This window comes from Lactuca serriola, chromosome 5 (assembly GCF_051521515.1).
Source record: "Lactuca serriola cultivar US96UC23 chromosome 5, Lser_US96UC23_V15, whole genome shotgun sequence".
Lineage (NCBI taxonomy): Eukaryota > Viridiplantae > Streptophyta > Magnoliopsida > Asterales > Asteraceae > Lactuca > Lactuca serriola.
In genome coordinates, this window is record NC_136412.1 from 313,697,660 (window position 1) to 313,768,541 (window position 70,882).

At 36.4% G+C, this 70,882-nt stretch overlaps 4 protein-coding genes and 1 non-coding gene across 8 annotated transcripts; 4 read left to right on the forward strand and 1 right to left on the reverse strand.

Annotated features, from left to right (window-relative positions):
- The first annotated feature begins 23,498 nt into the window (after nt 1-23,498).
- LOC145055878 (small nucleolar RNA R71) lies at nt 23,499-23,605 on the forward strand. Its single transcript, XR_013685426.1, has one exon. It is a non-coding gene; the product is annotated as a small nucleolar RNA R71 (small nucleolar RNA).
- Nucleotides 23,606-31,461: 7,856 nt separating this feature from the next.
- PTP1 (protein tyrosine phosphatase 1) lies at nt 31,462-42,335 on the forward strand. 3 transcript variants are annotated; one of them, XM_079003269.1, is made up of 9 exons: nt 31,462-31,848; nt 32,785-32,881; nt 32,971-33,059; nt 33,156-33,296; nt 33,435-33,569; nt 33,683-33,831; nt 41,728-41,869; nt 41,967-42,052; nt 42,135-42,335. In XM_079003269.1, coding segments are annotated over exons 1-9 (1,059 nt in total). In that variant the 5' UTR covers nt 31,462-31,629; the 3' UTR covers nt 42,136-42,335. The 3 variants fall into 3 exon arrangements, with proteins under 3 accessions (XP_078859395.1, XP_078859394.1, XP_078859396.1); XM_079003268.1 differs by lacking the exons at nt 41,728-41,869; nt 41,967-42,052; nt 42,135-42,335 and adding exons at nt 33,920-34,061; nt 34,392-34,477; nt 34,575-34,939 and having other exon boundaries at nt 31,465-31,848; XM_079003270.1 differs by lacking the exons at nt 31,462-31,848; nt 32,785-32,881; nt 32,971-33,059; ... (1 more) ...; nt 33,435-33,569; nt 33,683-33,831 and adding exons at nt 39,466-39,823; nt 40,408-40,642; nt 40,723-40,813; ... (1 more) ...; nt 41,248-41,385; nt 41,478-41,620.
- Nucleotides 42,336-42,337: 2 nt separating this feature from the next.
- On the reverse strand, nt 42,338-47,000 carry LOC145054988 (Galactose oxidase/kelch repeat superfamily protein). Of its 2 annotated transcripts, none has more exons than XM_079003267.1 (16): nt 46,814-47,000; nt 46,554-46,656; nt 45,852-45,930; nt 45,471-45,620; nt 45,127-45,204; nt 44,862-44,966; nt 44,627-44,755; nt 44,407-44,546; nt 44,208-44,334; nt 44,004-44,118; nt 43,828-43,916; nt 43,656-43,739; nt 43,300-43,581; nt 42,803-43,216; nt 42,624-42,683; nt 42,338-42,532 (listed from the first exon to the last, which is right to left on the reverse strand). In XM_079003267.1, exons 2-16 carry the CDS (start codon nt 46,589-46,591, stop codon nt 42,452-42,454), a joined length of 1,971 nt encoding a protein of 656 aa, XP_078859393.1. In that variant the 5' UTR covers nt 46,592-46,656; nt 46,814-47,000; the 3' UTR covers nt 42,338-42,451. The 2 variants fall into 2 exon arrangements, with proteins under 2 accessions (XP_078859393.1, XP_078859392.1); XM_079003266.1 differs by having other exon boundaries at nt 45,471-45,626; nt 46,814-46,999.
- A 2,647-nt stretch (nt 47,001-49,647) lies between these two features.
- LOC145050788 (uncharacterized) lies at nt 49,648-50,307 on the forward strand. The gene has a single exon (XM_078998981.1). It carries the CDS (start codon nt 49,648-49,650, stop codon nt 50,305-50,307), a length of 660 nt encoding a protein of 219 aa, XP_078855107.1.
- Nucleotides 50,308-65,796: 15,489 nt separating this feature from the next.
- On the forward strand, nt 65,797-68,634 carry LOC145054990 (uridine 5'-monophosphate synthase / UMP synthase (PYRE-F) (UMPS)). The gene is made up of 6 exons (XM_079003271.1): nt 65,797-66,745; nt 67,311-67,394; nt 67,487-67,569; nt 67,713-67,800; nt 67,916-68,167; nt 68,252-68,634. The coding sequence occupies exons 1-6, from the start codon at nt 65,942-65,944 to the stop codon at nt 68,381-68,383; spliced, it is 1,443 nt and encodes a 480-aa protein (XP_078859397.1). The 5' UTR covers nt 65,797-65,941; the 3' UTR covers nt 68,384-68,634.
- Nucleotides 68,635-70,882: the final 2,248 nt, after the last annotated feature.

Consider the following 70,882-nt stretch of genomic DNA (forward strand, 5'->3'; position numbering starts at 1 on the left):
TCTCTGCGGAAATGGCATCTCTCATCTGACCATCAAACTGTCTGGCTCTAGAGCCTGAGCCAGATCCCTCCCTGGCACCTGAACTGCCAATTGATATCTCGCGTAACGTCACCATGCTAAAACACATCACAATAACTGTCAGAATACTCATTGCTACTGAGGGATCTCACATATACTCCACCACTCCCTGGTTTCGTCTTGGCCCCTCTTGAATCGAGTACGGATCCTCTACTTTCGGTAGTACGGGCCCATACTACCTTCCACATCTATCCATACTTTCTTCAAGAGTTACCTTAACTCAACCACGTCCCTTTTGCTGCTACTGATCTCTGCTACTCTCATTCTAGGCTTGCCCTAGGGAAATCTCTGACTCTATCCAAACCAGTCCTCAGCTGCTGAAGGCCTCCTTGTAATGCCAATTAGCCATCACCTAAATACCATCACATGTAACGAGGCTCGGATAATCCTTCGAGTAAGGGACTCATCCCTACAATGGTTAGACTCAAACGAGAGCTGCAAAATAGGGACAAATCCAATACTCTAACATTATTCAACCCTGATTACATGTGACTTGTCATATTCACCTAATGGCTAACTCCCATCACTCGGAGTCCCACAAAGCACAAAGCAAGCAGCATTCAGACATAGGAAACTACTCAAGCAATTCTATCCTCATATCAAGAAACTGTACTAGCATAAAATGCTAAGCTCATACTATTAGGAATAACCTAAACAGGCTATCCTACTACTGTCTATTCAATACTAGCATGCAATTCTCATAAAAGTGAAACACATATATAACAGGCACATAAGGCATCATCCCTAGATCCTTAGTCCTATACTAGCATGTTGTTCTACTGAAACTGAAACTGAAACTGGAACTAAAACTGGAACTAAAACTGAAACTGATAATCATAAACTTGTATGAGTAATTTGGGAGTACTTACTTGAGCTCGGCTGATTGCATGCACCACACCCTTTTCTCTTATCAAAACTCTTTTCTTTCTAAATTCCTTTGCTTTACTAAAACTGTTTTCTTTCTCAAAACTCTTTTTACAAAACTGTCTTTTCCTTTTGAAAACCTTTATACCAATCCCTTAGTTTGAGTTCAGACACGCCCGAGGGTATGTCTGAATCCCTCAAACCAAGGCTCTGATACCAACTTGTAATGACCCAAAAATCCATACCAAATTTTTTTCTTCAAAACATTACTAAAATCATATTTATAAAAACATATCACCGGTCATAACATAAATTCAGAGTATTAATTCAAAACATATTTTTTTATCAGAGTAAAATCCCAGGCTAACTGACTATGGTGTGTGCACTGCAACCTCTCCGAGCTCCTCTTTTGAAAACTGAGTACCTGAAACCAAAAACTGAAACCGTAAGCACGAAGCTTAGTGAGCTCCCCTTAACTACCTCATACCATGCAATAACATATAAAGCACATACTGGGCCTTTCCCACTGCATCGGACCGAGGTCCGGACTAACTGGGGCCTTGCCCCCTGCATCGGACCGAAGTCCGGAACTAACTGGGGCCTTGCCCCCTACATCGGATCGAAGTACGGAAACTGACTGAACATCGCATAGCATAACATATCAACTGGCATGAACACATATACTGCATACCGCATCGGGCCGTAGCCCGGAACACATAACACATAAATCCTGTCTGAACCACAAAGGCATCAAACATACTAACTACTGCATCGGAATGAAGTCCGGAAACTACTGCTAACTAAACGGGCCGGCATTGTGGCCTTAGACCCGTTCCTACTGGAAGGAAACTCACCTGAACTGCTGAGCTCTACTGATAACCCTCTGGCTGCTAACCGACAACCCTCTGAGGCGCTGCACCTCTAGCTCTCCAAGCTACCAATATCAATATAACACTTAGTCTGACAGTCCTCCAAAAGTCAACTAAGTCAATTCTTGTTAAAGTCAAAGTCCTGGTCAAAGTCAACCTTCCAAGTTGACCCTACTCGGCGAGTCAGCCTACTGACTCGCCGAGTTCATAAGCTCAGAAACCCCTTTCATTTGCGACTCGACTCGCCGAGTCAGACCATGACTCGCCGAGTCTACTGATTTCCGAGTTCTGTCCTATCCAACTCACTGATCCGAGTCTTAACTAGAAGGGTTTGGGGTTTCGCGACTTGACTCTCCAAGTCCAAGAACAGGCTCGCCGAGTCCAAGGCAATCTTCAACAGACTCGCCGAGTTGTTCTTCCAACTTGTCTAGTTCCTGCCTATCTTCATCCAACTCGCCGAGTCCACCCATGTGACTCGCCGAGTTACTACGCGATTTAAGTCTGGTATCTAGCCCGACTCGCTGAGTCCTTTTGACTATTCCCATAATCTCGAGTCACAGAGCTACTCCTTTGCTCCAAACAATAGATCTGGGTTCCTAGAGTCCATTAGCAACATAAAGTTGCTACCATTACCTGCTTCTTGTCTCATAATACCAAAAACCAATCTAGAAAGGAACTTAACTCATGGGGAATGGATTTTGCATAGCAACTAATAGGGCTTTCTGCATCTTTGATCCAAATAGAGCTCAGATGTGGAGTTTCAACTCCAGATCTAACTTGTGCACCAATTTCTCATCACATACTCTCAAAGAAACCCTAAAACTCCATGAAAGACGGATCTAGAAAGGAGAAAGCCAAGGATAACGATTCATTACCTCCAAATGCTCTAAAAAGTTTCACCAACTCTGGATCCAAGGCCTCCTCTTGCACCACTATGAATCTCTTCTCTTCCAAGCTTCAAATTACTTCACCAAGGGTAGATCTTGCTCCAAAAATGGTTATGGTGGCTAGGGTTTGGGGTTCTGGACTATAGGGGCCGCAAATGATCCCTATGGAAGAGAATAAGATGCTTAAATAGGGTACCAAGTCCCGGAATTAGGATTTCCCAACCCAGACCGGACTCGTCGAGTCGGTCGCTTAATCTGCGACACGGAACCCGCTCCGACTCGTTGAGTTCTTCCTTGGACTCGACGAGTCGACCCCTTAAACTTATGGTTTTCCTTTCTTTTCTTGGCCTTTCTGATTTCGGGTGTTACATAATGTTTGAAACTTTATGGTTTCTCTATGTCCCAAGAACATTATATCTCATAGATTTAGAAAGTGGTGGTGATTTGGAAGCCTTGCTTGAACACTAGGTTTTATTGTATATTATAACCTAATTTGGGAAAGGACATGCATAGGGTATGCATGTCCATAAAGTTTGCATTTTTAGGGATCATTAGGGTCCCTAAAGTCCTTTTGGAATTTTTGGATTGAAGTCTTCAAGGATTAGGCACTTAGTGGTCTATCCCCATGCATTAAGTTGCCTTTTTGGATTTTGGAGTAGTAACTTGGAAAAGTTCCAAACAAGAGATTGTAGCTGATTCAACGTGCGAATCATAGTATATAGTAGCAAGTGAAGCATCGAAGGAGACGATATGGCTAAAGAACTTCATCGGAGATCTTGGATTTGTACCACCTGTAAAAGAGCCTATGGAGATTTTCTGTGACAACGAGGGTGTGGTAGCCTTAGCCAAGGAACCAAGGGATCATGGTAGATCCAAGAACATCGACATAAAATATCACTTCATAAGACATCGAATAGAAGAAGGACTCCTCATAATGAAGGGGGTATCGTTAGAGGAGAACCCAACAGATCCCTTACGAAGGGACTGAGTAGGGTCAAGCACTTGCAGCACGCTAGAAGAATCGGGTTGAAGGACGATATTACTTTTAATGATTAGATAGAATTTTAGAAACTTGTAATAGTTACAATGTAATTTACATTTGATGATTGAATAAAAGGTGTTTTTATTTATAAATAATGTTACTGTCGTGTGTCAATTATTTACTTTTGTTTCATTTTGCATGTTTTGACTTCCAGAATAATAAGATTATTCAAATTATCCACAGTCGATCATACTTTGGAAGTAGGTTATGAAAGAAGACTAACATGAATTGGTTTTTGTATGATTGTCTAAGGTGTTAGACATAGCAAAAGATTTCTACAAACATTCATGAGTGCTCTTGAAATAAGATTTGAGTATTGGACTAAACTTATGCTCACATATCACTTCATGGAATTTATCACAGGTGATTGTGAGACGATAGTATCGTATAATCTTCAAACCAAGATATATGAGTTGGCGATTATTTGTTGGTTGTACATTGATAATACGAAAACACATCAGTAACTTGATGTTATAAAATGTGTTGTTGTGTATGATTCAACAAGTAGTTATTACAAGCATATAAGTCGAAGTTTATTTGTTCCTTTTATCCTAAGAGGATTAAAAGTGATATCTTGGGCCCCTTAATGATTTTTTTTTGACTTACGTGTCGGGCCCGATCAGAACTCTATTGATGTGTTCAGTTAAGTTCTATGTCAGACAAATCAGAAATCGGGAAAGAAACTGCAAGACAATAAGTATGACTATGTTCCATGTATTTGTCCGCATGATATCTTGTAGAATAGAGGAGTATATGATCACTTATCTAATGGGCGCGTCAGAGTTTGACAGCGGCTTTTTGAGAGCTACGATTGCTAATCAGATTTTAAGTTGCGTTGGCAAATATAGTTATTAGACTTATCCAAGTGGGAGACTGTTGGATTAGGTGTCTAAGTCCATAACTATAATTGGTATGTACTTGACCCGATGGTAGCATGGTTCATTTCGGGCTGCCTTCACCAGAACAATTTGATAGATGGATATTTATGTAAGAGGTTATTTATGATTAATATATTTTAAGTACAATATATTAATTAAGGAATCATATTATTTAATTAGTATTGATCAAGAATTAATTAAGAATTAATTTAGTGATCAAAAGAGAAATGATTCATGGTTTGATTTGTGATGGGCTTATGGGTTAATCCATGAAGTATTTATCCAAATCAAATGGATGGGTCATGGGCTAATATCAATATGTATGGATTAGGGTTACACATGACGTTTGATATTCTACATACATATATATGTTGTGTTAAGCCCTAAAATCGACCACTACTTGCATTCCAAGAAGAGAAATCAGTTTTTAGTCTCCTTAGCCTCTCTTATATCCATCTAGTTGTTTATTTGGTGTTTGTGACTTGTTTGAGGCACAACACTTGGGGTGCTAAGTTCTCTCAAGGCCATAGTCTCACTAGCTACATCAAGAGGTAACTTTATAACTTATTTTATGATTCATATGTTAAATTTTGTATGCTAGTTTATGCTTCATGCTTTGGAAACCAATGTTGCTTGTATAATTAGAGAAAATTTAGATCCAAAGCATTAGGGTTGTATGTGCACCACAGGAATGTTAGAGTACATAAAACCCAACAATATTGTGGGTGGAATCCCTAAAATAACACTATCATTAAAGAAGATGACCCCTAGGATAAATCCTTAGGCATATAGAAGAAACCTACTGACAAGTATCATGGAAGAATCCCTGAACTAGTGCTGTCAACATAGATGATCCTTAGGGTAGATCCTTAATAATAAAGAATATAATGGAGATGGGAAATTGGGTTAACTGTTTGATGATTAAACATATTAACTATATCATTGTGGGTTGAAAACCCTATATACTCACCAGGTTTCCCAACCTGACCCACTCAGTTTATTGTATCACATGTAGCAATAAAAAAGATACATTCTGTTGGGAGATTCGAGAAATATTAGGCCACTAGTTTAATTATCGTAAGGCTTGTGATATTACGTAATGCTTATGTTTTTGTATTAACAATGACATCCCAATGTTTTAATATAAATAAAATACATTTCTTCGAGAATGCTTTGATAATATCATTATCATATTTTTAGGAAAAAATTTGCATTATTATTCCTCAAAAAGGGTACTCTGATTTTAAATAAGCATAAAAAATCGTTTTTTCCTGGCCGTGAAATTTGGGATGTCACATTAAGACCTTGGAAATAACCAGATCTGAGCTTTGGAGCTCTTGAAATCAAAAGAAAAAAAATATTAAGCTCGATTGAGTTATAGACCGGTTCCCATGACGTGGCATGAGGCCGCCACGGCATGGTGACCGGTAATTCATCGACTATTTTGGCATTTTGTGCCCACGTCATGGTCAAAGGAAGGCCACAACGTGGAGGGTCGTTGTTGACAATTTTGACATTAGTTTGACCGTTGACTTTGTGGGTTGACTTTTGATTCGTTGACTTTTGGTCAAATTTCTAGTTTTAGAAAGATAGCCTAAGACTTTATCTTTCTGGTGATCTAGGTGGCATTTAGCACCTATTTCCTGATCGTGCAAGTTGTTGACCTTTTGACTTTATTAGCGAGGTGAGTCTTCTGAATGTACTTATGGTTCAAAGGCACCACTGTTGGCCCACTAGATTCTACTAGTTGTCTTTGTGACTCTTGTATGTTATTTTGGGTTGGATTCATTTGTATGTTGGGCTAGGCCCATTATTATTTATATTGGGTTGAGCCCATTTGTATGCTGAGATGGGCCCATTATTATTTATGATGGGATGGGCCCATTTGTATGTTGGGCTGGGCCCATTTATATGTTGGGTCGGGCTCATTTATTTATGTTGGGTCGGGCCTATTTATATAGTATGTGGTATTTTGGGGAACTCACTAAGCTTTGTGCTTACAGTTTTGTAGTTTAACATCTTCAGTTACTTCCGGTTCGAAAGGAAAGGGCATGGCGTGATCGCACAGTATCCCTTTATGATTTTGATGATTTTAAAAATGAAATTTTTATCACTATTATTGGGATGTTACATATTTGAACTCCAGGTTGAGCGGTTACTCGAAATGCTACCCAAATATCAGTACCCTTGGTTTCATACTCATGAGTATAATAAGTCAATTTATAATATTTAACACCAGCTTTGAATCCAACACTTGCTTTTGTCTCTGTTTGTGGTGACATAAATCTCTCCCTACAACTCATGAATTAAGAATTCTCACAACATCAAGGTCTACTCGACATGAATTAAGCATTAATGAAATTTTTTACAGAAGCTTTCACAAAACTTCTCTTCTGACAGACTGGATATCTTTTATAATAAATCGGAGGAAGACCCGACGAATTATTCTAGGAAATCCCCAACAAAAGTTACACACTATTCGATCTTTTCTATCAAATCGATCATAACGACTACCTACATTCCACGAAATTGTGCATCATAAATAGGAGCTAATAAAAAGACCCGTGATTCTGTAGAAAGACATTACAATTCCTTGTGAAAAAAAACTATTTCCTGAGACGGAAATAAAGATATTGTCACACCCCAAAACCGGAACGGCGGAAACGTTCGGGGGTGGAGGACGTCATGTACAGTATCACAACAAAGCATAGTAGTAAACAAGCAACAACATCATCCATTGCATTAATAATATAATTTCATACAAGTGTGTTCTGTGAAGTTTAAAAGATACCAAAAATGTAAATCAAAATAAGAGATGAGTCTTGAACGAGTTCCATCTTCTCAAAACCTGACATCGGTACCTGTCTACTGATGACCTGAGAATACAAATTATTTTGAAAGAGTTTATCAACATAAAAGCTGGTGAGTTCATAAGTATTTTAGTGTCGTTGTTTGTATGAAAATGTTTGTAAGTGTTTGAATGTATAAGTTGTAAATGTTTGTAGTAAATGTTTTTATCTCCTGATAATGTTTGCATCCTGTACATCCACATTAAAGTTATATGATCATGTATACCCAATTTAACTATCACTTTTTGTTTAGAACAATGAGTTAGTGATTCATTGGTATAATTAGATCCTGTAATTGTTCCATGTTATAGCATATTAGTATGTATTGTATGTATTAGTGTGGTATATGTTCTCTCTGACTCTCATCATAGTATGTCCTTTTGTATAGTATATAGTGTGTATGAATTACATGTACTAGAGTATTGTATGTTCTCTCTTATAGTATAGAATATTGTATGTTTTGTTTCTCGTTATAGTATTTTCTTAGTTTCTCGTTATAATATTCTCTTAGTTTCTCGTTATAGTATTCTCTTACTTTCTCGTTATAGTATGTATTGACTCATGTATGAACTGACTCTTTGTATGTATCCTTGTACTAGAAATAATGAGTAGTATCTTCCTAAACTCTACCTATTATAGTTTACTAGTAGAATTGTTTGTATAACTGAATGTATTGAACTGAGATAAAAGCTTTTATGTCTTATACATATATACATAATATATAACTAAGGATCAAATGACACTCAGACAAACAACCGGGTACTCTAAGTCCACAACCAAACGAGGAACAAGAAATAAAGTGAGTTATCAGTCCTAAGTCCTTCAAACCTTACTTATATAACTATATATGCATTAGACATGATTTTGACAATATAAATATATAAGTTTATTGTAAAACCTTTTTAAGAGTTTAAATAAATATTGATGACTTGATGTCATTTTATAAAATGATTTAGAGATAGTTTGACATTTAGAAACAAGTTTGATAAAGAGTTTAATGTGTAAAACAAGTTTGGTTAACAGTTTGAAGTAGTTTGTTTGATAAAGCAGTTAAAAGTATAGTAAACCCTTTTGTTTGATAGTTATTAATCACATGCGATTGATATAGTAACTATAATGTTCCAACTTGTATCCCCCCCTATAAAAGCATTTAAAATCATTTAAAAGGTAGATTAAGGGGTATGAACTCACCTGTAGTGAGTGGTTTGGATGAACGGATGGTATAAGATGCTAAGTGTCAAGTGAAGACTTGAGCACACACACGGACCCTATTTACCATATAATGAAACATATATGCTTACCATTAGTGTTTAAGAAACTAATTATGTAAGGAAGGACACCCTAGGACAAGGATAACACTTTGATTGAAGTATTAGAAGTACCAAAGGGTTGCATTTAAGGGAAGTATGGCCTCTCATTGGAGTTTATGGCCAACATGGATGCATCACATGAGTTTACGACCAAGGGGTAAACCCCCAAGAGTTTACGACCGTAAACTCATGGTATTTTGTACCAAGATGTGATATAAGGTCTTATAAGTCACAATGAAGTGTTCTAAGTTCAAGTCTAAGCCTTAGGAAGGAATGGGAGTACAAATGCACCACTTACTAGTGTTTACGGCCCAAGGTGATTGCCTTGGCCGTAAACACCATATGTTATTGGTTCTTTTGATGTTTAAGGTCCTATACTCTTCTTGGAAGTATTCTAGACTTGGTTTTCAAGGCTTTGGAAGGGATTAGGGCTCATTTGCACCCTTAATTAGGGTTTATGGCCCAAGGAGATTGCCTTGGCCGTAAACACCTTTTGATCTTGTTTTCTTGATGTTTTCTAGGTCTAAACTAAGTGATTCAAGCATATAACAAGCTTAGGGAAGAGTACTTACAATATAGAAGCTTGTATCGGTGCTTAAGGTCCAAGAACACTACTGTGTGTTCTTGGTGAAATGAAGAACACTTGAAGATCTATCAAGATGAAGAGATTTCATGGATGAAATCATGTACAATCACTAGATATTGAAGTATATCAACTAATTAAGGAAAGAAACACTTACGAAGTTGAAGATCTTAGTGAAAAATGGGATGATACTTGAGAGAGAATGAGTTCTAGGCTTGAAAATGGTAAGAATGACTAAAAATGGCTAAGTGTCATATTTATACCTTAGAGTTTACGGTCGTAAACTCCATTTTATGGTCGTAAACTCCAAACTCTTGGAGTTTTAAGCCTTAAATGTTGCACATGAACTCTGGAGTATACTTCCTATAATTACCTCTTGAAGCTACTAGGCTTTTGAACGCTCAGACAGACTCTAAACAGTGCAATGAGTTAGCAGAAACAAGTCTGACTTAGATAGAAGTGAATGGTTGTACAAGATAGAAATTTCGAGTTGTCACATCATCCCCCGTTAGAGGGAATTTCGTCCCGAAATTAGAGTTTAAGCAATTAAGTAGTTACAAATAACTAAGTAAAAAAGATGAGGATATTTCAGTTTCATTTGATCCTCGCGCTCTCAAATGAATTTAGGTCCTCACTTGGCGTTCCAGCGAACCTTCACTATCGGGATACGACTTTGCTTCGTTTGCTTGACCTCTCGATCCATGATCTCTACAGGTCCTTCTACGAATTTGAGGCTCTCGTTGATCTCGATCTCGTTGAGTGGGATTACAAGAGTCTCTTCGGATAGGCACTTTCTCAAGTTCGAGACGTGGAAAGTAGGATGTACGTTACTAAGTTCGCGGGGTAGGTTAAGTTTGTAAGTTGCAGGGTCGATTCTAGCGAGAATCTCGAAAGGTCCTATGTATCTTGGATTTAGCTTTCCACGCTTACCAAAGCATATCAAGCCCTTCCATGGTGAGACTTTCAAAAGAATGCAGTTTCCCACCTGGAATTCCAAAGGTTTCCTTCGCTTGTCTGCGTAGTTTTTCTGTCGGTCTCTAGAAGCTTTCAATCGTTCAAGAATCTGAACGATCTTCTCTATCGTTTCCCGAATGATCTCCGGACCTTCGGAGCAATTACCACTGCCCCTTGCAATTGATCGAACAAATCGTCTATGTGAGGCAGTGGGTAATGAATCTTAACGGTAAGCTTGTTGAGCTCCCCGTAGTCGATGCACATACGAAACGATCCGTCTCTCTACTTGACGAACAAGACCAGTGCTCCCCAGGGTGAGAAGCTTGGTCTTATAAAGCCCTTGTTGATCAGTTCGTTAAGTTGATCGGATAGTTCTTGCATCTCAGCTGGTGTTAGACGCTAGGGCGATTTGGATAATGGGGTAGCCCTTGGAATTTAGTCGATTCTAAACTCGACTTTGTCGTTGAGGAGGTAATCCTAAAAGTTCTTCTGGAAAGATGTCGGAAAGATCCAAAAGATAGTACGATTACTCATGTAGTAAGGAAAAAGGATAGGTACTTCTGTTCTGTCAGTATCTCTTGTCCCGATCGGCGGGAAAAGGCATTTGTTTGACTCCTAGTTTTATTTGCATGGCAGCGCGATCACTCGTAGTCTTGAGCAGTCTCCGTCCTGAAGTTCATACTAGACGTCATATTTGGTTCATCAATCACAGCTTCGCATATACGAGTCGTATATAATTAAGATTGAAAAGGTCGTCGAATAAATGATTCTTCTCTAAGCTCACATCCAAACAAGGAAAAGAAGTTAAAGCCGAATCATCAATTCTAAGCCTGTAGAATCTTGATTACATACTACCCTTGCGTATAAATTCCTCAGCTATAGATTAACCGTATGGGTCTTCGGGTTGAACTTGACGTACTGTACGAGTGGTATTCCGGGGAGGTTCGCTGAGGTTTCTTCGGGAAACATACGAAATACGAAACAGAAGATACTCTCTGCATGAGTACCTCGGAGTTCTGGAATGACGGCTTCGCTAAAAAAAACGATTACGGAGAAAAGAAATTTGTGCACGAAACTGGCATTTAGAGGATCGAATTGACTCAAGTTAAATGGTAATATCGGACTACTCGGAATAAAAGGCGTTAGACTAGATCATAAAGGTGTTATAAAAACATAACGGTGCAACTTTGACAGAGTTTCAGTACTTTAGTTTAACTACAAGACTACTGCTGCGAACCTGGTATACTGCAAAAAGCAAGTACGTAGCACGAGAGTCCTTGACTGACGGGATCTCGCAGAAGATATGACTCAAGTTGCACTAGTTTTTAATAGTTTATAAGTCTATTATAACGAAACGCCCTAGTATTTAAACGTGGGTCCGGAGTAGTCTCTCCTGTAGCAATGATCCTTAGTATCTTCTCGTCTGCGCCAAAGTTCTTTGTTATTGGACAATCCTTCTTGAGATGTCCTATCTCACCGCAAAAATGACATATATGGATTGTACCAGCTTCGGTGGTGGAAGTGATGTGTTGGGTCAGAGTTATGTGGACACGAGTGCTTTCGTTGTTCCTCCCTTTTGGACAATTCCTTTTATAGTGTTCGGTCTCACCACAACCATAGCAAGCCGGACTAACTCTGATGCTAGTGGTCTGAAAGATGGTTCGTGTCGGCGCTATACAGACACGAGTAGTGTGCCCCTTTCGGTTGAAATTGTTGCATTGTAATTCACGGCAAACTCCTTTATGATGAAAATTACACTTGTCACACTTCGGGAGTGTTCCCTCATATGGTTTGATCGGTGCTGAAATGACAGGGGTCGCCACTTGTTGCTGTTGCCTGGCAAGTCTTTGGGATCGCTTGCACTCCTTTTGGACTTGACGCTTTCGTTTCTTATGCTCAACTTTGTGGCTTTGTGTATCTGTGACTGTTATCATTTGTTGACTTCCCGAATTGTTACAAAAATTTGAACTGTCAACACCTTTGCCAACCTTGTTTGTGTTGACAGCACTGTAGTGTGCAAGGACAGCTGCCACGGCAGCTGTTACCGTGGCTTGGAAGGTAGCGGCGTCTATATGAAGGATCGAGGTTTCGTCATTCGGCTGACTATTTCTAGATAACAACATGATTCTGTTATACGAAAGAAAAGGAGTTCGTGAGTACTTATGGTCGGTACTAGATGTATTCTACTTTTTCACGTAAATGTAAATTTTTCGTTTTGTTAAACTGTTCTCGGTGGTTTGACCTACATCCCTATGATGCAGTACTGGAAAAGAGTTGAAGTAAGTTCATAGAATGGTCACTAGACGATTGATATTTCGAACTAGATTATCATTGGTTGGTGGACAACATGATTCAACCTTCGACAAGAATTGGAAGTGATCCCTGAGCTAAATTACAACAACTCAATAATTTGACGAAAACGAGCTTTAGATAGAATTCTATTGATAGAAGAATGAAAGTATTTGAACCACAATTGTCACATGAATTAGCCAACTATCAATATCTTTGATATTTAAGATGTAATAAGTTTCTGAAAATTGACCTTGGAGTAGGTCTTACATCATCTCCGAAGTAGAAAAGTTTTGACAGCTTAAAAGCCTAACCAAAAGGTACTTATAGTATAGGGATAGTTACATAGAAAAGTGCTATATGGGGCATAGATAAGAAGACTATTCCTTAAACCAAGGAAAGAAAGGTAGAATATCTCCTACTGGTGACGGTTATCCTTCGGGTGAACCCTTAGTTCAGCCAGCTGACGCTCCACATCAAGCAGGTGCCTTTCGTACACCCTTTGGCGTACTCGGAGCTCAAAGGCTTTGGATCGAGTTTCAGCTAGCTTCTGTTGCAGGGCCTAGTGGTCTCCTCTAGATCTCTTACGAGCATCTTCTATATGAATGGTGCGGATGGTATGCATTCTCGCATTGGTGTTCACTTCCGTGATTCGATGGAGAGTTGTCCTGCCTTGAATTTAGTTTTGGGAAATTCTGCGGACTAGGATTGGCAAGACCCTGTCTGTTGAGCCTCCTTTGCTCAGGTAATAAAAACTTCGGTCTCCATCGAATGGTGTGGGCTGATTCTGCTCTTGGCTCCATGTTTCCAAGCTTTCCACCGAAGAAGGCGTCGGGATTTGAAAAGTCGGACGAGGGTTAGGATTTGGGACAGGAGCCACCGGGGGTAGGTTCTCAACTTCTGGCTCACCATCAGAAAAGCCTTCAACATGGTGATCATCCAAAGGGATTGGATGATCATCTTCTGGCTCTTCTTCAAGCCACCCATCATTGCCTTCGTTTGGGAAGTACAGGTCATAGTGGGATGGAATTCAGCCATGTTATCTACGCGAGAATAGGGATAAAGAAATAATTAATAGACGTACTAATTAGATAATTATAAGATGTTCTTTATCAGTTACTTCAATACTTGTATAGTGCATACTAGTTATATGTAATCAAAACAGGATAGACCTTCGAATAAGTGACCCTAACTCCAAATCCACAAGGAACAGGATGTAAAGTGAAGGTTATATATTCTAAGTCTATGACATTCTAGTTACATATAACATTAGCGTATCCACTTAGCAACTCTTGACCTAATAATGAAGACCTTTAGTTCTCTGATAAGTAATTATGGTAACACAAAATACTCCGATAGTATTTTAGGTTTATGTTTTGTTCTAACGTTCTCATTGTAGTAGTGTTGGTAAGTCTTTAGACTTGTTGCCACATTACAACCATTCTCGGGCATATGCTAATCACTTCTCGGACCGACATAGTTGATCAGGCTATATCACTCCCAGAACTGACCATACATCCCCGAGTCTACTTGTGATGTTCAACAATCGTAATAATTTTGTTATGTCCTAGTGACACTGATTTTAGTATGAATGCAGGTAAGTATACTTAGTTAAATATTTTATTATTTAAAAGTATAAACTCTTGATCAGAGTATTTTAATCCCGCTGTGTTTATAGTTTGTATATCTTTTATGGGTTGATATACTCGTGTGTTCTGTGAAGTTTAAAAGATACCAAAAATGTAAATCAAAATAAGAGATGAGTCTTGAACGAGTTCCATCTTCTCAAAACCTGACATCGGTACCTGTCTACTGATGACCTGAGAATACAAATTATTTTGAAAGAGTTTATCAACATAAAAGTCGGTGAGTTCATAAGTATTTTAGTGTCGTTGTTTTTATGAAAATGTTTGTAAGTGTTTGAATGTATAAGTTGTAAATGTTTGTAGTAAATGTTTGTATCTCCTAGAAAATCCTATATTTTCTACTAAAAGTAGCCTTCTACCAAGACATCAAATGTACTGTATGTTTGTTCATTGTAAAAGTGAGTATTCCTCCCAAAGGTTACTATCATTTAATAAAATATAGTTTTTACATTACTAATTATGTGAAATGATCACAAAGTAGATGTAATGGGGAAATAATGAAGTACTGTAGTATTACGATATAATAACTACTGTTGTACTGATTGCCTTAAATTGGACATTAAGGTATAATGTGATGGCTAGATCCCATACTAAATGCTCTCCCTGTCAAAAGATTTTGGGAACCAAACGCGACTCGGCAAACTGGTGGTTGCATCGTGTACATCCACATTAAAGTTATATGATCATGTATACCCAATTTAACTATCACTTTTTGTTTAGAACAATGAGTTAGTGATTCATTGGTATAATTAGATCCTGTAATTATTCCATGCTATAGCATCTTAGTATGTATTGTATGTATTAGTGTGGTATATGTTCTCTCTGACTCTCATCATAGTATGTCCTTTTGTATAGTATATAGTGTGTATGAATTACATGTACTAGAGTATTGTATGTTCTCTCTTATAGTATAGAATATTGTATGTTTTGTTTCTCGTTATAGTATTCTCTTAGTTTCTCGTTATAGTATTCTCATAGTTTCTCGTTATAGTATGTATTGACTCATGTATGAACTGACTCTTTGTATGTATCCTTGTACTAGAAATAATGAGGAGTATCTTCCTAAACTATACCTATTATAGTTTACTAGTAGAATTGTTTGTATAACTGAATGTATTGAACTGAATGTATTGAACTGAGATAAAAGCTTTTATGTCTTATACATATATACATAATATATAATGTAGCACCTGATTCCTGGTATGTATCTTATTGGAGTAATTTTGCATTTTTGGTCTGGGACTCGGCGAGTTGATGGCCCAACTCGCCGAGTAGAAGCGGGATGAGACGCGGGATTTAAGTGATGGACTCGTCGATTCGGGTCCCGGACTCGACGAGTAGGCTCCGACTGGGAAAAACCCTAATTTGAGGGTTTTCACCCTATTTAAACAACCTTATACAGCCTCCATCGCCCCTTTATGCTCCCAGAACCCCCCCCCCCCCCTAGTAAACCCTAAGTGTTTTGGTGCAAGATCTAAGGCTTTTGAGTGATTTTTGTGGGTTTTGACCTCAAGGAAGAAGGAAGAGCATAGAATAATCAAGAGGAGACTGAAGGATTCGAGTTTGGTGTATCATTTCCAGTCCTTGAAAGGTATAAAGTCTATACCTTGCTTGTTCATTTGTTAGATCCCTTTTTGGGGAAGATTTAGGGCTTTTTAAGCCAAATAAGGTGGCCAACCATGATTGCAAACATGGTTAGGGTCAAGACTTCAGATCTAAGTCTTGGAAGGAGTCACAAAGCAGATTTGGGTTGCTTTTGCACCCAAGGAAGGTCCCATGCAACATAAGAGTCATTTTAGAGCCTTTTTGGCTCAAAAGTCCCATGCATGCATGTAAAGTTCAAAACTTTTACGTGCTAGATCGAGCTTAGGGGCTTGGATCTTAATGTGCAAGAAAGTACCCACTAATTTTAATATTTATAACCTAACAAACTTAGACTAACTATGCACTTATAGGCAGTGTACCTAGTCAGATTATAGTATAGCTTGGATAAGTCGGGTGTCGATCACAGGGAACGGTGTTATTAATTTATATATTCACTACTAAATTAATCTAGTTATTAATAAGCTAAAAGGGTTTGTATCTAATTTTGCAAGTTTAGATGAACTTAATTTTTTAACAAAACTCAATCAATAAACAAAATACTTCTGTTAGTTCGAATCCACTTTCACTCAATGGTTATACATTAGTCAAGACTATTACCGTTGGTTACCAATTTAAGAAGTATTAGCAGTTTAGTTCTAAATTTACTAATTATTAATCAATTCATGTAAATCTATGTATGGTCACACAATAGTTAACACAGAATCAAGTATTAAATAAGATTGGAGCTATGAAGATTGATTAATCAAAACACAATTACAGTCATAATATGAGTTCTCTAACACATCTTAATTCAATGATTCAATTACTTATCTAAGATTGGTTTGATCTTAGCTCTAATAAACTAGTGTTCACTTTGTTATTAGGTATTCATATTCATGCAGATTCGTGTTCACTAACTACACAGAACAAGAATTTAAAGCAATTAAATTATTAACTAAACATGCTAGGTAAAATCAATCAACACAAGCATATAACCAACAAATAACGTCAAATCTAATGCATTCAAACCATGAGTTCCAACTTCATCTAGCTAACAGAAGCAGCTAGATTTAGTTGGACATATTAACAGCTAAACAGTTAAAAGCTATAATCAAACACATGTTTAATGTACCAAGTTTATAAAGCAAATTATGAACTTCTTCTTCTTTGATGTTGAAAACCACTTCCAGATCTCTTTTTCTTTTGAATTTCGCCTTATGGATTCTCTTTCTTCTGCCAAAAGTCCCCTCAATTCGTAATGGTCAATGATATATATATAGTTTCCCGATTTTAATAATTCACGTCGTGAACAATAAATTATTCATGTCGTGCGTACAAGATAACCGTGTTCGGCAAGGATTCCTTCACCCGCGTACATATCTTCTAGAACTTAAGCTCACGTCGTGAATCTTCCAGTTCTCACGACGTGAGAATGCTTTTCCCTGATTTTCTTGTCCTTTAATCTTTTAACTCCCAAAGTTTCTTCCTTTAACGTTTTTAGTCCCTTTTCTTCAAAATGTCTTCTTTTTTGCTGCAAATAACATTTAAACTCATAAGTACCATTATTCTAAACAAATTACCAACTTATATACAAAAATGTACTTAAATATTGCCTAAAAATAGGTATAAATATGGAAATATCAAAATACCCCACACTTGGATTTTGCTTGCCCTCAAGCAAATTTAAACTTAACCCTTTATTACTAACATCACATAGAACAATCTGATTCCAGCTCAGTCATTATGCCAAAACCTCAACGCATGCATTTGTGTCTAAAATTTTCCTAAAGTACCCCCCCATACTTTAAATACTCACAATCTTCATAAACACTCGCCCACTTCTTTTGAACAATGCTCATTTTATGCAACCCTCCGAATGCATCCGCATAAATCTTACTTAACCTTAGAGTATTGTTGTAAAGCTACCCAAGCATACATAAACTACAGAATTACAACTTTAAGATACCAATACTTGGAGCTCTTGAATTCTTCACTTCTTTGATAGTTTAATCTTGATTAATTCACTTCTTTCATGATTTCTGGCATCTTTAACTTTTGATTCCTTAGAGCTTTAATCTTCATACTTTGATAGCTCCAAAATTCTTCAAGAATTCGTACTTTTCAGTAATTTCGCTCTCTCTTCTTTTTTTTTTTACATGTATAACTCACTTTTTTCACTCAAAACCTACATGCTTAAGAAGGGGCGCTTAACTTCAACCTTTATTGGTTAAGACATAGCTTTCCTGGATACATTTCAGGTTTAGGCTGCTAAACATATTGCATCCCTCAAACTAAGCGGGGTTATGTTTTTGTTCCATGATTTCACTAAAATAAGGGAGGCCACAAATGCACTATAACGTGTATTGGCCCAACTAAACATTTGAGCTCTTATCGGATCATCCCATATGACACTAACAACTACAGTTCAAATTATTATTAGTAGATTTAAAATTTCAATTTTCAAATTTTACCATTATCTAGCAATTAACTTTTTCTACCCCCTACCCCACACTTATTTCATACAATGCCCTCATTGTATGCCTAGGATAAATCAAAATTAAGAAAGGGGAGAAAAAGGAACAGACTCCCCTGGGATAGCTGCGTAAGCATCTCCAAAAGTGTGGAAAATGTGCATCTTGAATATGGACTCTGAGAAATAGAAACTTGGATCTTGAACACGCGAGATGAGGAATGTACCGGCAAAACATGAAATCGAGCCTTCAATCTTCTACAAATGTGGTGGAAATCTCCAAAATAGAACGAACAATGTGGGAAAGCATATGCCACATTGTATGGTAGTGAAAATGAACCATAATAATCTTCTGAATATTCCCCAAAAAGAATAGTGGTAAACCACGCAATGAAGATGGAAAAATATAACCCTTTTGTGAAAAATGGAAATTCACGACGTGAATGCACTAAAACTCACGACGTGAACTCGTTTGAAGCGGTTTCTGGAAGATCTTCATATACTGATTCACGACGTGAATGTTGGAACACCAGAAATATTTTTCCTCCAACCTTTCTTTCAATTCTTGAATTCAACCCATATCTTAATGGATTAAGATTCTTCTATCTCTACTATTTTGGACTCTTCTCCCTAACTTTCTTCTCACTTGACTCACCCCACACTTAGCTTAAAATATGGGTCTCGACTCTCGACTTTAAACACTCCCGGCTAAACACATACGCACTCATATCCCGATATCCTTTTTATGCGCTCCTAGCAATTCTGAGAAATAACAACCAAAGAAGAATAAAAGTAACATAATATCTTAAAAGTTTTTACAATCTCAAACAAAACAAAACAAAACAAAACAAAACAAAATAAAAACAAACCAAAACAAATCAAACAAAATAAAAATAAGCAAACACTCAATCATCCTCCTCATCCTCGTTTGCCCCGCTCGTCCTGGCTCCATCGTCTCCATGTCCTCTATACTCCGTCCACCTCGGGAAAATCGGGTAATAATATCCCAAATGAGGCGGCTGCTCCACTCCAAGGTGTCGAACAACGTTCTCCATGGTACCACCAATCCAATTGACACTCAAAGATAACTGGTCAAAATAACCAGCCATGTCACTCCCAAAAGGTGCTCCCACCATGGATGCAGGTGGATGCATTGGTTGCCCGCGTTCTCCCCTTCCTCTCACGTTCCTGTGCCTCGGCCTCGGTTGTGGTTCAGGTTGGTCGGTCAGCTGGTCATCACCATCATCACCCTCACCATCTGAAGGTACTATGCCCCAATGCGACCCGAAGTTTCTGACAACCCGCATAGTCTCCAAATACCCCATGCCAAACTCTTGATCATCCACACAAGTCATGGAATGAATAATATCAGGAACAAGGAAATGATATGGGCGGGCCAAACGCGTAATAAATTTCCCTCCACAAATGGGGCTCCTAGGGCGCGAACTAGCTGCAGACCCGGCCAGAAAATGTGCCAGAAAATAAGGAATATTGCAACATACGCCGAGCTGTAAGATACACCATAAGAAGAATAAATTTTGTTTTGTCACTTTATCTCCATGCCTCCTATGATTGATGGAGAATGTGATGAAACGGTGGAGTAAGTGATGGATCGGGGACCGAATACTGCTCTCGGGAGACACTCCGGAATTAAACATTTTGGACGCAATATTATGCCAGAAAGCATATCCAATGACACCCTCCGTATATCCTCTAACATCCGCGCTTAAAAACATACCAAATTCGGGAGTCATTGCCTCTTGTCGATCATATAGTCCAACTCTTCAAGCAAATTCAACGAGGCTGCACTCCCGGTACTCACCCCCCAACCGGAACACCAAAGCTTGCGGCCAATGTGGGTTTTGGACTGTCTCCTGGAATGTCATTGTTGAGAAAAACTCAACACAAAATTCCTTATAGACCCGCTCTTGAATCCGAAATAGATTGTGCCAACCCGAACAACTGAACGAGTATCCATCTCTAATAAATACTTTTGTCAAAAATGGGGACAACCTTTCCACGAGCCCGAATTCCCTCAAACGTGTCCAATTGACTATTGGAGCAACAACAATCTCGCGGTTATAAAGCCACCCTAACTTGTTGTTCCATCGGGTCAAGATGTCACGGGACATGGAGGTGGGAAAGTTGTAAAACGGGTGCAAACCTGCAACTCCAAGAGGTGCTTCCCTTCTAGGACCCGTTTCTGCAAAAACAAGCAACAAACAAACCCAAAAGAAACAACCCACAAGTTTAGAAATTAACAGAACTGATAATGTCTAGTCCCAGAATTCACGTCGTGAATCCTTTAGGATTCACGTCGTGAGTTCGCAACTTCAGCAAACAGACTCGCAAAAATCAGGGGTTGATCTAGTCATATTACTAATGGGGTTTACTCGTGTGATAATTTCGACCATAATTCATTAACATACCAAAGCTAATCCACGAATTCTAGAGCGAATTTCATACATTTCGACTAACTAACAAACCCTAACCTTAAGTTTAACTATTAAAGAAAAATTGACTTTAAGGATTAAGAAGTATTACCTTAGATTGTAGTATGATGTAGGCAAAAACAAAAATCGTGTGATTGTCTGCCAAAATTGGAGCAAGGGGGGACCAGATTGCTTGTTCACTTCGTGAGGAATAAAGAAATGAGAGTCAACTGGTTTCTAGGTCTTTATTTTGTGGTCCCGTGCAATTCAAAACTCACGTCGTGAGTTTATTACAATTCACGTCGTGAATTTCGTCCGGGCTTAATATTGGGCCATGCACTCACGGATTGGTCTTGGGCCACTTAGTCTAATATAAAATGGGCTAAACTATATTATTGACTTATTATCCGGTTTATTCACGATTCACGGCGTGAATTCTGAAGAAGTCACGTCGTGAATTTTGTCGGGAAGGGAAAATTCATACTAAATCAAATTTGTCTTTTAACTAAATTCTCAATTATTACTACTTCCATTTTAGGGCCCCCACATTCAGTGTTTAATTATGTTATAAGCAAGTTAGATGATATGATCTATGTTTTTAAGACTAAAACGCAAAAACTAAAAAAAAATAAAAAAAATTGCAAACCAAACTCGGGTTGCCTCCCAAGAAGCGCTTCTTTTTCTTGAAGTCTTGAGCTGGACTCTGTGCATCCTACGTTGAATCGTCTGAAGAGTCTACCACTAGGATCTTCTGTTCCTTGAAACGCCTCTTGTAAGCTTGAACTCGTCTTTTGTACGCCTTTTTCGAATTTTCCTTTTTAGCTTTGACCTCATCTACCTCAAGCTTGCGTTTGGTCCCTTTAGTTTCCTCCTTGCACTCCATAGCATCCTTCTCCTCTTTCACTACTGGCTTTGTCACCTTTGAAATAACCTCCTCTTCATCACTTGTCATCTCATCATCTTCCTTGCTTACCCAAGAAGGTGGACTCTTGTAAGCAATGACTTCAACCAAATATGGAACAGATGCTCTTGGTTTTGTTCTGTTGACTTGATGAACTGTCGTGATCTCTTCTTCCATAAGCTTTTCTAATTCTTCTAATTCATTGTCTTCATTAATGGTGAACACCTCTTCTTGAACATGATTCCTTTGAAAGCCATCTTCTATCCCAAAAATTTCTTTTTCATCACCAACCCTTAAGGTAAGCTTAGACTCGTGAATATCAACAAGAGCTCCAGCAGTGTTAAGCAATGGACGACCAATGATAATTGGAACATCGGGGTCTTCCTTCATATCCAACACTACAAAATCTATTGGAAAAACAAATTTTCCAATTTTTACTAAAATATCTTCTACAATGCCCTGGGGTTGTGTCACTGAACGGTTCACCATGTGAATAGTCATTCTTGTAGCCTTCAACTTCTGAATATCTAACTTCTGATAAAATGAATAAGGCATCAAGTTAATGCTAGCCCCAGAATCGGCTAAAGCATCAACCTTCATATTGTTCCCAAACTCACATGGAAGAGTTAGGCGTCCAGGATCCCCCATCTTTTTTGGTATCTCTCCCAACACAGCTCTTGAGCTTTGCTCACTTAGAATCACCTTGGAATGCTTCTTTAATTGCTTGCGAGCGTCTATCAAGTCTTGCAGTAATTTTTGATATTCGGGAAATTTGGATAAGGACTCGACAAAGGGAGTATTAATCGGGATACCCTTCACGTGCTTAACAAACTCTAGATGCTCTCTTTCCAGTGGACTAAGGGCAGCTCGGGAAGGAAACGGCAAAGGCGACTGATAAACCAAAACAGTTATAGAATTTTTCTGTTCATGACGGGCCCACATCGTGAGCTTATATGGCTCACGTCGTGAGTTCGTCGATTCAGCAGTATCATGAGTCTCGAGCTTGGGCTTCTTTGACTTTGGATCGGGTTGTTGTTGTTCTTCTTCTAAGGCTTCTAGGAACTCAGAGATGGCCTCTTCTTCAGTATCTATGGCCATTACATGAGATTGGGTATTCGTTTCAGGATTTTTCGGGGACAGCTTCTCATGAACCAGAGTGGCTAGTTGACCAAGTTGCACTTCAAAATTATTAATGGAGACTTGTTGATTTTTTTATTAAAGCTTGTTGTTCTACCATCAATGCATGATGATTCTTTACCAAAGTTCTTTGTTCATTAATAGCAGAATCAGTAGCCTCGTGTCTCTTTTCCGAGGCTTCCATAAACTTCATCAACATGGTCTCTAGATCGGGTTTCTTCTCAGCTGGCGGCTGCTCCTTTTGGTAGAAGCCTCGGCTTGTTTGCCTATACTTCTCTTATTTTTTCTTCTTAAATTCTTCATATGACAGCCACTCCTTCTTTGGTTTCCTCCAGTCTTCATCATACTTGTCCCCACTCGAGTAGCACACTTGAGCTTTTCTGTTCCCAAACTCATCTAAATTGCAGTCCTTGGTCAAGTGTGGACCATTACACCTCTCGCAACCAACTCTTATGGCATGAATTGAGTGGTCCATTTGTGTCAATCTCCGATCCATATTTAGCATAGCCATCATAGCTGCTATTTCTTCAGTTTGTGCACCTCCACCGCCTTTGATTCCATCTTGCCTAGGGTTGTGGTACTCACGAGAGTGCTTCGCGAATTCTTCAATCAGCTCCTTGACCTCCCTTGGATTTTTCTTTGTCAAAGGTCCTTGAGAATCAAGGAGTTGTCTTGTCATAACGTTGACCCCATCATAGAAAATCGACATCTCTTGTCGCACATTAAGATCATGCTGAGGGCAATTTCTGAGCAAGCCCTTGTACCACTCCCATGCTTCATACAATGACTCCCCCAGTTTTTGTTCGAAGTTGGTTATTGCCTTCTTGAGTTTAGCTATCTTGGATGGTGGGCAAAACTGGTCCAGAAATTGCTCACACATTTGAGCCCAAGTAGTGATCGTACCCGATGGAAGTGATTTTAACCACTCTTTAGCAGCTCCCTTGAAAGTAATGGGAAGCATCCTGAGCAGTACTGTGTTTCTATTGACATTTGGGACATTGAAGTAATCTGCAATGTCATTGACTTCATCTAGATGCTTAAAAGCATCCTCATGATCTTTCCCATAGAATGGGATATCCTTCAGTGCAGTCAAGATGTGCCCCTTCAGCTCGAATGTGGCAGTGGCAGGTATTGCGGGTTGGACTAAACCGGGACCCACATCTTCTCGGATCCGCTTCTTGTAAGCTCCCATGGACATCTCCTCAATGTCTTCCATCTCGTTCCTTGGCTCGTTCTCGGGTTCGCTCGTATGTTCTTCAAATTCAGGTTCGGTGTCGTAGTCGGATTCGGTTTGGACGAGTATTTGATCCAAGTGTTCAAGCTTGCTCTTGTTCTTTGAGGATGAACTTGACTCTCCTGTCTTCTTTCCCGACTTCCTTGAAAATGCTAACTTTAGTTCTTGCAATGGTGTCTTCTTATCAGTCTTTTGTGAAGTGCAGCTTCTGGATCTTCAATCGGTGGCACCAAAGGTGTGTTAGAGCCTCTGGTCATGAACTCTTGCAAACTAAACAAAATAAAAACGTAAAACTGAACTAAAATAGAAAAATAAACTAAAAACTAAGGAAAACTAAGAATCACAACATTCACGTCGTGAGTGTATAAAGCTCACGTCGTGAATTCTATGACAGAAAAAAATCAAATTTTTTTTAATAATATGCTAATAAACTAAGCTAATAAACAAAAATTAACTAATTAACTTTTTGCAGGTTTTATCCCACAAAAAGGATCGATTAATCTAATGCAACTAACTAAACTAATAAACTAAGTCGCTCCCCGGCAACGGCGCCAAAAACTTGATGTGCACGAAAGCACCCACTAATTTTAATATTTATAACCTAACAAACATAGACTAACTATGCACTTATAGGCAGTGTGCCTAGTCAGATTATAGTATAGCTTGGGTAAGTCGGGTGTCGATCACAGGGAACGGTGTTATTAATTTATATATTCACTACTAAATTAATCTAATTATTAATAAGCTAAAAGGGTTTGTATCTAATTTTGCAAGTTTAGATGAACTTAATTTTTTAACAAAACTCAATCAATAAACAAAATACTTCTGTTAGTTCGAATCCACTTTCACTCAATGGTTATACATTAGTCAAGACTATTACCGTTGGTTACCAATTTAAGAAGTATTAGCAGTTTAGTTCTAAACCTACTAAGTATTAATCAATTCATGTAAATCTATGTATGGTCACACAATAGTTAACACAGAATCAAGTATTAAATAAGATTGGAGCTATGAAGATTGATTAATCAAAACACAATTACAGTCATAATATGAGTTCTCTAACACAGCTTAATTCAATGATTCAATTACTTATCTAAGATTGGTTTGATCTTAGCTCTAATAAACTAGTGTTCACTTTGTTATTAGGTATTCATATTCATGCAGATTCGTGTTCACTAACTACACAGAACAAGAATTTAAAGCAATTAAATTATTAACTAAACATGCTAGGTAAAATCAATCAACACAAGCATATAACCAACAAATAACGTCAAATATAATGCATTCAAACCATGAGTTCCAGCTTCATCTAGCTAACAGAAGCAGCTAGATTTAGTTGGACATATTAACAGCTAAACAGTTAAAAGCTATAATCAAACACATGTTTAATGTACCAAGTTTATAAAGCAAATTATGAACTTCTTCTTCTTTGATGTTGAAAACCACTTCCAGATCTTTTTTTCTTCTGAATTTCGCCTTATGGATTCTCTTTCTTCTGCCAAAAGTCCCCTCAATTTGTAATGGTCAAGGATATATATATATATATATATATATATATATATATATATATATATATAGTTTCCCGATTTTAATAATTCACATCGTGAACAATAAATTATTCACGTCGTGAGTACAAGATAACTGTGTTCGGCAAGGATTCCTTCACCCGCGTACATATCTTCTAGAACTTAAGCTCACGTCGTGAATCTTCCGGTTCTCACGACGTGAGAACGCTTTTCCCTGATTTTCTTGTCCTTTAATCTTTTAACTCCCAAAGTTTCTTCCTTTAACATTTTTAGTCCCTTTTCTTCAAAATGTCTTCTTTTTGGCTGCAAATAACATTTAAACTCATAAGTACCATTATTCTAAACAAATTACCAACTTATATACAAAAATGTACTTAAATATTGCCTAAAAATAGGTATAAATATGGCAATATCAGATCTATCATTTGGTCAAAGGTTGTACATCAGAAATCGAGGAAATAGAGCATGGACGTTATCGACTCGGTGAGTCCGTTCTTGGGACTCGACGAGTCCAAGGCTTTGAGTCCCATATCTATTGAGGGTCAAAGGACTCAGTTGGGTGTTAGAAGGGTTGTAGCAAGACAGAGAGAGTGACCCAACGCATCGGACTTAGTTTTAGACCTGGAGTTCATGGGACTCGACGAGTGCTAGAACAGACTCGGCGAGTCCAAGGCAATCTTCTTATGGATGAAGATGAACTCGACGAGTTGTTCATACAACTCGGCGATTCGGGGTCAGGACTTGTTCATCAGATGAAGGTGAACTCGACGAGTGTTCATCCGAATCGGCGAGTCGAATGAAGGTTCATTAATGTTCGTAAAGAAGGGGAACTTGTCGAGTCGTTGCCAAACTCGACGAGTCGAGTCGTGGAAAGGACGAGTAAAGGAAAGGGACTCGACGAGTTGTCGGCCCAACTCGGCGAGTCGGGTCAAGTGGAAGTTGACTTTGACTTGGACTTGGTTGGGGGTAAAATAGTCATTTTACCCCAAGAGTAGATATCAGTTTCTGACTGAGTTTTTTGTGGGGATTATAGCCGGAGGACTTCCGGATGAGCAGCAAACAGAGGTTTCCCGCACATATTATCAGCAGCTACTTGTTCGAGGTGAGTTACCTTCCAGTAGCGGTGGGTCTACGACCACAATGCCCCCCCACCAGTAGGAGTTGTATGTTAGATGATTGTCTTTGTGATATCATCTAAGTTTGCTACTACCTGATATGTTATATGCTGGCATGATATGTTAAATGTGATAGTAGTAGAATTCGGTTGTCAGGACCGAAGAGTAGGTCAGACACCCCAAATATGTCTGATAGTATGTGATGATATGTTTATATGTTGGCATATTATGTTATGTGATAGTGGTAGTAGGAAAGGAATAGTCCCCAAGTTCAGTTGTTAGGACCGAAGGGTAGTTCGGACACCCCAAATATGTCTTATAGTATGTTTATGTTATGATATATGTGATAGTGGAAGTAGGGGGTGGAATAGTCCCCGAGGGTCAGTTGTTAGGACCGACGGGTAGGTCAGCACCCCAGAATGGCTTGATATGGGTAGGATGGCACCCCAGAATAGCCGCATGGGTAGGTCGGCACCCCAGAATGGTCGTACGGGTAGGCCGGCACCCCAGAATGGTCGTAACGAGTAGGTCGGGCACCCCAGAATTGCCCGACAATATGTATGCTATGTGATTTTATGGTATGTGGTACGATGGGGGAACTCACCAAGCTTCGTGTTTATAGTTTACATTTTGGTTTCAGGTACCTCTTCAGCGAAGAGAAAGGAGCTAGCACGGTAGCAGCACATCATACACACACTCCTTGTTTTCCGCATTATGGATATTCTGGTATTGTACTTTGACATGTTATTATTTTGTGATTTGGGTTCTCAGACATGATACATTGTTTTATGAGTCGATGTGATTTCACAGTATTTTCTTATGAATGTTTTTATGAATCATTTATTTTTTTAAAAATGGACTTAAAAATTGGGTCGTTACATATAACTAAGGATCAAACGACACTCAGACAAACAACCGGGTACTCTAAGTCCACAACCAAACGAGGAACAGGAAATAAAGTGAGTTATCAGTCCTAAGTCCTTCAAACCTTACTTATATAACTATATTTGCATTAGACATGATTTTGACAATACAAATATATAAGTTTAGAAAGAAGTTTTGTAAAACCTTTTGAAGAGTTTAAATAAATATTGATGACTTGATGTCATTTTATAAAATGATTTAGAGACAGTTTGACATTTAGAAACAAGTTTGATAAAGAGTTTAATGTGTAAAACAAGTTTGGTAAACAATTTGAAGTAGTTTGTTTGATAAAGCAATTAAAAGTATAGTAAACCCTTTTGTTTGATAGTTATTAATCACATGCGGTTGATATAGTAACTATAATGTTTCAACTTGTATTCCCCCCTATAAAAGCATTTAAAATCATTTAAAAGGTAGATTAAGGGGTATGAACTCACCTGTAGTGAGTGGTTTGGATGAACGGATGGTATAGGATGCTAAGTGTCAAGTGAAGACTTGAGCACACACACGGACCCTATTTATCATATAATGACACATATATGCTTACCATTAGTGTTTAAGCAACTAATTGTGTAAGGAAGGACACCCTAGGACATGGATAACACTTTGATTCAAGTGTTAGAAGTACCAAAGGGTTGCATCTAAGGGAAGTATGGCCTCTCATTGGAGTTTATGGCCAACACGGATGCATCACATGAGTTTACGGCCAAGGGTTAAACCCCTATGAGTTTACGGCCGTAAACTCATGGTATTTTGTACCAAGTTGTGATATAAGGTCTTATAAGTCATAATGAAGTGTTCTAAGTTCAATTCTAAGCCTTAGGAAGGAATGGGAGTACAAATGCACCACTTACTAGTGTTTACGGCCCAAGGTGATTGCCTTGGCCGTAAACACCATATGTTATTGGTTCTTTTGATGTTTAAGGTCCTATACTCTTCTTGGAAGTATTCTAGACTTGATTTTCAAGGCTTTGGAAGGGATTAGGGCTCATTTGCACCCTTAATTAGGGTTTATGGCCCAAGAAGATTGCCTTGGCCGTAAACACCTTTTGATCTTGTTTTCTTGATGTTTTCTAGGTGTAAACTAAGTGATTCAAGCATAACAAGCTAAGGCAAGAGTACTTACAATATAGAAGCTTGTATCGGTGCTTAAGGTCTAAAAACACTAGTGTGTGTTCTTCGTGTTCTTGGTGAAATGAAGAACACTTGAAGATCTATCAAAATGAAGAGATTTCATGGATGAAATCATGTATAATCACTAGATATTGAAGTATATCAACTAATCAAGGAAACAAACACTTACGAAGTTGAAGATCTTAGTGAAAAATTGGATGATAGTTGAGAGAGAATGAGTTTTAGGCTTGAAAATGGTAAGAATGACTAAAAATGGATAAGTGTCATATTTATACCTTAGAGTTTACGACCGTAAACTCCATTTTATGGTCGTAAACTCCAAACTCTTGGTGTTTTGAGCCTTAAATGTTGCACATGAACTCTAGAGTATACTTCCTATAATTACCTCTTAAAGGTACTAGGTTTTAGAACGCTCAGACAGACTCTAAATAGTGCAAAGAGTTAGCAGAAACAAGTCTGACTTAGATAGAAGTGAATAGTTGTACAAGATAGAAATTTCGAGTTGTCACAGATATCAAATTTTTACCAAGATAACTCGAGGTTCTTTTGGCAGATAAATCATATGAAAGGGATCTTGGTAGAGTACTAGAAAATTCTTACTTCAAAGTGATAATGGATATGGTGGAGTTCTTTGAAAAATTCAAGATAAAAACTGAGATTATTTCGGCTGCATAAAACCTTTGGTAAATCTTTTTATCCGGGAAGTCTTATGTGGACATACATCTAAGAAATTGGTCAACCAAACCAATCTTTCTCGAAATGGTAAAGGATGTGAAGGCGAAATACGACAAGTATTGGGGTGCTTATAACAAGATGATCGATTTTATATACTTTGCGGTTTTGTTTGATCCTCCCACCAAATCACCTTTTATGTTACATGCATTTAAAAAATGATCGGGTATATGGAATCGTCATTAACCCCGGTGGGCATAAACATAAAAACGCATCAAATGGTCTGAGAGGTTGCGAATAGAATGAAGAATTTATATATGACCTACTTGGAAAGATTTGACAATGGTGAGTCTTCTTAACAAGATGTGAGTCGAATAGTCATTGGTTGTGATGATGATAACGATTTTTTCGGCGATTTTCTTAGTATGGGAGGTAGCATCTCGGATCCAATGGATAACAAGTTACGAACCTATTTGAAAGAGAATATAGTGAAATATAAAAAACTTTTTTCAATTCTCGGTTGGTGGAAAGTAAACGCGATTAGGTTCCCAACGGTTGCTCGGATAACGAAAGATGATTACTTTTTTGCAGTTTTTTATAAATTAATGTCGTTACAATTTAATTTTTTTGTTGTTAGACATATTGGCGGTACAAATCTCAAATGTGGCGTCCGAGTCCGTGTTTGGCACATGTGGTAGAATTGTAAATGAGTATCGGACTAGTTTAAGACGTTGATAGTTAAAGCTTTGTTATGCACCTAAGATTGGGAGAGAACGTCTACAAATCCGATAGTAGACAATGTTGACAACATCTTGAAGGATAATGATATAGTTTTGGGTAAAAAATTTACAATCTTTGTTCTATTTTGATACAAATATTACTTTTTATTTAATACTAACAACATTTTCATTTTGTGTTCGTGGAGAGATTGCACAAGCTTTAATCATATTAGATTTATATGACAAAGATATAAGGAAGAGGAAAATGGAATATTAGATTATGACGTTTGTTAGTTGGATTGATTTTAAAGTTTAAATTATAATTTTTGGTGTTACGGTAATTACTTTTGTGTGTATATGTTAAAATTGTTAAGTTTTGTTGGTGGACTTGATTTATATGTTAGTTGCTTTTATTTGAAAATTTTGCAATCAATGTTCTATTTTGATACAAATATTACTTTTTATTTAATACTAACAATTTTTTCATTTTGTGTTTATACAAAAATTGCACAAGTTTTAATCATATTAGATTTATATGACAAAGATATAAGGAAGAGGAAAATGGAAGATTAGATTATGACGTTTGTTAGTTGGATTGATTTTAAAGTTTAAACTATAATTGTTGGTGTTACGGTAATTACTTTTGTGTGTAAGTGTTAAAATTGTTAAGTTTTGTTGGTGGACTTGATTTATATGTTAGTTGTTTTTATTTGAAAAATTAATTTTGCGAAATTATAATATTATAGATAAAGTTAGATTCGTTATGCGTGAAATATGATAATGTCGTTAATTCATTTGATTCAAGTTCAAACAAATGGTACACGTAATATTTTTTTAATCTAAAACAAACAATCAAACAAAAATTATATTTTTAATCTAAAATGAACAATCAAAGTTTGACAAGTCTAGCGGATATAGAATCGGAAACGTATTTTTTTTTAACGAGTTGTATTGTATGCACCTAAAGTTATACTAGGTTAACAGGTATAAGAATAGGATATACGGACCTAAACCAAATAAGACTCAACATGTTTTTCTACCAAATCGGTCCGATCCAAAAGTTGGTCGATCCAAATGCTCCGCTACTGATTGTTTGAATCCAATTATTGGTGAAACAATTGTCGTATTACTATGTGTTTAACGTACGTATGTATGTAGTAGGTGTGTGTTTCTTACTTTTAAAAGACTGAGATGATTAATTAAAGTAACATGGTGCATTAATCTGTTATATATGTTTGTCATTTATTCTTTTTGACCTTATATTATTAAAAGACCAAAAGAATTCATTAAATTTGAGGAAATTTTACATATAATATTTGTTAAAATAAATAAAGTAAGTTCATCTGCCCCTTTAAATCAGCCAAGACCAAATTCCCTTTGGCTTCGGCCAATCCAATAAAATCACTTGTGTCTTGTGGTGGGGCAGCAGCGTACGGTACAAGTCAAGCTTGCCCGAATACAACCGTTCACCACCGCCATCATCCACCACGGGCAACATCACTTCCTTTCGCAGTCGGAGCCGTAAATCGGTCATGGCTGCCTCCGCCGGTGCTAAACCTCTAACATCTTCCTCATCGTCTTCTGCTACTGCTGCTCCTCCTCCTGATTCGTTCGATATGTCCTCTGGATTTCCATCCAAGCTGTCACTCAAACCCGATCAACTCCGTTACTGCGTCCAAGCTCTCAAAATTTTCAAGGAAAAGCGTACTGATCAGTGTTCAGTAATTGAGAAAGAGTTCTCCATTTTGCAGGTTTTGTTGTTAAATGCGTTTATGAGCCCTATTTTGATTTAATTTACCTGCGTGTTGTCGGTTTGTTTAATTTCGTATTAACAATAACTTTTGATCAATGTTACATCGTATCATGTCGCTGTAGCTCTAAACGACTGTATATTATGTATGCAATGATATTCGGTGCTCGCTGCAAGAAATAGGAAGAAGAAGATCTATTAGTTAGACTTATTTAGAAATTCAGACTTAGAACCTAAACAAAACGTAATAAGGATGCCATTAACTTTGACAAGCACTCAAAGTTATATAATGTTGATGTTAATTTTGCAATAATGCTTCGTGAGTTGTGTATTTGGAGAAGTAAGCTTGACATTTAACAAATTTATCCATGGCGAAAGGAGACAATATGCAGTTTTCTCCATTAATGAATATGGTCCTTCAAATTATTATGTAATGTTATAGATATTCTTTCAGCATGTCCCCATGGCTTCAAATTATTATGTAATTCCTTAATGAATATGGTCCTTAGTTTTATCAGGTATAGGTATTCTGTCAACAGTAAGTGATTGGGAACTTTTGATAGTAATTTAGAGTGAATGCGTAAATAGCTATCAATACAGGTGGAAAGCTCGTATGTATGGTATGTATACTCTTGTTTGGACATGAATGCTAATAAAAATCACAGATAAAGAACCTCTTTATATGTTTAGAGACATTGTGAATCTTCTCTATTTACAAGCATGCTACTTACACTATTATCACGTCAATTTCTCATCAACCCCATGTGTTTAATCATAATTCCTGTTCTTTCTTACAGGATCACAGATAAAGAACCTCTTTATATGTTTAGAGACATTGTGAATCTTCTCTATTTACAAGCATGCTACTTACACTATTATCACGTCAATTTCTCATCAACCCCATGTGTTTAATCATAATTCCTGTTCTTTCTTACAGGATCATAGGATGATATATTCAGAAGTTAATAGTAGTTGCTCAGTGGCTAAACTAAAAGTCAATTCTAGAAAAAATCGCTACTCAGATGTTGTTCCATGTATGCTTGTCAAACTCTCTCCCTCTTTTTTTTTAACCTTTAACTGCAGCTAAGCTAACAATGAGATTTACTTAACTCCTATGTCTCAGTTGATGCAAACAGAGTTGTTCTTGATCCATGCAAAGATCACAGGAAATCAACAATGGGATACATCAATGCTAGTCTTATCACAGCAGAGGTGAAATGATTTTCTCCTATATCATCAAACTTTAATATGTGCAAGTAGCCAAATTGAAACCTTACGAATATTGAACACTTCCATCTATGATTGTAGGCTAATCCATCTGAAAGTGTATCAAGATTCATAGCCACTCAAGGCCCTCTTCCTGAAACTTTTGAAGATTTCTGGGAAATGGTACTCCAAAATCATTGTCCAGCAATTATCATGCTCACTCGCCTTGTTGACCACCACAGGGTATTGAATTCCATCTCATCTCCAGCAGCATTATAAATTATAATCATCTTCACTTCTCATGCTATATATATAGAGTTATCTACCCTGTAAGATTGGTGTTAATAAAGGAATTAGGTACTAAATGACATTTGTATCCAGATCCAGAAGTGTGGAGACTATTTTCAAGCAGAAAATGGTCTAAGATTGTTTGGCAATATATGTACAAATACCAGAAGAATAACCACAACTGATAGCTCACTAGTGTTACGCCATATGGAGGTGAATTATGAAGAGGTGAGAAATTCATATAAACCTAAAGTTGGGCTATTTTCAATGATAAAGAGAGGAGGGTATTTTCGTCTTTTGTCAAAAAAAATATTAATTACTGTACATTTTACCTTGTTCAGTCTGAGGGTCGTCCTCTACCTGTTTTGCATATTCAATATCCAGAATGGCCTGATCATGGAGTTCCAGATGACACGTCAGCAGTTCGAGACATTTTTAGAAGATTACGTAATCTACCCTCATCAAAAGGACCGATCGTGGTGCATTGCAGGTTTTAATTGATCTCATTTTTATAAAGTTGTTTTTGAATTTGATTGATTAGTTGTTATCTGATAAATTTTTATATCTTTCTTATACAGTGCAGGAATTGGTAGAACTGGAACATATTGTGCAATTCATAACACCATTCAAAGAATTTTAATTGGTGACATGTCTGCTTTGGATCTTGTTAAAACCATAGCCACTTTCAGGTCACAAAGGATGGGGATGGTCCAAACATTGGTATGTATGTATGTATTTATGTAGTAATCGAATAGGGAATGGAATGGAATGATGCATTCCGATGGAATCAGAAAATCTTGTTTTTTGCAACAAAGGAATGGAATGTGATTCCTAAGTTCTCTTGGGCTGATTTTCGTTCCATGGTGGAGGGATGGAATGTTTAGTTATATAATCTCTTAATAATTACATACTGTAATGATCATTCCATTACCCCTTTATGATTCCATTCCATCATACCAAACACTGACTCTTAGAGGGAAATGAAAGTAGAATGCTATAAATATAATAAGTAAATAAATAAATGAAAGTAAATTGCTGTTTATGGTTCAGGATCAATACTTCTTCTGCTATGAAGCTATTATTGATGAACTTGAAGACCTTATCTCGGATTCCAACATTCAATCAAGGTCAAAATGGTAAATTCATCTGTATACAGCTTTTACAAAAACACCCACCATTGTATTTTACATTGTACAAAGATACTAAACCATAATAATTCACATTTTAATGCAGATTTTGATCACGAGTCAAATTCATGGAGTCAAATGCAAGATTTGATGGGTATGATTGTTGAGGTGTAAGGCAATTATGAAATGACATGTTTAACCCTCCTGCCTCATGTTTTAATTGGTTGGTTTAGGTGTGTGATTAGTGATAGTGGCAATCAATCTGATGTGAGATTGTGCTTGGTGATTTCTGATAATAAATCCCTAATGATTCTTGAATTTTGGGATTTTGTACATCACCATGTGCAATCCGATTGAGATTCTGCTTTATTTGTTCTCTGTAAAATGACATCTTTAACTTCTCCTCCAGTAGCTCAACCCTTTTACATGGGAAAAGCCATTTGGTATTATTGAAAATTAGGTTAAAATAAAGTAATTATCTACAATCAAGAAATGCTTAAAGATAAAAGTAACATATTCTTTTAATCAATTAGTATTACAAACATACAATTTATTTTTCCCATTTTATGTATATTTTACATAAATTGGTAGATAGGACATCCAAATCCACCTTAAAACATGACTGCACCCTAATGTAAGTTGCTACTATGAACTCATTTGTGCTTAGTAAAAATGTTTGTAAAATAAAATGTTGCACACAATGTGTTTGTGTGTTTATGTTGTGATTATGGGTATATAATTGAAAGTACATTGCTATTATATGCATAAGACATAAAGCACATTGTTATTATATGTATATATAGAACTGAAAGTATGTTGATATTATGTGCATACAACTCTAAATACATTGACGTTATCTGTATAGAATTCTAATACATTGATATTATCCATGTAAAACTATAAATATGTTTTTATGTGTATATATGTATAGTTTAAATCATGTTATTGTGTGTATAAAACTGTAAATACGTTTTATTATGCGTGACAATTCTATTATGGTTTTAGTAAACCATTATTTTTTACGAAATAGAAATTTGGTTGCCATGGAAAAGTTGGAACGTTTGCTTAAATAAAAGATTTGATGTCTATTAATAAAACGGGAAATTATGAATTTGTGAAAGATTGCTATGAAAAAGAATTCTCGTCATATGATAGCTAAAAAGCTTTGGTTAGGTATTAAAATTGGAACTTTTGTTATAAAACGCCTCTCGTATGAGCTAGAATTAATTAGTATGACCTAGAATTAAATAGTATTTTTTTTGAAAACATTTAATCATTTTAAATCTTTATCCGGAATTAGGTCCCAAAAACTCAAGTTAAACAATTCAAATTTGAAAGTTTATGTATAAAAGGGTGTACAATCCATATCAAAACATAAGTTACTTTTTAAAATACATGAGACGTGACATTCTAAATATCGATGCATTTTCCAGTTATCAACATTCTCAATCTTCTCATCTAGTACATGTCAAAATAATGAAGTTAGGCTTGGGGATGCATTTTTCAGTTACCAATCTTCTCATCTAGTACATGTCAAAATAATAAAGTCGGGCTTGGAGAGTCTCATGAGTAAACTTGAAGTCAACATTTAAGGGGCATTGGATAATGACAATAATCTGACCTTAAGTCAACTCCCAAAAATGTTTTATAATCTTGAAAAACGTTTATCGTATAACTAGGATAAGAAGCATTAAGGATAAACATTTCAAAACGAAAGTAAGAGTTTATCATAAGGAAATGAAATGAATATGCTTCTAAGTTCTATCCACTCTCAAACAAAGTCCATTTTCATTCCAAGGGTTAAGAAGGTAATAATAGCAACATAAAAGATGTGGTAGCATCAAACCCAAACTCATTTATGGGCTTGAGACATAATCTTAACAATTGGAATCATGTAATTATCTGCCCGAAAATCATAGGTAAAAAATTCATTTTTAATTCAACCTAAACCAACAAATATTCATATCAAAACATCCAAAAGTATGTCATAATAAATTAGTCATCATAGTACATTTCCCAAAATCATAAAAGTGCGGAAAACATGGGTGAATGCGATACAATCATGTTGAGCTCTTCCCTTTCGAACTGGAGGTACCTGAAACCATAAACATAAAACGGTAAGCACAAAGTTTAGTGAGTTTCCCCAAATACCACATACCATACATGTACATGTAAGTAAGTAACATGTACATCATACATACATATCATTCTAAAGCAAGTAAGGGTCTATTCCACCCCCGAGTCCCTTGCGACTCTCGGAGTCCCTTCCGACTCTATGAGTCCCTTCCGACTCTATGAGTCCTTTTCAACTCCTTCGGTGTCTTTCAACCAGTACGGGTCTATTTCACCCCTACAACTAACATACAATCATACTAGCAAGAGTCACAAAGACAACAAGCTCATACATACATACCAGTAAGTGTCACACAGATCACTACTATCTTACTGCATAATCCAGTGGGTCGGCATTGGTGCCTTCGACCTACAAGTACAGTAAGGAGACTCACCTATCAAATGATGATCAACTGCAACTGCTACTACTAATGTGAACACAAATGCTACCAACCACCTATACAGCCATATAAAGTACATCCTTAGCTTCTCTTCCAAGACTAAGGGCTTGACCAAAAGTCAATGCAAGTCAAAAGTCAAAGTCAACAGTCAACATTGACTCGCCACGTCGTGGCCATCCTCAGTCACGTTGTGGCCCCTAAAAGACAAAATAGATAATCTGACCCCAATCGCCACTACGTGGCAACCCGACGCCACGTCGTGGTAACTGGGTTCCAAACAGCTTAATTGGTTTAAGTTGTTTTCTTCAACCTCAGTGGCTTCAAATCTTAGATCTAACTCAAAACATGATCTAGAAGGATAAAGTTTCTAACTTTACCCATTAGGACCATCCAAAAAGGTCCAAAACTCAAACCCTAGGTTCCACAAGGCATGAACTTAACCATTAAGCACTTGTTCCTTTAAGTCTGAAGTTCATCTTTTCCAGAAGGCTTCTAAGACTCCTAATGGTACATAAAAATCTGAACTTTATGGACATGCATGTCTTTCTTCAAACTAGGTCAAAATAGAATAAAATGACCCAAAATCCATGCATGGTTCCCATCTTACAACACAAGTCCAGATCCATGAGATATGACATTCAAGGGACTTAGAGAAACCATAAAGTTGCAAACTTTATCTCTTAATATCACTCAAACCACTTCTTAAAGGACCAATAATGCTCCAAACCTAGATCTGTGAAGAAAAACACAAAAAGATTGAAGCTTAAGGACTTACAAGCAGTCCAAAAGATGCACACCAAAAGAGAAAGGGGTCACTTGAAGAACCAAGCACTAATTCTTATTCTTCCCTCAAAACCACCACAAAATCACTAAAAAGAGCACAAGAGCATCAAGAAGGATTTTGGCTAGCGTTTCTGGGTTTGAGAGTAATGAAAGTCGAAGATAGGCAACCCTAGCCTCCACACTTTCCCTTAAATACCCAAAAGAAAATCAATTTCAATTGAGAGGTCATGGGGTTAAATCGCATTTGAGACATTGGTAATAATTATGTGTAGATTAGTTTGTCTTTCAAAAGAAAATCAATTTCTTGGAATGGACAGAAACAATGTTTCTTTTTCTTTTTCTCTTCTTTATATGTGCTTTCGAGTTCAACCGAAAAAACTTCACCCTAAGACTATCCCCATTCACAATCAATCTTAACTCAACTATCTCTTAGAAAACGAATTTTTGTATCTTTCACCTATAAAACCAAACTAAACACAAACTCACTCTCATTAACAACTCAACCCAAATAAATTTTTTATTAAATAAATATAATAATGATTCTTTTTTTCTAATAAAGTATTAAAATTATTAAAAGAATCTGAAACTACTATATTATATATTAAATATATAAAAATATATTAAAAATCTTATATTATCAAACATACTTAATAAAATGGATAAATCAAATTACAACATGACATGTAGAAATTTTCCTTTGGTTTTTTTTAGGGCAAATTGCAATTAAGTCACAAAGTTCACCGAAAAATTCTATTTGACACCTGTTTTTTTTCTTTTCAATTATGTCATTATATTTTTGTTAAAGTATCAACTAAATTATCGGTTTCCCTATTCTCATAGTAAACAATTTCCAATAAAGTCACTAAGTTTATCGAATTTTTTTATTTTAACACCAGGTTTTCTTTTCTCAATTATATCATTACATTTATGTCATTGGTAATATTTCACCTTATTTTATTATGCCTAACATCTTGAGCTTATACTAATAAATTGAATGGCCCAAGATATTGAACTGGCCAACATCTTGGGACGGCCATCATATTTATTGTATTAATCAATGCAAGGACAAAGGCTTATTTAAAAAGACATTGAGTAAGTCAAAAAGGCAGCGTGGTCATAGAAAAGATACGTTAAGTCCTTAAACACCCAGTTTTAGGAAGGACTTAAAGTCTCTTCTCTTTGACCATGTGCCTTTTGACTTAGTTCGTGTCTTTTTAAATAAGTATTTGTCCCTTGAACAATATAGGAAATACGATTACAATTTCAAGATGTTGGCTAGTTCAAGATCTTGGGTCATTGAGTTTATTAGTATAAGTTCAAGATACTAGACATAATAAAGTAAATGTGAAAATACTACCCATCACATAAGTGTAATGACATAACTGAGGGAAATAAAAAGAACACAATGTCATAATCAAAATTTTCGGTAGACTTAGTAACTTTATTGCAATTTTGGCAAATCGGTTATCCGGGGAAATGAAGAAATGGTCGGTTGGTTGATATTGCTACAAAATTAATAAATATAATGACATGATTGAAAAGAATAAAAACTCATTGTAAAAATCAAAAATTTTGATAAACTTAGTAATTTTATTACAATTTGCTTTTTTTAAATCATATAAAGCCGACTTTTGTTTTGATTGTGAATGTTAGTAGTCTAAACGTGTTGGTTATGGCAAGCATGTTTTCTAGAAACATATAGTTCAATGAAACAATGTTGCATAATTTGCATTGCGTATTTGCATCTTAATCAATTCATCTTTAGTTCATCTTCATCGCCAGTTCCTACTTCTAACCCCAATTACATACCACTTACGACAAATGGCTTATCTCACTCTCACCTCCTCCAAACTCCGAAACTATCCCAACTGTCAATGGCGTATCCTGGACACTGTATCAGCCGTCTTCTCCGTCGTCGCCATCTTCTTATTCATCGTCCTTTTCCCCCATTGCTGCTTACAGTTACAGCAACCAAAACCCTCATCTGCTCCACCACCGCCAATCTCAAACATTACCATCATCTCGTTGAGTTAACAGAGGGTTAAACAATGTATACCAGGTGATTGATGAAACGCCTAAGAGAACTAAAGTTTTGGGAAAATTCTTTTTCATAATTTTACCAAACGCAAATGGCAACAGTTTGTTCCATTCCATCTTCCATTTGACAAACCAAACAGTTATTTCTTATTCCATTCCTTACCTGATTTCATCATATGATCACTGTCATTTATAAAGGAATGGACAAACAAGTTTTACGCAAAAACAGAAAAGTGCTCTACAATTGAACTACACAATAAGCAAATTGAAGAGTATAACATAAGTATGCATCATGAATTCAGCTTCTCACATTATTAGTTATAATTGAGTTGGCCTTTTCAGAGTAAGAAACAAATTTATATATATACATAGCACTTGTTTTATATATCTGTCATTTATTCTTTTAAAAGACTTAACAATTGCCAATTGGTTCTTCTTACTTTTAAAAGGCCAACTTAATTATAATTAATAAAGTGAGATGCTTTGATGTAATACCATTTGCATTATATATTTATCATTATTCTTTCCAACCTACAAAAAGACTAAATAATCCATGACATTTGACAGAAATATACCTACTTTTTGTTATAAAAAAAAATGTACTAGGATGACCACTCAGCTACCCCTTTAAAGCAGCATAACTTCCTCTTGCATTCTGAACTGTAAATCAGCCATGGCTGCCACATCATCTTCTTCAACCTTGGATATGTCCAGTGGATTTCCACCAAATCCACCTCTTAAACCTGATGAACTCCATCACTGTGTTCAAGCTCTCAAGTTTTTCAAGGAGAAACGGACCAATCAGTTATCAATTATCAAAAAAGAGTTCACCAATTTGAAGGTTTTTTGGTGTTTAATTCATTTACGATATGTGTAATTTTACAAGAAAGTTTATACAAAAGTGTTTTGAATTTTGTACAGGGCCATGTATTGACAGAGTCAGAAGTCGATAGTATTTGCTCTGTGGCTAATATACATAATCACAAAAACCGCTACCCTGATGTTGTACCATGTATGCTAATCAAACCCCTTTTTTGTCTTTTCACATCAGCTAAGATAATAAGATCCTTATGTAGAGAAATAACAATGTCTTTTCTCTCAGATGATTCACACAGGATTGTTCTTGATGACATGTCATCATCATCATCACCAATGGGATACATCAATGCTAGTCTTATCACAGCAGAAGTCAATCCATCTGAAAATATATCACGATTCATAGCCACTCAAGGCCCTCTTCCTGAAACTTTTGAAGATTTCTGGGAAATGATACTCCAAAATCATTGTCCAGCAATTGTCATGCTCACTCGCCTTGTTGATGCTGACAAGGTATTCAAAATCTTATCCCATCTCCACCAATATATGAATCTACATTAATGTTTTTATTTTATACTATATATTATTGTCTTTATGATATATATGATCTGGTCTCAATGTCCTATTCAGATTGAGAAATGTGGAGACTATTTTCAGTCAGAGAATGGTTTGAGATTGTTTGACAATAATATACGCACTCTTACTAGAACAACAACCACAACAAACACTTCACTTGTGTTGCGTGATATGGTAGTGAATTATGAAGAGGTAAACCAATCATATTTGTTACCTACATTCTTGATCTCTTGTCTGTGAAAAAGACGTGAATGCCCTTTTCTAAACTCTGGTATATATGACAGGGTGGTCCTCTTCCTGTATTTCATATTCAATATCATGAATGGCCTGATCATGGAGTTCCAAATGACACGTCAGCTGTTCGAGACATTTTTAGAAGATTACGTCAGTTGCCATCATCCAAAGGCCCGATTTTGGTGCATTGCAGGTTTATTGATCTTGTTTTTTATAAAGATATGTGAATTAAAGATGTCTAGGTAAAAAAAAAAAAGATTGTGTGTATCTGAGAAAAACTTTTACATGTTATATATACAGTGCAGGAATCGGTAGAACTGGAACATATTGTGCAATTCATAACACAATTCAAAGAATTTTAATTGGTGACATGTCTGCTTTGGATCTTGTTAAAACCATAGCCACTTTTAGGTCACAAAGGATGCGAATGGTTCAAACATTTGTATGTCTCATTTTAATCTGTAAATTCTTTTATACATTCCATTTTTTATGTTTGTTTTGAGCATAATATTAAGTGCTCAGCATTTTTTGTTTCACAGGATCAATACGTGTTCTGCTATGATGCTATAATTGCTGAACTTGAAGACCTTATCTTGGATTCCAACACTGAAGAGAGCTTAAAATGGTAAATTCATGTGTATACAATTCCCAATTGTTTATATATTTTATAAATTACTAAACCATAATACATCGACATGATAATGCAGATTGATGATGTCCAGATTCAGCAAAAATTTGATGGCATCATTGTTGTGTGTGGTGTGTAATAAGGCTATGTGTTTCACTCTTTGTTCTCTTGTGAAATGACATCTATAACCCTCTTGTCCCAGGGTTTAATTGGTTGTTTTATCAGTTTATACAATAACGTAATTTATAACCATTTAATATATTAATGCTATGGAACAAAATATGAACAGAAAATCAAAAGAGACTGCGTTTAATTTATGTTTGGAGAAGTGGAAATAATATACAGATAATGGATCACATCATATCTTACAAAACCATTTGAGAAGTAATAATAAATTCATCCATGGAATGGTTTTCTAGGCGTTGGTGTTCTATTCTCCATTGATTGCAATCTTTGCTTCAAATGGAATACTTCAACCTGCATGCATATAATCAATATCCAAAAAATTTCATCACCCCTCATATGAATTATGATCAGACTAAAAAAACATGAACCCTAACAAACATACCTGTAGCTGAAATGCTCTTGCTCTTTCTCCAGAGAGGACTCCTCTAGTCGAATGTAATTCCTAAATGAAAAAAAAAAAAAAAAAAAAAAAAAAAAAAAAAAAAACAACATACTTGAATATCAGGACAAAATCCTATAAACCCATGAAACATGAAAAACATATATTAGTATATTTATTACCTTCTGTGTATCATCCAAAACTGCTTTTAAAAAAGCCACGTCATGTTCAAGCCTTACATGATCTGAATGAACAATATTTGATAAGCTGTTTGCTTCTTCTTGTGCCATTTCCACTAAAACTAATTTCTCTTTCATCAATTCCATATCCTTCAATGTGTCCACCAACCTCTTTTCAGCTTCTTGTTTGCTTTTAATAACTGAAGAAAGATTCTTTTCAGCAGATGCTAATTTTCCTTCAAGAATTCCATTCTTTCTCATTAAAGCCGACATCTTTATTTCATACAATTGATATATACTTGAAGAAGCCGGAAAGAACCCTGTCTTTCCATCCGTTTCTTGGAATGGAATGGAATCCTCATTCCGTTCTTTCTCCTCTTTCTCTGTGGTTTCCGGTGAACATGTCTCACCAATTGGCTGAAATCACATACACAAATATAAAAAGTTTTTTTTTTTTTTTATTTCTTGCATTTAGTAGCAAAAAGATGGGAGTTAGTTACCAATGAGGATCTTTCATCTTCCATATTTCTTGAAAGTTTCAATGCCATGTCATCATCAACATGTTCTTTCCGGAGTGAGACATTACCATTACCAGGATTTGAATCCACTAATAAAGATTCTGACAATGATTTCCTACCTGACCCATGATGTTCAATTGCAGAAGCTAAATTTTGTTTTCCAAAATTACCCCCCGAACCAAGTCCAGAAGAACGCTTCTCAGATAGAAGGGTTGTTCGTCTACTTGTGGATAAATCATGATTTTCCAGCATCAGTACCTCAACCTGTAACACATTTAACAAAATCTAAAAGGGCAATATGGTAAATAAGTAAATAACATCTCGGATTCATATTTGACCTGGTCTGATGCCTCCTTCTTAAGACCTCCAAATGCAACCAGATATTCTGTTTCCTTCTTTTGTATAAGCACAAGGCTAAAACCCTATGAAGAGAACAAATTTCTTTTTTATGATATAATCATATAATAATATAATCATAAATATTAAAAAGTAAAATTAAAAAAAGATTACCTTGTTGGTGGTGATAGATTGTTGGGATGATGAATGAACAACAGACCACTCCAGTTTCAAGATATCATACACTAATATCTCTGCATGCCCTATTAAATGTGTGACAATAAAAAGATATTAAGAGAAATGAATTATGATTTTATTTATATTTAATATTTAGAAAATAGAAGATTTACGTTTTTTTCTGCTGCCACCTCCTGCAATGTACCATTTTGTCCCACATAACACTCCACAACAACCAGATCGAGGTGATGGATGAAAACCACGAATCTTGATTCTTGACCACATCATCTGAAACAAAAAGAAAAAAAATATTTTTTTCAAGAATAATAAAATCAAATTTCTATAATCAAGATGAATAAACAAAATTTTATACACACCGTTTCAAAGTCAAGTGAGTATAAATCATTCAAAGATTTAGACTTTGAAGTTCCTCCAAACACAAGAAGCAATTTATCATCATACAAAGCTGCAACATGATTACATCTTGAAGAAGGCCCAGGTCCCCTAAAAAGTCAACAAAAGTCAAATAAAAGAAATAATATTTTATATTTTATATATAAGATTGAAGCTTCTTACGTGCAATGAAGAGGAAGCCATGTGAGTGACTTAAGATCAAACATATGTAAGTCGTTTAATTTTTTCCTTTTCATATCTTCACCTCCAAATAAGATTAAAGCAGATCCTGCCCTAACTACACTGTGCCCACTTCGTGCAACCTGGAATGTTCATGAGGATGAGAAGGGCATTTACGTCTTTTTGCACTTGTAATATGTGAATGTTTGGAAAGAAAGATTACAGGGATGTCTCCTTTTGCTTCCATAAGTGACCAAGACTCTGTTTCTGCATCAAAAGCCCACACTGATACTCTATCACTTGGTGGAGAAGTTCTCCCTCCAATCAAAAGCACTTTCTTTCCCCAAGGAACCTAATATAATAAATACAACAAAAACAATATTAAATTTATAATTTAAATCAAGAAATAGCAATGTATTTGTTTTTTTTTTTTAATTCTAATAATAGTTGATAAATACCAAACAATGACCCTTGCATGCTGGAATCTTGAGTGCAAGATTAGATGGTGAAAGGTACAATCTTGATGAAGCTGTTGTCCATGAAAAATTTTCAAAATTGAGAACCTGAAAAACCATACACAACTCTCAGTATTACACACCAAGTGTATTTTTTAAGCAAAAAATCTATTAATGTAGACTCCAAAAAACATTTCATGATTTAGCAAGTGATTATATATTGCTAAAATTCTACAAAAAAAGGAAAAAGATAATATATATATACTACCTGTACATCATCTAATAATCCGTTTCCAGATTCACCACCAACAATAATCATCTTCTTTCCAATTACAGCTGCTGCATGCTATTTAGGAGCAAAGGGTAAACATTCATTCGCCTTAAAATTAAGATCATGAAATGGAAACCAACTATTCCATTTTATCTATCTTAGGTCGCTAAACTTTCTAATTTTGGACTGCTTTACCATGCTGATGTGGCAGTCAAAATATGGATGAGTGGAAGGAAATTAGAAAGTTTATTGAGCTAAATGGAATGGTGTGTTGCTATTTCATCATTTCATGAACTTAACCCTAAATTGGAATTGGAATTGGAATTGGGAGAATGTGTTACATTGAAGCGAGGTGTAGGCTTATCTCCAGTAGTGGAAAGCTTTTTCCATCCTTCATTGTTGTTGGAATTGGAAGTGTCTAGCGAAGGTGCAATGGATGAACATTGATTATTATCATCGGAATCATTGATTCCAGTTGTAACATTATCACCCTGTCCCTGTCATTTTTACACCCAACAATATGTATAAAATATAAAGCAAAACAAATCATGGGTATCTAATACTTTAGAACATCAATCAAAGATGATAGATGTAATACAATGCAAAATGTGCATGATCAATCTGTTTGGTTGGGTGGAATGGAATAATGAATTCCAAGGAATGAACCATTCCATTCCATTCCTTCCCCAATTCCATCATACCAAACACTAAATAATTCTTACATGGGAATTGTTTGTGCGTTTGGGTTGTCGAACAGGACTACGTGTACCCTGAGTAGAGTCAGAAAGCTGAACTTTAACTCTGCAGAAAAGAAAGAAAAACAAAATCCAATTAATTAATCACCTCCAAAAACTAAATTTTCCATGGATATGCATTCATATACAATGCCTATCCATGTGAAGCTTAGGTGTTACTTTTTCCTTTTTGACTTAATGGAGTTGGGGGCAGGACTTATATATGAGTGTGTTTCACTTTCACTGTTTCTTTTTTTACTTAATGCTTAAAGAACAATATTTTGCCTTGTCAACTATCCCAAATGATGTTAACCTTCAACAATGAGTGTTTAATCATGCAGGTCATCTAATTCTTTAATCTAAGGGAGCTGTTTCTTGACTTTCTCTTTGAGTCTTTAGTCTTCTTTCTACATTAAGTCAAAAAAAGTCAAGGAAAAACAGAAACTACAAGAAACGTAATAATTGCCTCTAATGTCCAAATTAAGCATCAAGAATCGACCTTTTGTGTTAGGGCTAGGACGAAATTACAATTTTGTTTTTGCTTTAAAATTTATTTACTTGGTCAAACACTCCATTATAATTACTATACGCACATATGCATTGAATAAACAGATACCCAAATGGCCATATACACACAATTGATATAGATACATTTGTTTGAATGTATAGATTTAGATGGAAAACACTCACCTGCCAAGCTTCTTTCCTCTCCGAGAAAATGCAAACATGGTTGCTCTATCAAACTAAATGGCTCCACAGGACCAACCACAGAGCAGACGTAGAAATGGCAGGCCTTTATAAACGAAAAAGAAGCGAAATCAACATTGTAACCCACAAGTATTACATCTACTTCGAAAAGGACCAACAATTCGGGAAACCCATGTCGAAATTAGGGTTTCTGGAAAAAGGCGAAAAAAGAAGTGAAAAATGTTGAGAAATTGAATCTAAACCTTTTTTGAAAGAGACAAGAGCTTGAAATGTAGAACAAGTTGAAGCTATTGACGGGGTTTTGTGATTCCCGAAGAGAGAGAGAATGGGGTTGCGGAGGGAGAGTAACAAGTGAAGTGATGCAATAATGTAGAGTTACTGTAATCTGTACCTGTGAAATGCATTTATGGCAGTGAAGAAAGAAGCAAAGAGGAGTGGATTGGGGTGTGCAACTGTGTATGTTATTTTGCTTTTTGTTTGTTTCTTTCATATTTACACGTGGGATGCTTCGGTGATACATTACATCTAAGCTGTCACTTCTATATTTAAATTCAAATTACTCTCCTACTTTACATTCTTTAATGAGTTTAATCAAGATTATTCTATTTTCTATTATAGCCTAATAAAATATTATTTCTTTTACACCTCTTCTTTATTTCTTTTACACCCGCTTAAAATTGAACGAGAACTAAAATAAAGAAAATTGGAATACAAAAAGATAACATGTGTTTGGTAAAATTAGCTTGTTTAAACCGTATACATAATAATACGTAAATGTTGCGCATAATGCAATTATACAATATAAATAGTTTTAGGAATTTTTTGTTAATTTAAGATTTAGGCTTTATATTTAACATTACAACTTATAATTTTTAACTATTTACCATATAATCTTTGGATAAATACTAAAATTATTAAAGCATCAATATATGTTATTTAAAATTAAACAAACTACAACTAAATAGAATATTATGTTTATATTGATACTTATGAGAATTAATTAAATATGATTAAATTTGTATTTAGTAATAAAAGAATAATATGATCATCTAATCCATATACTAAATATTGTATCAAAAACATTCAAATCTTATATTCAAAAATTTAATTATATACGTCTAATATTTTATGTGTATTACTTATATAATACTATATGCATAAGGGTCCAAGTAATTATATAAATGGTAAATATTTAAAAGAATATGTATAGGAGTAATATATATATATATATATATATATATATATATATATATATATATATATATATATATATATATATATATATATATATATATATATAACCACATTGATGTATAGAAAACTTGTTAATTGCATTAGAGTTCTATTTTAATATTCCAACGTTTCAAATTCCAATTAAAGGTTATTTGGAATTAAATCGCTACAACTAAAAATGTTTTTAATTCATGATATTTAATTGATACTTATGAGACAAGTATGATTAAAATATTTAAATTGTGTTTAGTAATTAAAAGAAGAGAAATTGAATAATCTAACCATTTTTTTGGTTTTCTTTTTTTAATATAACATTTTTTTACAAAATAACCACATATTCCGGAATGGGTCGTTCCAGAACGAGTTTCGAATTATTTTTCGAGTGGCCCAACCCGTTTCATTGGATCTGGAATGCCTATTCCGCAGGAACCGTATATGTTCCGGATCGAGATTTTGAATTTCAAAATCCAAAATATAATTTGAGGCGACAACTTCATTCTGGAAAGGCACATTTCGATTCCGACGTTCTGACTAGATTATGACGTTCCGACTCGATTCTGACATGCAACTTCCATCTCCGACAGGCATCGACACCCATCTCCGACATGGAAGACGAGCACTACGACCCCGTTATTTTACGGGCATGTTCTTCGTTATCTACTGTTACTTACTGTTCCGGATGTAGTAGACCACATCCGCTATTCCGGATGTAGTAGACCACATCCGGAATGAACCGAAAACATTTCGTAGTTTAAATTAAAGATGTCATTGTTGTAGGACCAACTGAAAAGTAGATTAGATGTTTAGTTCTTGTTGATTTACATCGAAATGTCGTGTTTCGGATCTTAAAATGTCATTTTGGAAGCCTCCAGAACGTGAAGAACCATTCCGGAACACGATGAATGTGTCTGGAACATGAAGAACAGGTTTAGAACTCGTCCGGAATATTGGTCATTTCCATTTTAGAATGAAGTGCTAACACCTTTTATTTGTGCAGCACGACATGATTGTTGATGCATCAATTACACTCTCGTGTAAACCCAAAATCGGCGGGGAAATCCTTACGGCATTCAAAAATAGACCCGGATGTGGAATGAGAGACTATGTTTCGGAATGCATGTTTCAGGAGGTTGTTAGACATTCCTAATGTAGATGGGGATCCTGTTGGTGATTTTAGTGTCACCATGTCATTTTATGTAACTAGAATTAACATGTGAGCTAAGTGGCTTCATAATTTGTATTCTAATATATGTTCAGGTTTGTGCAGAGTGCACGCATGTATAATATCAAATTAGAAGCCAATTCGACGACAAGTCGGGGGTCTGGGGGCAGCGCCCCTTTGGCGGGGTCTAGAGTCAGCGCCTCTAGCGGGGTCCAAGGGGCAGAGCCCCTGGCTGGCTGAATTTTACATATAGGAACATAGTGGGAAATTAGGATTCTTGAGGGTGATTATGGTAAAACTAATGAAACTCGTTAGTTTTGGTAACCCTAACTCCTCATTAAAATCTGGATTGCCCTGAGTTGCTTCCAAAGCAACTCATAATGGCTCAACCCTAATCTCGTTTATTATATAAACGGTTCTTCCTTCTCAGAAGAAACACACGAAATTTAGCTCTCGTGTTCTTCAAACTTTCACAGAATCTTTCTAGCAATTTAGCTTATGATTTTTGTGCCTAGTATCGTAAGTGTCCACTTGGATTATCCTAGGCTGAATTTCTTGCAACCCAGGCATAGGGTAGAAATATCAGTTCGGAAAGTGTTCTCACGATCCAAGTTGGTATCCAGATCTTCACCACAAACCCTAAAATTTCTAACAATCGAACTGATATTTCTGTTCCTGGAGATGGGTGACTCAATCTGTGAGATGACCACTAAATTTGCCAAGCTGGAGAAGTTCGAAAGTGTCGACTTCAGGCGTTGGAAGAATAAGATGCACTTCATGCTGACTACTCTGAAAGAAACATACATGTTGACTACTCTAAGACCAACGGAGTCTGATGAAGGTGTTGTTGAGACAATTGAAGATATAAGAAGGAGGCAAAAGTGGGACAATGATGACTACATCTGCAAATGTCACATTCTGAACGGTATGTCTGATGCTTTATTTGATATGTATAGTGAAACCTTGTGTGCCAAGGAATTGTGGGACGCCCTTGAATTGAAATATATCACCGAGGATGCTTCTAGCAAGAATTTTCTGGTTAGTGACTTTAACAATTATAAGATGGACGATGAAAGTTCTGTTACTGAACAATACAATGAACTCCTTGGCATATACGGTCAGTTTAAACTGCACCGTATGAATATGGATGAATCCATTATTGTGTCAACCATCATTGACAAACTACCTCCATCCTGGAAAGACTTCAAACACAACTTGAAACATCAAAAAGATGAATTGTCTTTGGTTCAACTTGCTAGTCACATTCGTATTGAAGAATCTCTTCGTGCGAAGGAAAGTGACAAATCTGAAAAATCCAAAGGAAAAGTTGAATTTGGATAGCCCTCGGTTCATATGGTTGAAAACAAACCAAGGAACCAGAACCACAAAGGACATGGCAAACGTAAGCAAGAACATGTCCCAAGCAACTCCAACAAAAAAAGAAAGGATATAGTTTGTTGGAGGTGCAATCAAGTTAGGCATTACAAGCGTGATTGTCGTGTGAATTTAGGCAACAATGGTACTGGAAGCAGTGGAGCCAATGGGAAAGTGAGCGGGTCTTTGGCCCAAGTTAAAGAGGTCATTTTTTGACTAACTTTGACAATTCTATTCAAAATTATGTTTACTATGTTTCATTCATTCCTGAATCATTCTATATGCAAGATGATTATGTTGTTTGGTGGATCGACTCCGGGGCAACGAACCATGTATGCAAGGATAAACGGATGTTTCAAACATTAACTCCGTTTGAAGATGGGTCGGTGCTGAAAATAGGAGATGACTCTTTTATTCCTATTTGTGGTTTAGGTGTCGTGTGTCTTGAATTTACTTCTAGAAAGACAGTTAAGTTATTTTATGTTTCGTTTCTTCCCAAGATTCGCAAGAATCTTGTTAGTTCTAGTTGTTTGAATTATGATGGTTTTAAACAAGTTATTGAGTCGGATAAGTTCATTTTATCTAAAGGTGGAATGTTTGTTGGCTTTGGATATTTAAATAATAGAATGTTTCATTTAAATATTGTTGACAAATTACTACCTGTTCAAAATTCTGCATTTGTATCTTATGCTTCTAATGTTGATAAATCTATGCTTTGGCATGTAAGATTAGGTCATGTCAACTTTAGAAGGATGCATGAGATGTCAAAAGATGGATTAATTCCAGCCTTTGATATGACATTTGATAAATGTAAAACATGTATTCTTATAAAAGTAACAAAACAGCCATTTCCTAGTGTCACTAGAAATTCAACTGTTTTGGAACTTGTACACAGTGACCAGTGTGATTTTCACTCCACTCCTTCTATAGGAAATAAAAAGTATGTAGTCACTTTTATTGATGACTACACTTGGTTTTTCTATGTGTATTTGTTACATTTTAAGGATGAAGCCTTAGATAAATTCAACATATACAAAACCGAGGTGGAATTGTAATTTGGCATTCTAGTTGAATGTCTTAGGACTAATAGGGGAGGTGGATATATGGATCCCATATACTTCCAATCAGTGTGTATCATTCATGAGACCACGACACCTTACACACCCCAACAAAATGGTATTTTTTAACACACAAATGGATTTTTAAAGGAAATGGTAAACTCGATGTTGTCATACTCGGGATTTAGTGAAGGATTATGGGGAGAGGCCATGTTAATGACCTACTATTTATTAAATAGGGTTCCAAATAAAAGGAACAAAATAGTCCCATATGAACTTTGGTTCAAAAAAAGTCGAATCTAAGTTATTTTTGGGTTTGGGGATGTCGGGCAGTTGTAAAACTCACCAAGCCCAAAAAGAAATTTTTTGGAGAATGTGGAATCGATTGTATATTCATTGGATATGTTGAACATTCCAAGGCATATGGGTTTTATGTAATAGAACCTAATGATTCGGTTATGATTACCACTGTTATCGAATCACAGAAAGCAATTTTTGATGAGATGTGATTTTCATCGATCCAAAGGCTTAAGGATCTGGCTTTTGGTTCTAATAAAGGGCAAATTTCAGAAAGTCAAGATGGTGGTAATGTTGGATTAGTGTCTAAGCCTGTAACCATATTTGGTAAGTACTTGACCCGGTTGTGCATGATCCTTTTGGGTTGCCTTCACCAAAACAACTTGACTGGAGAAATAATAAAGAAAGAGGTTATTATGGTTTATTAATATATTATAAGAATAATATATTGAAGGAGAAATCATATTTATTTAGTTGACATTGGTCAAGAATTAATTTTGTGATTAAAAGAAGTTAACTAAACTCGGGGCTGAATTGTAATTATGTGATAGTTACAAAGTGGGACAATAGATGCCCTATGGATAGGTGGACGAATTCAAGGAGATAAGTGATGGGTTTTAAGCATTCTAACACTTCCTAAGTGTACATGCAACCCTAATAACCTTGGATCTATGTTTGTCTAATTATCATGCAAAGTTTAATTCCAAGGTTATATTCCTATCTAGCATACATTGGGAACAATTTTAACTTGAATGAAAGATAGAATAACTTACCTTGTTGTTGCTTATGATCCTTGAAACCTTGTGAGCCTAGCACCCCAAGTGTGATGCCTCAAATGCTTCACACAACACCAAATGCTCTTGGAAAGACTTTTGAGAGAATACACACTTCTTGAGAATGGGACTCTTATATAGTGTTGACACATCTAGGGTTACACCATGTAAACCCTAATGTGTCATGATTCTTCATTTCTATGACCCATGGGTTTGTAACTCCCATGGAGCATCCATGGAGCATCCTATGGGTGGAACCCAACTTGATAATCCATGGAGCCTCTTAGCCCACTATACAAGATATGAATGATTTACATAATCAACCCATATATTTAATTAGTTATCTTTTGATCACTTAATTAATTCTAAATTAATTCTTGATCAAACTAATCAAATAATATTATTAATATATTAGAACTTATAATATATTAATAATCTCCAAGTGTTATTTCTCTCATTTAGTCTATCCAATTGCATGGTGCCATGCAACCTAAGTGGACCATGTCGGGTCGGGTCAAGTACTGACCCCGAATAGTTATGGACTTAGACACCTTATCCAACAGTCTCCCACTTGGATAAGTCTAATAACTATAACTCCAGTACTTCAGGAACCGACCGACAATTGTAGCTCTTTCAAGGTCTCTCGGAACTGAGAAGATGTTGATACGCCATTTAAGATAAGTGATCATATAATCCTCTGTTCTAGATATCAGCCGGACAAATACATGGAACAATGTCTTACTTATTGTCCAGCAGTTTGTTTCCCGATTTCCGATTTGTTTGACAAAGAACTTAATTGAACACATCAACTTAGTTCTGACCGGGCCCAGTACATAGGTCAAAACAAAATCATCGAGGGGCCCAGATATCAGCTTCTGATCCAAGAAGGAACAGATAAACTTCGACTCATATGTTTGTTCTACCACTCATTGAATTACACACAAAAGCACGTTTTATAACATCGAGTTACCAATGCGTTTTCGTACAATCAATGCATAACCAACTTGCAAGTAACAAATCATATCTCTAGGTTTGAAGACTTATATGATATTACCGTCTCACGATCACTCGAGATAGAATTCCATGAAGTGATTCCAGTGAGCGTGGGTTGAGTCCAATGCTCAAAACTTATAAGCACTCATGATTGTTGTAGCCTTGTCCAACACCTTAGACCTCTGCAACCAATCATGACAGTCTTGATTCATACCTACTTCCGACATATGACCGACTGTGGAGGTTTGAATAATATGTTATACCAAACAAAATTATTCTGGAAGTCAAAACATGCAAAAGAAATATAGTAAACGATCGACAAGAGATAGCAACACTTTACTCATAAATAAAACACCTTTTATTCATCATCTAATGTCAATTACACTTTACAAATTTCGAGGTTATCTAACTACTAAATCTAATATCATCCTTCAGCCCTATGCTCCGAGCATGCTGGAGATGCTTAACCCGAGTCAGTCCCTTCGTGAGGGGATCTGCTGGGTTCTCATTCGATGATACCCTCTTTGCCACGAGGAGTCCTTCTTCTATTCGATGTCTGATAAAATGGTATTTTCTGTCGATGTGTCTGGATCTCCCGTGATCCCTTGGTTCCTTGGCTAAGGCAACAACACTTTCACTATCATAGAAAATTTCCATTGGCTCTTTAATAGCTGGTACAACTCCAAGGTCTCCAATGAAGTTCTTCAGCCATATCGCCTCCTTTGCCGCCTCGCTAGCTGCAATATACTCTGATTCACAAGTTGAAACAGCCACTGTCTCTTGCTTGGAACTCTTCCAAGAAATTGCTCCTCCATTTAGGGTAAAGACCCAGTCCGACTGAGAGAGGAAATTATCCCTATCAGTCTGGAAGCTAGCATCGCTATACCCCATAATTCTCAAGTCATCACTCCCACCGAGGGTAAGGACCCAGTCCTTAGTCCTCCGTAGGTACTTGAGGATATTCTTTACCGCAGTCCAGTGTGCCTTGACAGGGTTCCCCTGATACCTGCTAACCATGCTCAGGACAAAGGCTACATCAGGTCGAGTACACGTCATAGCATACATGATCGATCCTAAAGCCGAAGCATAAGGTATTCGACTCATTTATGCTATCTCAGCCTCAATGCTAGGGATTTGTGTCTTACTCAATCTGGCGTTACTCTGGATGGGTAACTCTCCTTTCTTGGAGTCCTGCATGCTGAATCTCTTCAGCACCTTATCCAAGTAGGTACTCTGACTAAGTCCAATTAGTCTTTTACTCCGATCTCTCAAGATCCTTATCCCTAGAATATAGGCAGCTTCTCCTAGGTCCTTCATAGAGAAACACTTCCCAAGCCAGGACTTAACTTCCTGCAGAGTTGGGATGTCATTTCCTATGAGTAGTATGTCATCCACATACAATACCAAAAAGCTAACTATACTCCCACTAGCCTTGACATACACGCAAGACTCATCTTCACTCCTAGAAAAGCCAAATTCCTTGACCTTTTCATCAAAGCAAAGATTCCATTTGCGAGGTGCTTGCTTCAATCCATAAATGGATTTCTCAAGCTTACACACTCTATTAGGGTACTCGTTGCTGACAAAACCCTCTAGCTGACTCATGTAAACATCTTCAGCCAACTTTCCATTAAGGAAAGCGGTTTTGACATCCATTTGCCATATTTCATAGTCATGAAATGCAGCTATGGCTAACAGAACCCGAATAGACTTAATCTTGGCTAATGGAGAAAAGGTCTCATCATAGTCCACTCCAAGAATTTGAGAGAAGCCCTTTGCAACCAGTCTAGCCTTATAAGTGTGTACTTTACCATCCATGTCGGTCTTCTTCTTGAAGATCCATTTGCACCCTACTGTCTTACGACTTGGTACATTCTCAACCAAGTTCCAAACTTGATTGTCACACATGGACTATATTTCGCTGTCCATTGCCTCTTTCCACTTGGCCGACTCAGGGCCTGCCATGGCTTCCGCGTAACTGTTAGGTTCATCCAGACCTATCAGTGTCTCATCACTGATAAGTGTATCTCCTTCTGTAGTAATATGGAATCCATAGTAATGCTCAGGAGCATTCCTAACCCTTGTGGAACGCCTCAGAGATACAGACTTGTCAATTGACTCAACAGGAGTTTCCTCCTCAAGTTGAGTGCTAGGGTTTGAAGTTCCTTCACCGCTTGACTCTTGAATTTCTTCAAGATCAACTTGCCTCCCACTGTTTCCTTGGCTTATGAACTCTCTCTCTCTAAAGAAAGCCCTCCTAGCTACAAAGACCACATTTTCACTAGGTCTATAGAAGAGGTAACCAAAGGATTGTTGTGGGTAGCCGATGAAAATACACCTCTCGCTTCGAGGTTCGAGCTTATCATGAGTCTCGCGTCTCACGAAAGCCTCGCAACCCCAAATCTTGATGTGGTCTAGTTTGGGTACTTTACCAGTCCACATCTCATGAGGAGTTTTGGCAACTTTCTTTATAGGGACTAGATTAAGGATATGGGCAGCAGTCTCTAAGGCATACCCCCAGAATGAGATTGGTAGCGAAGCTCGATTCATCATGGAACAAACCATATCCAACAAGGTTCGATTACGCCTCTCAGCCACACCATTCAACTGTGGTGTCCTGGGAGGTGTCAATTGTGAGACTATCCCACATTCCCTTAGATAGTCAAGGAACTCTGAACTAAGATACTCACCACTACGATCGGATCGAAGCATCTTAATGTTCCTGCCCAATTGATTCTCGACTTCCTGTTTAAATTCCTTAAGCCTTTCGAAAGTCTCTGACTTATGCTTGATTAAGTAGACATATCCATATCTACTATAATCATCAGTAAAAGTCAAATAATAACGATTAGCATCCCTTGTGGCATGTTTGAATGGTCCACACACATCCGTGTGTACAAGGTCCAACAAACCTTCACCCCTCACACGAGCCTGTGAAGGGTGACTTTGTCATTTTTCCAAGTAAGCATGATTCGCAACTATCATCTGACTTTAGGTCAAATGACTCTAAGACTCCATCCTTTTGGAGTTGGCCTATGCGTTTCTTGCTTATATGTCCAAGACGAAAATGCCATAATGATGCTTTATCCAAGTTATTATTAACAGAATCAATACACAATACATTATTTCCTAAGTTATCAACCACATATACTGTTTCATACACGCCATCACAAGGTAATGCTTTAAAATAAAGAACATTATTAAAGAAAGCATTAATCGAACCAACTTCATTATCAAATGAAAAGGTGAAACCTTGTTTATACAATGCATGAAAGGAAATAATATTTCTTGCCATTTCTGGCGAATAACAACACTTATTCAAATCTAAACTAAACCCACTACTTAGCGATAAAGTATAAACTCCAATCTTGGTGACAGGTAAAGCTTTCCTATTCCCCATGATTAAGTTTATTCTTCCTTGCTCCACATTCTCACTTCTTCTTAGTCCCTGCAAGTCACAACAAATATGAATACCACAACCGGTATCAAGGACCCAAGATTTAGAATGGGGTGAGTTATTAGAAATGATAGTGTAAATACCTGCATGGTTGGTTTTAACTTTCCCATCCTTCACATCTTGCTGGTATTTTGGGCAGTTCCGCTTCCAATGTGATTTTTCATGACAATAGAAGCATTCAGCCTCTTTTGGGTCAGAAGAAGGAGTGACGAAACCTTTCTTGGTTCCACTTGAAGAAGAGCCATCAAGGGTCCGAGCCTTGGTACCCTTAGAAGAGCTCTTTCTCTTCTTCCCGCGACTTTCCCGATTGCCAAAACCGGAGTGGAGTTTGGAGTAGGAGTGTTAACAACCGACTTCCCCTTAAGACCTGATTCTGCGGTCTTGAGAAGTCCCTGAACTTTGCTGAGTGTGACCTCTTCCTTATTCATGTGATATGTCATGCGGAATTGATCATAGCACGATGGTAAGGAGTGCAAAATGATATCTATTGCAAGCTCCTCAGGGAAGTTCACATTAAGCTTCAGCAATCGATCCACATACCTTTGCATTTTCTGCATGTGGCTCGTGACGGATTCCCCGTCCTTCATCATGGTTGTTATCATGGAGCAAATGATTTCATACCTCTCTTGTCGTGCACTTTGATGGTATCTTTCCATCAGATCTTGGTGCATTTCATAAGGGTAGAAATCCTCATAGGACTTTTAGAGTTCCGCTGTCATCGTGGCCATCATGATGCATGCCACTTTCGTAGCATCCCTTTCATGTGCCTGAAAGTCAGCGATCTCCTGGGGAGTTGCAGTGGTCTCATCAATCTCCTTAAGCTCCTTGTCAAGGACATATTCTTTGTCCTCGTAGGGGGTAATCATCCTGATGTTTCTGATCCACTCATTGAAGTTGGATCCATCAAAAGTGACTTTCCAACACAAGTTCATAAGGGTAAAGGAGCCATTAGGATTAGAGCCAGAAGCAACATTGTTTGAAGACATCTGAAAGAAAAGGACAAGACTAGTTTAGATATTAAGAGAGTCCTTAATAAAACACCCAAATGTAATATTAAGGCTAGGACCCAATCACAATATCTTATAACTTAGAAGAGGTATGTCGTAATCCAAGCTATAACATATTTGAAAGGTAGGTGAATGACGATTCACCAATTTCCACCACGAAAACCGAAATATTAAATATTAGGTTTTTGATTGGTTCTTAGAAATTCCTAGATTCTTTGAGATTCAATGAACTTTTCAAAGGCATGTTTCAATATCGAGTGTGCCCTCCAAGTTGTGTGACTGGGATACTGAGGATCACAAAACGAGGTGTGAAGTAACCATGCAAATCACTTGGTACCCTTAAAGTTTATCACTCAATCGATGTGCCGGTAAACCACACACGCTCCATCGATACTATAATAAACCTTAAGTCACCCTTTACCTACCTTGTTAAGTCCAAGTTAGTGTGCCGGTTAACCACACACGCTCCACCAACGACTTAAACAAAGTGTAAAGTGTAATTTCATGGATTAGCACCTTATTCACATTTTTCCTAAAGTAACTAAGATTGGGAATTTAATAAAACATTTAGTTACTTTATAATATTCATCATACTTTTAATGAGAATTTATAAGTCCTTGTCTTACCCGTTCGGCTAACGACCCTCCACCGGTCAAGCAAGCGGTGGGTGAGAGTGGACACCCATTAAGTTGCCATTTTATAGGCAACAACCTTATACCCACCTTATAGACCGGCTTCGTGAATGAGGCGTACTAACGGTAAGACGACTTTGTTCTTATACATATATATATATATATATATATATATATATATATATATATATATATATATATATAATTATTAAATCATAATAATATAAGTACAAGGGTTGAATTTTAACTTTTAAAATTCTAAGGGTTGGAACTAAAGTTTTTAACATGACTTTACTTGTTCCAAAACTTGAGGGCAAGTTTTGTAAACTTTCAAAACTTTTTCATTTCTTGTAACTTATGAGTTTATTAGAGTAATAAAAATGAAGACTCTTCATTTTTCTAACTCTTGTGTTCTTTTAATGGTTTTAACTCAAGTGACTTTTGGTTTTCCATAACTTGAGGACAAGTTATGGACTCCATTAAAACACATTATGATCAAGAATTAAACTACCACATAGGTTACAAATAATTCCTATGATCATCTAAACATCATAAGATCAAGAACATGAATATTAACATTTTCATGAATCAAAATTACACTTAAAACTTTGTAATTTTGATAACTAGTTATTGTAAATGGATTAGCAAAGACATTACACCATCTAAAACAAGTTTTCAAGTACCAAAACAGTTTAGGGTAATGTTTCTAGTCCATTTCCAGCAACTAAAGTCGAAAATCTGCACTCTGTGGCTCCTACTCGCCGAGTGCATGAACCTACTCGGTGAGTAGGTTGAAGATACAAGCGAACTCAGCGAGTCCCCCCATGGACTCGGCGAGTTCATCAGGCAGACAACAAGTTTTTCGACTTTTTTCAACTTTTAAGCACAAATAACAAACAAACAAGCCTAGGCTCTGATACCACTGATGGGTTTTGAGCATTCTAACACTTCCTAAGTGTACATGCAACCCTAATAACCTTGGATCTATGTTTGTCTAATTATCATGCAAAGTTGAATTCCAAGGTTATATTCCTATCTAACATACATGGGGAACAATTTTAACTTGAATGAAAGATAGAATAACTTACCTTGTTGTTGCTTATGATCCTTGAAACCTTGTGAGCCTAGCACCCCAAGTGTGATGCCTCAAATGCTTCACACAACACCAAATACTCTTGGAAAAACTTTTGAGAGAATACACACTTCTTGAAATCGGCATAGCCCTCTAGTTTCTTATGTGTAGCCGATTTTGGTGGAGAATGGGACTCTTATATAGTGTTGACACATCTAGGGTTACACCATGTAAACCCTAATGTGTCATGACTCTTCATTTCTATGACCCATGGGTTTGTAACTCCCATGGAGCATCCATGGAGCATCCTATGGGTGGAACCCAACTTGATAATCCATGGAGCCTCTTAGCCCACTATACAAGATATGAATGATTTACATAATCAACCCATATATTTAATTAGTTATCTTTTGATCACTTAATTAATTCTAAATTAATTCTTGATCAAACTAATCAAATAATATTATTAGTATATTAGAACTTATAATATATTAATAATCTCCAAGTGTTATTTCTCTCATTTAGTCTATCCAATTGCATGGTGCCATGCAACCCAAATGGACCATGCCGGGTTGGGTCAAGTACTGACCCCGAATAGTTATGGACTTAGACACCTTATCCAACAATAAGGCCCTAGAATTCATCCATGATAAGGTTTCTAGGCTTATGCTTTGGACTGCTTGGTGGGCAAGTAATCAGATAAGGATAAGGACTGAAACCCTAATCCCTACACCTATATAAAGACCCTTTGGCTTAGGAAAATCGGCCACTTGATCCTAGAATCTCCTAGAGCCGATTTTATACCTCTCTCCCCCCTCTCTCTCTTGCCTTTCCATTTGCTCTTGGTGTTTGTGAGCCATTAGAGGTACTACACTTGTGGTACTTGCTTTCAAAGACAAGAAGATTGGAGATTTGAGTTGTTATTACAATATAACAACAAGAGGTATGTAATCCCTTATACTATTTAAATTTTGAAATACATAGGAGCATGCTAGGGTTCTTCTTGTGTTCATAATGTTGTGTATCTAATAGTGAAAACATAGATCCAAATCTAGGGTTGCATGCACACATAGGGTTGTTTGTATAAAACCCATCAGGTAATGTGCAAGAACTACAAGAGCTTTGTAGAAGCAAAAGAGGCCAAATCGCGAAAATTTTCGGATCCGACTTCTAAGTGTATTTGGTGGAAGGTTCAAGGGATGAAATTAATCTTGGATACTCTTATTGCTATAGTATTGAAGACGATCCTAAGACTTATCAAGAGGCCATGAAGTCTCGTGATAATGCCTTTTGGAAGGAAGTAATTGATGATGAAATGTCATCAATTCTTGAGAATAACACATGGGTGTTGTCTGATTTGCCTCTAGGTTCTAAACCAATTGGTTGCAAATGAATTTTCAAAAAGAAAATGAATTTTAATGGGACTATTGATAAGTTCAAATCCGGTTAGTCATTCAAGGTTTTAGACAAAAACCCAGTGTTGACTATTTTGATATGTATGCTCCGGTTGCACGTATTTCTACTATTAGATTGTTGATTGTCTTGACAAGTATCCACAATCTGGTTATTCACCAAATGAATATGAAAACAACCTTTTTAAATGGTGATCTTGACGAGGAAGTTTATATGAAACAACCAGAAGGTTATATGAAACAACCAGAAGGTTTCATTATGCCCGGTAAAGAGCATATGGTTTGTAAACTTGTCAAATCTTTGTATGGGCTGAAACAAGCACCTAAACAATGGTATCAAAAATTTGATGAGGTTATTTTGTCTTCTGGTTTCAAGACAAACCAATGTGACAAATGTGTTTACAGTAGATTTGATGATGCTACTAGAGCTGGAGTGGTCATTTGCTTATATGTAGATGACATCTTGATTTTTGGTACCGACCAAAATCAAGTAGATGAAACAAAGAAATTGTTATCATCTAAGTTCTCCATGAAAGAATTAAGAGAGGATAATTTAATTCTTGGAATGAGAATTAAAAGGATGAACAAAGGTTTAGTAATAACTCAAAGTCATTATATTGAGAAAATTCTAAAGCGGTTTAATTTTACCGACTGTTCTCCTGTGAGTACTCCTATGAATCCAAGTGTGAAATTAATGCCAAATAATGGCGTTCCCATTTCACAATTGGAATACTCTAAGGCTATTGGCAGCCTAATGTATGCCATGACAAGTACCATACCTGATATTGCTTTTGTTGTGGGCAAGTTGAGCAGGTACACAAGTAATCCTAGTGCTCAACATTGGCAAGTAGTAAATATAGTGTTTAAGTATCTCGAGGGAACCATGAATTATGGTTTGAGTTACTTGGGGAGTCCTTCAGTTTTAGAAGGTCATTTGGATGCAAGTTGGATAACCAACATGGAGGACCATTCCTCAACTTCTGGTTGGGTATTCTTGCTTGGGGGAGGTGTCATTTCTTGGGCTTCCAGGAAGCAATCTTGCATTACAAACTCGACAATGGAATCTGATTTTGTTGCATTAGCAGCTACTGGTAAAGAAGCAGAGTGGCTAAGGAATTTAGTCTATGAGATTCCTTTGTGGTCTAAACCGATAACACCTATTTCTATCCTTTGTGATAGTGCAACCGCTTTGGCTAAGGCATATAGCCAGGTTTATAATGGCAAGTCTGGACACCTAGGTTTTAGACATAGCATGGTTAGAGAACTAATCATGAATGGTGTGATTTCGGTTGAGTTTGTGAAATCGCAACAAAATTTGGCAGATCACTTGACTAAATGTCTGACAAGAGACTTAGTGCACAAGTCTGTAATCGGGATGTGATTAAAGTCCATTTAATTCTGTAATGACGAGACACCCAATTCCATCATAATATAATGTTAGGAGTTGAATTCAATGTGGAAAGCTCATACTTATAAATTGGAACACATGAAGTATTCATCCCATGTATGTGTTCGGTTATGCAAGTTAGCTAGGTTAAAGTTTAACTTCTTAATAATTCCTTTGATAAATGTATGTACAAATACAAGGAAAGAAGTTACCTACGTGGTTGTGAAGTGTAGTCGCATTTCAAGAGGTTGTGGACTTGACCTTGGTATGATCATGATAGGATTAGGACACACGAATTTATGATAGTGACAAGATGTATTTTGCTAGAAATTTAATAAATTAGTATATATTTTATTTTCTGGTATTCAAAAGGGTTGATGGGTTCAGTTCTTAGAACACCCTGATTCTCGAATATTTGCAAATGTATGATACTAAGTGGAAATTCAATTGTTTCGATATTTTCATTATGTACTAGTTTGGTTTGTTTGATAAGGTTGTGTTTGTTCAAGGGTCACTAAAATGGGGGAGGATTGTTGGTGATTTTAGTGTCACTATGTCATTTTTATGTAACTGGAATTAACATGTGAGCTAAGGGGCTTCATAATTTGTATTCTAATATATCTTCGGGTTTGTGCGGAGTGCACGCATGTATAAGATCAAATTAGAAGTCGGTTTGACGATAAGTCGGGGGTTCGGGGGCAGCGCCCTTGGGTCCAGGGTTTCCAAAAGGGCAGCGCCCCTTTGGCGGGGTTTAGGGGTCGTGCCCTTAGCGGGGTCCAAGAGGCAGAGCCCCTGGCTGGCCGGATTTTACATATGAGAACATATTGGGAAATTAGGATTCTTGAGGGTGATTATGGTAAAACTAACGAAACTCGTTAGTTTTGGTAACTCTAAATCCTCATTAAAATCTGGATTACCATGACTTGCTTCCAAAGCAACTCATGAAGGCCCAACCCTAATGAAACCCTAATCTCGCTTATTATATAAACGGATCTTCCTTCTCAGAAAAAACACACGAAATTTAGCTCTCGTTTTCTTCAAACTTTCACAGAATTTTTCTAGCAATTTCGCTTACGATTTCTATGCCTAGTATCGTAAGTGTCCACTTGGATTATCCTAGGTTGAATTTCTTGCAACCCAGGCGTAGGGTATATATATCAGTTCGGAAAGTGTTCTCACGATCCAAGTTGGTATCCAGATCTCCACCACAAACCCTAAATTTTCTTACAGATCCTTTGCTTATACATTACGTCTTTTCCCACGAAGTTGTCACCGACCCCTGAAGCCAAGTAGAAGAAATTGTTTTTGAGATTGGGGGTTATGACCTGTTTTTAGGGAAGAAATAATTTTGTCTCATCACCACCTTCTGCTTGGTGAATATTTTCCTACTTCTGCATCCGGCATCGCCTTCTGTTCCTGTGCCTTTCCTATGGTCCCGACGAATGTTTCGGTCAAATTAGATCATGTTACGAAGGTGTTTAAAAATTCACTTAATGAGTTATCGGACGAGGATGCAGTTCGTGTATGACTTCTATACCTGTTAGAGAAGGGTTTCAATGGGCGATTAGCTAAAGAGTCTATTACAAAAGAGTATTTCGCTTTGTTATCCAACGTTGATGAATTCAACAAGTACAATGACATCTATTTTATAATTACTGATTAATTAAATTACCTATCGTTACTAATAGTTTTTAGAAATTAAATTGTTAACTAATTTTTTATGTGACAGATATCCACCGGGGGGGGGGGGGGGGATAATTTGGGATCAATTGTACAGACAAGTATGGTTGTTATTACTGTTTAAAAATAGTCCTTTCTACCGGTTAAACAGGAAGAAACAGTAAAACAGACTATTTCTAAACGGTAATAACAACCATATTGGTCTAATACGCACAAAAAAAAACCTTAGTGACCTAATACGGACAAACTAGAAACTTAATTACCCTCCTAAGTCATTATCCCTTTAACTTTCACTATTGCAAACATTAATTATCAGTTAACGAGTATATTAGAACTATCAACAAGTTCTTCCCAAAAATTACATTAGTTTTTTAATACATTAACTCATCAATATTAACAAAGCTTTTTCATCACATGGCTGACTCCAAAAGGAAAATCACACACATCTCTTTATGGGTGAGCATGGGCCTGTTTTGGGGTAAAATCGAGGTAAAGAGGTGTTATGGAATTTGATTCATACTTTTATGAGGACAAACACAAGCTTATACATTGTGTCTGGAGATTTTAATGTTGTGTGTAACGAGATGGGAAGAAATGATACATGATACAGTTTTTAACCAAAGGGTGGCAGACAAATTCAATGAATTTAATGATGACTGTGGTTTGTGGGAGATCCGATAGGCAGTTTTGCAAACACTCGAGTAAATAGTTAAGGTGATAAACAGAGTAAACTTGATAGGTCCTGTGCTAAAAAGCTCATGTGAATAATTAATGATTTGAAGGTTGTTGCGCTTGATAGATTTGTCTCACGTCATAAATTGATTATATTTTCACAAGAGGCTAGTGATTATGGCTTAACTCCATTTAACTTATATAATTCTTGGTTAGTTATGGAAGAGTTCGGAAATATGGTCGCATTTGTGGTCCACGGGTGAGACAAAGGACAATGGAAATAAATTTATTGTTTTAAAAAACAAGATGAAGGCTTTTAAAAAAACATACTAACGGTCCTTAAAAATGGTGCATGAAAAAGTTGGTAAGAAAAGGAGTTATTGAAACTTCTCAGTGATGCAGAAGAATTGATTGATGAATGTAGTGCTTCAACTAATCTTATAAGAGAACAAAGAAGAATTATATGTGAAATCCGGAAGCTTGAACAAATTGATATGTGCGACTCGATTCAAAAGGCGAAAATAAAATGGGGTTGCAATTCTTCTTTTATAACATTAACCCCAATGGTTTCTAGTCCGATGGTAGTGTCTTATTTTCGTCCTATTAATTTAATCGGTACTCCATAGCCACCGTAAGCTATTGTCTGGGCCTCCCCTCAGCTAGGGCCCAAAAATTATGTGATATAAGACTATAAGTTATACTGGATTAGGCCCATTTCATCTATTTATAATTTACTATTCCTGGTTTTGATAAGGTCAGCCAAGGCCCAAAACATATATAAGGAATACCGAATCGCCTTCTCAAAATAATAATCTTAAAAAATAAAAGTAAAAATAAATATGTGAGCTTAATTTGTTAATTTCTCTAAATGTTAGGATAATTGGCATTATTTTCCATAAAAATAAAAGTAAAAATATAAATATGTGAGCTTAATTTGTTAATTTCTCTAAATGTTAGGATAATTGGTATTATTTTCCATAATAACTTGAAAAAATTAGACAGGAATCCCTAACGCAACGCGGCTTTTTGAAAAGTGCAACTGCACTACTGCAGTCGATGCCGTCGATGTCATTTTTCTTATAAAGCAACCCTCCATTAACGCCGCATAACCATTAAGCACCACCAAAGCAAAGCAAACGCACATTTGCCTAAAGCAGAAATATGTCTTCTCCATCATCATCGTCAACAATGGAGTCGCTCATCCTTCAACTACACGAGATATCCGCCGTGAAATTTGGAAACTTCAAGTTGAAATCCGGCATCTTTTCACCGATATACATCGACCTCCGCCTCATCGTCTCATACCCTAAACTCCTTCGCCTCATTTCCGAAACCATTATCTCCACCCTCCCTGCTTCCGCCGCCTACGACGTCATCTGCGGCGTCCCTTACACCGCCCTCCCCATTGCCACCGTCATATCCACTTCTTCCGATGTCCCAATGCTCATGCGCCGCAAAGAAATCAAGGATTACGGTACTTCAAAAGTCATCGAGGGCGCTTTCCAACCCAATCAGATTTGTTTAGTTGTTGAAGACTTAGTCACAAGTGGAACTTCGGTTCTCGAGACGGCGGCGCCATTGCGTGCCGCCGGGCTTAAGGTTAATGACGCTGTGGTTCTGATTGACAGGGAACAGGGTGGGAGAGAAAACCTTGCGGCTAATGGGATTACGCTTCACTCAATGGTGAAGCTTACAGACATGGTTAGGGTTTTGAAGGAGAAAGGTAGGGTTTCCGAGGAGACGGAGGCTATAGTGCTTAAGTTTTTAGAAGAGAACAAGAAGGTTGCTCCGGTGGTTGCTAAGGATACTTCCGTTAAGGTCAGGATCCCGTATGACGATCGAGCTAAGTTGGCTAAGAATCCAACTGGGAAGAGATTGTTTGAAATCATGGTGAAGAAAGAAAGCAATTTGTGTTTATCTGCTGATGTATCAACTGCTTCTGAGTTGTTGGCCATTGCTGATAAGGTCAGAAATCATCCCAATTCCTTCATGTCAACATGAGATTGCAACTACATAAATTAGTTATAATGTTGATTTTTTGGCTGAAATTATATATTTTCAGATTTTATTTTAAAGATTTGTGACATTGATCTCTGACTACACTACTTTTTACACCAAAAAGTATTATAGCTTTTTTCTAACTTATTTTGATTTTCAAATATACCTGCTCTATTTTATGAAATTGTCTTGCATGTTTTTGTTAGGATAACTTTTGGAAGTTATATTATTAAACAAGTCATCTGTATATAATTTATTTTCAATTTATTGTTAAAACAATCGTTTTATTAAATTAAAATATTACATTAACATTTTACAACACAATTAAATTTTATATGAAATACTTAATACTTTAAAATATAACTACATAAGTAAATTAACTCAAAACATACAAACTAAAATTTGAATCAACTAAAATGAACTAGATATGTATAATCTTGAATGTGAAAGACCACAAATGACACATGAAAACAGATTTGTACTTGTGTTGTTGATTTTATGGGTTAAATTGTTTGTTTATTGATTTATACAGATTGGACCCGAGATCTGTATGCTAAAAACCCATGTGGACATTCTTCCTGATTTCACCCCAGATTTTGGATCAAAGCTTCGTTCAGTATGATCTCTAAACCCTAAAAAGCTCTTGAGCTTTAAATTTTGCAAGAATGCTAACTTTTGGTTTTCAAATTGATTAATTGTCTTATGAAGATTGCAGACAAACACAATTTTCTCATTTTTGAAGATCGTAAATTTGCTGACATTGGCAACACAGTAACAATGCAATATGAAGGGTAAGTTAGTCACATCCTCTAGAAATCAAAACCATAGTGTTTGTATTTTGGGTTAAATGCTAGCAATAGCAATTAGCAACATACTTATATCTCTTATCTGTGCAAAAGACGTGAATGCCCTTGTTATTTTATTTTGTTTGCAGGGGTATTTTTCGAATATTGGAATGGGCAGATATCGTGAATTGTCACATTATATCAGGTCCAGGAATTGTCGACGGCTTGAAATTAAAGGTTTGCATCTTACATTAAAAAGGCAACAAACTATTCCATTTGTCCCATCCAGGTCCCTGAACTTTCTAATCGTACGTCTTAGGTCCTTAAACTATCTAATATTTTTTCCCCACAGGGTTTGCCTCATGGAAGGGGGTTACTACTTCTTGCAGAAATGAGCTCTGCTGGAAACTTTGCCACTGGTGATTACACAGCTGCAGCAGTGAAAATAGCGGAACAACATTCCGATTTTGTGGTGGGTTTTATCTCGGTCAACCCGGCATCATGGTCAGCCTGCCCGAATCCATCTTTCATTCATGCAACCCCGGGAGTTCAGTTGGTTAAAGGAGGCGATGCTTTAGGCCAACAATACAACACCCCCAATTCTGTAACTCTTCTTCTAACAAACTAATTTTAAATTCTTACACATTATGATAATAGCAATCTGCCTACATGTTTATCTTTTTTGTAGGTAATTTGTGAAAGAGGTAGTGATATTATAATTGTGGGGCGTGGGATCATAAAGGCTGCTAATCCTGTTGATGCAGCTCGGGAATACCGAGTTCAAGGTTGGGAGGCGTATTCCAAGAGCAAGTCTGTATGAAATTGAAACCAATGTCTTTTTTTTTTAATCATGTGTTTGCTTTGTCATTAAATGTTCAATGGAGTCTATTATATTATCCTTTGGGATCTGGATCTTGGTTCTTATCTTTGAAGAATTTGAATTTAAACACATATGGATGTAAAGATGGACCTTTGAGATCCTGGTTCTTCTTCCTCTTGATTCTTATAGTTGAGGAATCAATTAGTGTGGAAGCAAAAAAAAAACATTTTTGAACCTTGATTTGGTACCCACATCGTGGTTCTTATCTTTGATTTATGTGATGTGAATTTTTAACTTGAGCATTGGTGGACAAGATTTTGGATGGTGGTGAGGGATAGTTTGCAGCATCGAAGAAGATGGTGTTTGGTGGTTGTGGTAGACCATCAACAATTGTGACTTCATAGAAGCATGAACTAGTTAGGGTTCATGAGACTTTTGAGTTAATGAAAGAGATAAAAGGGTTTTTTTGGGTTTTGTTTACCATCATTAAGGGGTAAGTAATGCAAATATATGTCATCAACATAAACCTTAAAAAGTGAGAAACAAGGCTGGACCAAAATATCTTCATGTGAAAATCATGTGCTCTCCTTTAACAAACAAATTTAGACAACGTGAGTGCCGCGGAGGTTGTGCAAAAATTGAAAAACACTGGGATGAAATTGATACAAATTGAAAAGTTGGACTAACATTGCAATATTCGATAAACCACAAGGATTTTTTCTAAATTTAGTCCAATAATAATAAAATATTGACAAAATTGCAAAAATTGTCATGTTTGTCGAAAATTATCATTTAGGTCCAAATTTTTTTGGAATAGCACCATCTGTGTAAAACTTTGATTTTGTTATGAGTGTGATCTATAATTTTTTCTTTAAAAAAAATTCATATGATGGTTTTACTATTCATTTTTTAATTTTTTTTTATTTATTTTACACTTTCCATAATTAAAAAAAACAAAAAAATAATAATAATAACAAAAAACCTAAACTAATACATCTTTAGCATTTAATATACATTAATTACTTTATTAAAATAATTAAAATGATTGGTCTAGAATCAATCATACATGCACATAATAGATAATGAAAACATTTGAACCTAACACACACACACACTCTCTCTCTCTCTCTCTCTCTCTCTATATATATATATATATATATATATATATATATATATATATATATATATACACACACACACACAGAGAATTAAGTTCAAATAAAAACAGTAAATAGTATGAGAACGTAAAAATACTATGTTTATGTTATTATTCTGTAATGAATCTACCTACTTAATAAAAGAGTAGCTACTACATGCCACTTGTCACTATATCAGCCAATTCGCCACGTAGCAGTTCATTAGCCTTCCCAAAAACTTTTTCCTGCCAAACCTAAACCTTTATTATCTTCGTTTATAATCCAATTTATTGTAATCCCGTTAAATCAGGGATGTAATTATTGGGATTTTGGTAACTTGATAATGATTATCACATAATATACGCACTGATGGTCTCTTCTCATCACTCTCAAATTTTCTATTAGAGCTGCACCTCATAGAAATCTCTAATGCCTTTACACAGATACATATATTTTTGTACTAATTTATGGTTTAAGTGTAGTTGTTCCTATTCTTAATGGCTTGCGGTTACACCCTCTGGCTTCCTTCCTATTGATTGATAGGACTAGATGGTTTGCTATTGGGAGCAGCGATTTAAGGTATGTTTTGGTTCTTAAATCCATCAGCACTTCAACATCCTCTAATAGAGTTGCCCTCCAATCAAAGTGCTTCTGCATCAATCGGGTATCTATTAATGAACCATCTATATACTAAATTAAGATCTTATGTTTTAATAGTACAAAAGTGCATGGTATAGGCTTTGTAAACTAGATTATTCTGACTTTCACACTATATGCTCAATGAAATGCCACATTAATTGCTCATTTGTATGTTTAAGTTGTGATACTTGAAAGCGCATTAGGTGTGATTCTAATTTTTATAGTGTAATATCATATTTGAGTATGCACATGTATTGTTCTGCATACCAGGAAGCCAATTATGAAGTTATAAAGTTAAAATTCTGAATTCACAGTATGACAACACCAACAATTACACCATGTATGTCAATCCTTTTTTTTTTTTTTTTGTATATAATCATTTTTTTACGTTTGAGAAGAATCTGTGTTGTAATTCATGCTTCTACATTATGCCCAGCAAATGCTCGATCTAATTTTAATGTTCTTTTTAAAGTGTATTCAAGCATTGTGCAATCTTGTGTTTTTAATGCTTGACTCTTGATTCTTCAATATGAGTTTTGGATGATGTAGGGTTATTTTTAGGTATCCTTTAGGTGTGGACTTGGATTCTTGATTCTTTGGTTTTTAATTCTTTTGATTAGTTTTATATGATCAAGTCATATGTTAGGCGACTAGACCATTAACATCTTAGAGGAGTGTTGTATTCTAAACTTTAATATCCACATGATAAAAATTTGTATTTTCT

Coding starts and splice junctions, on each gene's coding strand:
- PTP1 (XM_079003269.1), top strand. CDS start 31,630: ATGGCTGCCTCCGCCGGTGCTAAACCTCTAACATCTTCCTCATCGTCT. Junction 31,849..32,784: donor AAGAGTTCTCCATTTTGCAG/GTTTTGTTGTTA, acceptor TCTTTCTTACAG/GATCATAGGATGATATATTC. Junction 33,570..33,682: donor TGGAGGTGAATTATGAAGAG/GTGAGAAATTCA, acceptor TACCTTGTTCAG/TCTGAGGGTCGTCCTCTACC.
- LOC145054988 (XM_079003266.1), bottom strand. CDS start 46,591: ATGTTTGCATTTTCTCGGAGAGGAAAGAAGCTTGGCAG. Junction 44,119..44,207: donor ACTCACTTGACTTTGAAACG/GTGTGTATAAAA, acceptor TTTTTGTTTCAG/ATGATGTGGTCAAGAATCAA. Junction 43,917..44,003: donor AGGTGGCAGCAGAAAAAAAC/GTAAATCTTCTA, acceptor CACATTTAATAG/GGCATGCAGAGATATTAGTG.
- LOC145050788 (XM_078998981.1), top strand. CDS start 49,648: ATGGGTGACTCAATCTGTGAGATGACCACTAAATTTGCCAAGCTGGAG.
- LOC145054990 (XM_079003271.1), top strand. CDS start 65,942: ATGTCTTCTCCATCATCATCGTCAACAATGGAGTCGCTCATCCTTCAA. Junction 66,746..67,310: donor TGTTGGCCATTGCTGATAAG/GTCAGAAATCAT, acceptor TGATTTATACAG/ATTGGACCCGAGATCTGTAT. Junction 67,801..67,915: donor TCGACGGCTTGAAATTAAAG/GTTTGCATCTTA, acceptor TTTTCCCCACAG/GGTTTGCCTCATGGAAGGGG.